At 39.0% G+C, this 60,948-nt stretch overlaps 1 long non-coding RNA gene across 2 annotated transcripts; it reads right to left on the bottom strand.

Annotated features, from left to right (window-relative positions):
* Nucleotides 1-21,706: 21,706 nt before the first annotated feature.
* LOC120224126 lies at nucleotides 21,707-38,591 on the bottom strand. 2 transcript variants are annotated; one of them, XR_005526468.1, is made up of 6 exons: nucleotides 34,157-38,591; nucleotides 32,418-32,510; nucleotides 26,208-26,346; nucleotides 24,618-24,826; nucleotides 23,542-23,671; nucleotides 21,707-22,218 (listed from the first exon to the last, which is right to left on the bottom strand). It is a non-coding gene; the product is annotated as an uncharacterized LOC120224126 (long non-coding RNA). The 2 variants fall into 2 exon arrangements; XR_005526469.1 differs by lacking the exon at nucleotides 26,208-26,346.
* Nucleotides 38,592-60,948: the final 22,357 nt, after the last annotated feature.

The raw sequence follows: 60,948 nt of genomic DNA, 5'->3' as shown, positions 1-60,948 counted from the left end.
AAGCATGAATATTACAGAGAACACAATGACTCTAAACTCATATTCTTCAATAATAATACTGAATGTAAATGGATTAAATGCTCCAATCAAAAGACATAGGGTATCAGAATGTATAAAAACACAAAATCTATCTATTTGCTGTATACAAGAGACTCATTTTAGACCTGAGGACACCTACAGATTGAAATAAGGGGATGGAGAAATATCTATCATGCTACTGGAGGTCAAAAGAAAGCCAGATTAACCATACTTATATCAGACAAACTGGACTTTAAAGTAAAGGCAGAAACAAGAAGTGAAGAAGGGCATATATGATAATTACAGGGTCTATCCATCAGGAAGAGCTAACAATTATACATGTCTCTGCACCAAATTCAGAGCACCCAAATACATAAAACAATTAATCACAAACAGAAACAATCCTATGGATAAGAATGTGCTAATTACACTAGACTTTAATACTCCACTTACAGCAATGGATAGATCAACTAAACAGAAAATCAATAAAGAAACAATGGACCTGAACGACACACTGGTCCAGATGGATTTGACAGATATATTTGGAACCCTAATCCTGAGGCTATGGAATTCCCTTTCTTCTCCAGTGTGTATGGCACATTCTACGAGACAAAACACATACGGGGTCATAAAGCAGCCCTCAATAAATATAAAAGAATTGAGATCATACCATGCACACTTTCAGATCACAACGCTATGAAACTTGAAATCAATCACAGGAAGAAGTCTGGAAAACCTCCAAAAACATGGAGGTTAAAGAACACCCTACTAGCCTGAAGGGGCAGGTTGGCGGAGAAGTAGGGAACTCAGCACATTGCACTCACCCCCATATCTCACACGGAGAAGTCCTGAGGCCATAGGAACCCTTACAGAATCCAGGAGCTTCGGAGGACAAGGAGACAGAGTCCGTTGAGAAAACCTTATAGCGTGAGTGCAAACTGGGGAAGATAAAATCAGGCCGGGACCAGAGACACAGAGGGATGGGAGCGATCCCCCTCTGCGGGGAGTTTAGAGGGGAAACAGAATGGCCGAAACTGCTCAAGACACGGTCCCTGTCGCTGGGGAACAGAAAAACTTCTGCTCGGGACACAGAGGGACCCGGTTTCCTGCTCTCCAGCTGACCCTACGCAGGACGCACTCATCCCAGGCTATCCCTGGGAAAACTGGTCCCCGCAAGCCAGCTTGACCTGGAGGGGCCGGGCGGCGGCAGAGCCTTTGTGCTTCTGGCTCCGCTGGATCCCAAGAGGGGAGGCTAAGGGCTTAAAACTAGGAGATTTGCCTGCGAGTTCGTGTTTCAGGCAATGAGACACAGAGGGACCCAGTTTCCTGCTCTCCAGCTGACCCTGGGCAGGACGCACTCGTCCCAGGCGACCGCCGGATGAAACTGCTCCTTGCTCGCCAACCCAACTTGGAGGAGACGGGAGCAGCGACTCTGGCTCAATCCCCAGGGGGAAGGCGAGAGGCTTGGGACTGCCCTGAGGGGATCGCCTTCGAGTTTGTGTCTCCGGCAATTTCAGTGGGGTGCGTGGAAGGGGAACTGGAAACGAGGCCTGGCCTGGGATATAGAGCACTGCCCACCTTGGTTGCGCCCCCAGCACAGGGAGTTTACACACCCAAAAAAGTGAGTTGCAGAGCTTGGGTAAACAAGGGACTGGAGCGCAGCCACTCTTCTCCCCACAACCTCCAAGGTAGAACTCCTGCGGGACGCATTGGATCAAACCATGCCCATAACTGCTTCTTCTTCTCTCTCTTCTCTATTTTTTTTTTTTAAACTGGAGCACTGCCCTGATTAATTCTGGTCACTGGCTTCCTAAAACAGCCACATTTAATCCGTTCTCTAGATGTAAATTCTATACCTACCTATCTTTTCATCTCTTTCTCTCTTGAGTAATCAGACTATATAGTTTCTCTGGATAACAACAGCATCATTTCTTTCACCTCTTCAGCCATACTCCACTCTTTCACTCTTTGAAAAAAGCTTGTTATTCCTACTGCCTGCTCATTTCATTTCCAATTTTGCCTCATCGCCGCCCTGTCATTTCTCACATTCTCTATACTCTTCAACCAACAGTGTATACACCCGGCTATTTAATTGTAGCTAGGAAATCTGGTTATATCCTTTGAACTGTTCTTTGTCTATTAGGTTTCTTCTTTTTTCCTTTTCTTTTCTTCTTTCTTACGTAGTTTTATTTTTTATTATTCGTCTTCCCTCCTCCCTCTCTTCTCTTTACTTTTTCGTTTTCCCTTTCCGTTTGCGTGTTTCTTGGATTTCTCTCTGCGTTTGTGTGCCTTTTTTCCTTGTGTGTTTGTCTGTTTTCTTCTCTAGGGCTACCTCAAAAAACAAGCAAAAGTACACATGGGGGAGAGTCCCAAATACTACTACGAGTAGGAAAATAAAATAACCACGGTCTCAACAAGACAGACCAAGAGATACCAAACAAAGAACGCTTTCTAAAGGATAGGCCCTGGACGATCAAACAGCCTTCTTGGGTACAGCAACGCTCACAGGTGCAGAGAGCATAACAAGCTTTTAAAACTAACAAGAGATAGAGGGCACCTGGGTGGCTTAGTCCGTTAAGCGTCCGACTTTCGCTTAGGTCATGATCTCGCAGTTCGTGGGTTCGAGCCCCGCGTCGTGCTCTGTGCTGACTGCCAGCTCAGAGCCTGGAGCCTGTTTCGGAGTCTGTGTCTCCCTCTTTCTCTGACCCTCCCTTGCTCACGCTGACTCTCTCTCTCCTAGAAATAAAAAAAAAAAAAAACTAACAAGAGATAGAAAGCTAACCAAAATGATGAAACAGAAGAACTCTCCTCCAAAGAAATTCTAGGAAGAATTGACAGCTAAAGAACTGCTCAAAACATATATAAGCTACATAACTGAACAAGATTTTAGAACAATAATCATAAAATTAATCGCTGAGATTGAAAAAATCATGGAGGACATAAAGTAACTATGGCTACAAACAACATGGAGCTTAAACATAGGTATGATGAATTTAAAAAATGAGATAAATGAGATGTATAACACACTGGAGGCGTCCAATCCATGGACTAAAGAGGCAGAAAGGAGAATAAGTGATTTAGAAGAACAATTATAGAAAAAGAAGAAACTGAGAAAAAAAGAGACAAACTGATGCAGGAACATGAAAGAAGAGTTTGAGAGCTCATTGATAGAATCAATCGGAACAACATCCGCATCATAGGAATCCCAGAGGAGGAAGAGAGAGGAAAAGGGGCTGAAGGAGTCTTGGAACAAATTATAGCAGAGAACTTCCCCAACCTGGGTAGGGAAGTAAACGTTGAAATTCAAGAGGCACAGAAAACTCCCCTCAGACATAACTTGAATCGATCTTCTGCACGACATATCATAGTGAAACTGGCAAAATATAAGGACAAAGAGAGAATTTTGAAAGCAGCTAGGGAGAAAGGGCCCTAACATACAAAGGGAAACCTATCAGAGTGGTGACAGACCTATCTACTGAAATTAGGCAGGCCAGAAAGGAATGGCAGGAGATCTTCAATTTGATGAACAGAAAAAATATGCAGCCAAGAATCCTCTATCCAGCAAGCCTGTCATTCAGAATAGAAGGAGAGATAAAAGTCTTTCCAATAAACAAAATTTGAAAGCATTTGTCACCACTAAACCAGCCCTACAAGAAATCCTGAGGGGGACTCTCTGAAGGAAATGTTGCAAGGAATGCAAGATGCTAGAGACACACCACAAGCATGAATCCCACAAACGACACAGTGACTCTAAACCCATATATTTCAATAAGAACACTAAATGTAAATGGACTAAATGTCCCAATCAAAAGACATAGGGTAGCAGAATGGATAAAAAAACAAAATCCATCTATTTGCTTTCTATAAGAAACTCATTTTAGACCTGAAGACACCTTCAGATTGAAAGTAAGGAGATGGAGAAATATACATCATGCTACAGGAAGTAAAAAAAAAAAAAAATGCTGGAGTAGCTATCCTTTTATCAGACAAACTAGACGTTAAAATAAAGACAGGAACAAGGGATGAAGAAGGGCATTATGTAACAATTAAAGGGTCTATCCATCAGGTAGAGCTAACAATTATAAATGTCTATGCACCAAATATGGGAGCACCTAAATACATAAAACAATTAATCAAAAACAGAAACAATCTTATCAATAAGAACGTGCTAATAGCAGGGAACTTTAGTACTCCACTAATAGCAATGGATAGATCACCCAGACAGAAATCGCTAAAGAAACAATAGACTTGAAAGACACATTGGACCAGATGGATCTGACACATATATTCAGAACTCTACATCCTGAGGTTATGGAATTCACATTCTTTTAAAGTGCACATGGCACATTCTCAAAGATAGATCACATACTGGGACATAAAGCAGCCCTCAAGAAATATAAAAGAATTGAGAACATACCATGCACACTTTCAAATCACAATGCTATGAAACTCGAAATCAATGACAGGAAGAAATCTGGAAAACCCCCCAAAACATGGAGGCTAAAGAACACCCTACTAAAGAATGAATGGGACAATCAGGCAATTAGAGAAGAACTTAAAACATATATGGAAACAAATGAAAATGAGAATACAACAATCCAAACTCTATGGGATGCGGTGAAAGCAGTCCTAAGAGGCAAGTACATTTCACTCTAGGCGTATTTCAAGAAATTAGAAAAAGCTGAAGTACAAAATCCAACAGCACACCTAAAGCAACAAGAGGGAGAGCAACAAGAGCGCCCCAAACCCAGTAGAAGAAGAGAAATAATAAAAATCACGGCAGAAATAAACAATATAGAAACCAAAGAAACAGTTGAACAGATCACTGAAACCAAGAGTTGGTTTTTTTGAAAAATAAAATTGACAAACTTCTAGCCAGGCTTCTCAAAAAAAAAGAGAGAGAGCACCCAAATAGACAAAATCATGAAAGAAAATAGATTTATTACAACAAAGCCCTCAGAAATACAAGCAATTATCAGAGAACACTATGAAAAACTATATGCCAACAAACTGGATAACTTAGAAGAAATGGACAAATTCCTAAACACGCACTCACTACCAAAATTCACACCGGAAGAGATAGACAACCTGAACAGACCCATAACAAGTGAGAAAATCGAATCAGTTATCAAAAATCTCCCAACAAATAAGAGCCCTCGGCCAGATGGCTTCCCTAGGGAATTCTATCAGACATTTGAAACAGAATTAATACCCATTCTTCTCAAGCTATTCCAAAAATTAGAAATGGTAGGAAAACTTCTGGGCTCATTCTATGAAGCCAGCATCACTTTGATTCCCAAACCAGACAGAGACCCAACAACAACAAAAAAAGAACTACAGGCCAATATCCTTGATGAATACAAATGCAAAAATCCTCAACAATGTACTTGCAAATCGAATTCAACAGCATATAAAAAGAATTATCCACCATGATCAAGTGGGATTCATTCCTGGGTTACAGCGTTAGTTCAATATTTGCAAATCAATCAATGTGATACATCACATTAATAAAAGAAAAGATAAAAACCATATGACCCTGTTGATGCAGAAAAAGCATTTGACAAAATACAGCATCCTTTCTTAATAAATATCCTTGAGAAAGTCGGGATAGAAGGAACCTACTTAAACATTATAAAAGCCGTTTATAAAATGCCCACAGCTAATATCATTCTCAATGGGGAAAAGAGCAGAGCTTTCCTGAGATCAGGAACACGACATGGATGTCCACTCTCATTACTATTGTTTAACAGTGCTGGAAGTCCTAGCATCAGCCATCAGACAACAGAAGGAAAGAAAAGGCATCAGAATTGGCAAAGAAGAAGTCAAACTTTCACTTTTCACCGCCGACATAATACTCTACATAGAAAACCCGACAGACTCCACCAGCAGCCTACTAAAACAGACCCAACAATTCAGCAAAGTTGCAGGGTACAAAATCAACGTACAGAAATCGGTTGCATTTTTATACACCAACAATGAAGCAACAGAAAAAGAAATCAAGAAACTGATCCCATTCACAATTGCACACACACACAAAAAACTATAAAATATCTAGGAATAAACCTAATCAAGGATATAAGAGATCCGTATGTTGAAAAGTATAGAAAAATTTTGAAGGAAATTGAAGAAGTCACAAAGAAATGGAAAAACATTCCATGCTCATGGATTGGAAGAATAAATATTTTAAAAATACCATTACTGCCCAAAGCAATCTACACGTTCAATACAATCCAAATCAAAATTACACCGTCATTCTTCTAAAAGCTGGAACAAACCATCCAAAAATTTGTATGGAGCCATAAAAGACCCCGAATAGCCAACTTAATATTGAAGAAGAAAACCAAAACTGGAGGCATCACCAACCCAGACTTTAGCCTCTACTACAAAGCTATAATCATGAAGTCAGTACAGTATTGTCACAAAAATAGACACATAGACTAATGGAATTGAATAGATAAATCAGAATTGGACCCTCAAACGAATGGCCAATTAATCTTTCTTAAAGCAGGAAAGAGTATGCAATGGAAATAAGACAGCCTCTTTAACAGATGGTGCTGGGAGAACTGGACAGCAACATGAAGAAAAATGAAACTAGATCACTTTCTTACACCATACACCGAAATAAACTCAAAATGGATAAAGGACCTGAATGTGAGACAGGAAACTATCAAACCCTTAGAGGAGAAAGCAGGAAACAAACTCCTTGACCTCCACTGCAGCAATTTCTTACTTGACACATCCCCAAAGGCAAGGGAATCAAGAGCAAAAATGAACTATTGGGATCTTATCAAGATAAAAAGCTTCTGCACTGCAAAGGAAAGAATAAAACTAAAAGGCAACCAACAGAATGGGAAAAGATAGTTGCAAATGACATATCAGATAAAGGGCTAGTATCCAGAATCTATAAGGAACTCACCAAACTCCAAACCCAAAAAACAAATAATCCAGTGAAGAAATTGGCAGAAGACATGAACAGACACTTCTCCAAAAGGACATCCAGATGGCCAACAGACATATTAAACGATGCTCAGCGTCCATCCTCATCAGAGAAATACAAATCAAAACCAAACTGAGATACCACCTCACGTCAGTCAGAGTGGCGAAAATGAGCAAATCAGAGAACTCTAGATGCCAGCGAGGATGTGGAGAAACGGGCACCCTCCTACCCTGTTAGTGGGAATGTAAACTGGTGTAGCCCTTATGGAATACAGTGTGGAGGTTCCTCAAAAAATTAACACTAGAACTCCCCTATGACCCAGCAATAGCACTGCTAGGAATTTACCCCAGGGATATAGGAGTGCTGATGCATAGGGGCACATGTACCCCAATGTTCATACATTTCAACAATAGCCAAAACATGGAAAGAGCCTAAGTGTCCATCAACTGATGAATGGATCAAGAAGATATGTTTTATCTATACAATGGAATACATGGCAATGAGAAAGAAGGAACATCTGGCCATTTGTAGAAATGTGGATGGAAGTTGAGGGTGTTATGCTGAGCGAAATAAATCAGGCAGAGAAAGACAGATACCATATGTTTTCACTTATAAGTGGAACAGGAGAAACTTAACAGAGGACCCTGGGGAAGAAGGGGAAAAAATAGTTGCGGAGACGGAGGGAGGCAAACCATGAGAGACTCTTGAATGCGAAGAACAAACTGAGGGCTGATGGGAGTTGGAGAGAGGGGAGGGGGAGTGATGGGCATGGAGGAGGCGCTTGTTGGGTTGAGCACTGGGTGTCCAACTTGACAATAAAATATAAAAGGAAAAAAAAAGAATGTTTCCCTTCTTATAAGAGGGTATAGGGAATATATAGTGAGAAATGCACTGATTTCGACGTCAAGTGATCTTAGATCTGGATTCACCTCAGCCTGATTTGTATTATAACACTGAATAAGTCAAGATCCCTTGACTTCTCTTTTTTTCCTATTTAGTTATTTTAATTTTTATTTATTTTTTTTATAAATAGTTTATTGTCAAGTTGGTTTCCAACAACACCCAGTACTCATCCCCACAAGTTCCCTCCTCCATGTCCATTTCCCCCCACACAAACACCCATCAGTCCTCAGTTTGTTCTCAGCATTCAAGAGTCTCTCATGGTTTGCCTCCATCCCTCTCCCCTAGTATTTCCCCCCTTTTTCTCCCCCACGGTCCTCCCTTAAGTTCCTCCTAATCCTCCTATACATGCATACATATGGTAGCTGTCCTTTTCTGCCTGACTTATTCCGCTCAGCATAACACCCTCAAGTTCCATCCATGTTGTTACACATGGCCAGATTTCATTCTTTCTCATTGCCATGTAGTATTCCATAATATAGATAAACCACATCTTCTTGATCCATTCGTCCGCTGATGGACACTTAGCTCTTTCCATGTTTTGGCTATTGTTGAGAGTGCTGCTATGTGCCCCTATGCATCGGCACTCCTGTATCCCTTGGGTAAATTGCTAGCAGTGCTATTGTTGGATCATAGGGGAGTTCTAGTGTTAATTTTTTGAGGAACCTCCACACTGTTTTCCAGAGGGGCTGCACCAGTTTACATTCCCACCAACAGGGTAGGAGGGTGCCCGTTTCTCCACAACCTCGCCGGTATCTAGAGTCCTCTGATTTGCTCATTTTCGCCACTCTGACTGACGTGAGGTGGTTTCTCAGTTTGGTTTTGATTTGTATTTCCCTGATGAGGAGGGATGCTGAGGATCGTTTCATGTGTCTGTTGGCCATCTGGATGTCCTCTTTGGAGAAGTGTCTGTTCATATCTTCAGCCCATTTCTTCACTGGGTTGTTTGTTTTTCGGGTGTGGAGTTTGGTGAGTTCCTTACAGATTTTGGATATTAACCCTTTATCTGATGTCATTTGCAACGATATTTTCCCATTCCGTCGGTTGCCTATTAGTTTTATGGATCGTTTCCTTTGCCGTGCAGAAGCTTTTTATCTTGATGAGGTCCCAATAGTTTATTTTTGCTCTTGATTCCCTTGCCTTTGGGGATGTGTCAAGTTAGAAGTTGCTGCGGTGGAGGTCAAGGAGGTGGTTTCCTGCTTTCTCCTCTAGGGTTTTGATGGTTTCCTGTCTCACGTTCAGGTCCTTTATCCATTTTGAGTTTATTTTTGGGTATGGTGTGAGAAAATGGTCTAGTTTCATTCTTCTGCATGTTGCTGTCCAGTTCTCCCAGCCCCATCTCTTAAAGAGGCTGTCTTTTTTCCATTGGATACTCTTTCCTGCTTTGTCAAAGATTAGTTGGCTGTGTACTTTTGGGTCCATTTCTGAATTCTCAGTTCTATTCCATTGGTCTATGTGTCTGTTTTTGTGCCAATACCATACTGTCTTGATGATGACAGCTTTGTAGTAGAGGCTAAAGACTGGGATGGTGATGCCTCCCGTTTTGGTTTTCTTCTTCAATATGACTGTGGCTATTCGGGGTCTTTTGTGGTTCCATACAAATTTTAGTATAGTTTGTTCTAGTTTTGAAAAGTATGCTGGTGCAATTTTGATTGAGATTGCATTGAATGTGTAGATTGCTTTGGGTAGTAATGACATTTTAACTATATTCATTCTTCTGATCCATGAACGTGGAATGCTTTTCCATTTCTTTGTGTGTTCTTCAATTTCCTTCATAAGTTTTCTATTGTTTTCATCATACAGATCTCTTAAATCTTTGGTTAGGTTTATTCCCAGATATTTCATGGTCTTTTGTGCAATTGTGAATGGGATCAGTTTCTTGATCTCTTTTTCTGTTGCTTCATTGTTGTGTATAAAAATGCAACTGATTTCTTTACGTTGATTTTGTACCCTGCAACTTTGCTGAATTCTTGGGTCTGTTTTAGTAGGCTGCTGGTGGAGTCTGCCGGATTTCCTATGTAGAGTTTCACGTCGTCTGCAAAAAGTGAAAGTTTGACTTCTTTTCCAATTCTGATGCCTTTTATTTCTCCCTTGACTTCTGATGCCTCATCTTTATTATGTGCGTTTATGTACACAGTTCTTTTTTTTATTTTTTTTTTTAGAGAGACAGACAGAGACAGATTAAAAATGGCAGAGGGACATGGAGAGAGGGAGACACAGAGTCTGAAGCAGGCTCCAGGCTCTGAGCTGTCAGCATGGAGCCGAGTGCAGGGCTCAAACTCATGAACCATGAGATCATGACTTGAGCTGAAGTGGGACACTCAACTGACTAAGTCACCCAGGCTCTCATATATACAATTCTAAATACTCTGAGAATTAAATGGCTAACACCCTTCTGCACAGAACCCAATGGAATTTAATTGAAGTGAGGAATAAAACTGCCACACTCTGCAGATGAGACTATCTGCAGTCATAAAAAACTCGTTTCTTAACCCCCAGCATTATTGCCAAATGTCCCTAGAATGGGAGGAGCGCAGCATCATAGATGTATTCTACATCTCTTCCTCTATTCTCAAAATTTAGATGTCATTCCAGGGATATTTTCAGAATAGTTGACTTAAAATTTTGGGAGAAAGGAAAATATGTGGGGATTTATTCTAAGTCTGGGAGGATATATCTAATCATTTCTTGTAGATTATAAAAGTGAGGCCCTCAAAAGTGATCCTACCTTTATTTTTTTGTTAATATTTTTATTTATTTCCAGGAGAGAGAGAGAGACAGTGTGAGCAGGGGAGGGTCAGAGAGAGAGGGAGTCACAGACTCTGAAACAGGCTCCAGGCTCTGAGCTGGCTGTCAGCACAGAGCCCGACGCAGGGCTCGAACCCACGAACCGCGAGATCATGACCTAAGCGAAAGTCGGACGCTTAACCGACTAAGCCACCCAGACGCCCCAAAAGTGATCCTACCTTTAACATTCCTCTTCCATGTATTTTTCTTCCAGAGAAAGAAAGCTTTTTTCATTATATCTGTAAATTCTGCTTCCTCACCCCTGAGTTCTCCACAGAAATGACAGGTTCTACATTAAGTAGTTATCTATCTACAAGTCTGCTCAAATCCAACTTATTCCCTACCCTACTCTACATTCCCTTATTCCTTTGATCTTCCCTTATGCATTCAAATGGTGAGAACTTTCATTACTTTAGTACTTTAGAGAAGTTATGATTTTGATCCAGAGAACACATGGAAAATATATCAGAGCGGGAAATGGAATATCACTACAAAGAATGCTGGTTAGGTACTGGAAGGAAGACTGTGGTAAAACCCACGAACTGAAGGCAATAAAAACCTCTCAAGAATTACCTTTATACAAGATATGGAAGCAACCTAAGCATCTACCATTGATAAATGGATAAGGAAGATGTGGTATACGTATATAATGGAATATTATACTGCAATAAAAAATGATGAAATCTTGCCCCTTATGACAACATGGATGGGCCTAGAGGTTATTGTGTAAGTGAAATAAGTAAAACTAAGAAACATACGCTATGAGTTCACTTATGTGGAATATAAAACAAAAAACAAATGAATAAACAAAAAGCAGATTCAGACCTATAGAGAACAAACTGATGGTGGCCATAGGGATGGAGTGGGGTGGGGAGATGGGCAAAATGGTTGAAAAGAAGTGGGAGATACAGGCTTCATTATAGGATGAGTAAATCATAGGAATAGGGAGCACAGTCAATAATATTGTTATAGCATTATATGATGATATATGGTAGCTACACTTGTGGTGAGCATAACATAACATATAGAGAAGTTGAATTACTATGTTATACAGCTGAAACCAATATAACACTGTGGGTGAACTACACTCAAATATTTTTTTGTTTTTTTAATCTCCTTTATCAAGCCAAGGAAAACAATATAGTTAAGAGGTTAAAGGTATGGAAACTGTTCATAGGTTTTCCTATTTACCATGTAACTGTCTTAATGCTCCATCATTTGGGATAATTCCTAAGAACTATATCAAGGTCCTTCAATTGATTTTCCTGGCCTCCTTCATCTTTTTAAAAATTCAGTGTCTTCAGCCAAGGAAACAACCCAGAAAATTAATAGGCAACCAACGGAATGGGAAAAGATAGTTGCAAATGACATATCAGATAAAGGGTTAATATCCAGAATCTATAAGGAACTCACCAAACTACACGCCCGAAAAACAAACAATCCAGTGAAGAAATGGGCAGAAGACATGAACAGACACTTCTCCAAAGAGGACATCCAGATGGCCAACAGACACATGAAACGATGTTCAGCATCCCTCCTCATCAGGGAAATACAAATCAAAACCACACTGAGATACCACCTCACGCCAGTCAGAGTGGCTAAAATGAGCAAATCAGAGAACTCTAGATGCTGGCGAAGATGTGGAGAAAGGGGCACCCTCCTACACTGTTGGTGGGAATGTAAACTGGTACAGCCCCTCTGGAAAACAGTGTGGAGGTTCCTCAGGAAACTAACAATAGAACTCCCCTATGACCCAGCAATAGCACTGCTAGGAATTGACCCAAGGGATACAGAAATGCTGAGGCATAGGAGCACATGGACCCCAATGTTCATAGCAGCACTCTCCACAATAGCTAAAACATGGAAAGAGCCTAAGTGTCCATCAACAGATGAATGGATCAAGAAGATGTGGTTTATCTATACGAGGGAATACTACATGGCAATGAGAAACAATGAAATCTGGCCATGTGTAGCAACATGGATGGACCTTGAGGGTGTTATGCTGAGCGAAATAAGTCAGGCAGAGAAGGACAAATATCATATGTTTGCACGTATAGGAGGATTAGGAGGAACTTGACGGAGGAACAAGGGGGAGAAGAAGGGCGGAAATGGTGGGGGAAAGGGAGAGAGGCAAACCATGAGAGACTCTTGAATGCTGACAAAAACTGAGGACTGATGGATGTGGGAGGGAGGGGGGATGGGCATGGAGGAGGGCACTTTGGGGATGAGCACTGAGTGTTATGTGGAAAATAATTTGACAATAAACTATTTGTAAAAATAAATAAATAAATAAATAAATAAATAAAAATAAAAATTCAGTGTCTTAAAGGACCCAGCACGACGTGGACTGTGTTCTGATGTAGACTCACTCCACCCTGCTGATAAAAAAAAAAAAGCCTTTGGCTGGCACCTGAAGGATCTTTTATCCTTGGGAAGGCAATAAACCCTCTTCCCACAGTACTCGAGGAAGGGGATTGTTCTTTCCCGGTGCACCCCTGAGAAACGCCACACCTCGTCTGGCGTTCTGGGGAAGTCTCCCTCCTGCCCAGTAGCATGGTTGCTCAAGGACTGACTCCCTAAGATTGTTTGCAAATTAAATGTATTCTCTAGAACAGTAGCTACATACTAAAGTGTTTTTAACTCGCCCTCATTGATGAAGATTAAAGGTTGTTTGCAAAATAGAAACTGGCACTCTCCGTATTTCTCATTCCCCAGGTGTGGTCCAGAGAGGTTTCCCTCTTGTGCTAACTAGACGCCAACTTTTACAAGGCATCCCTTTTGAATGTACAGAAAGGGTTCCCTCCCCTCCGTGTTTATGCCGTTTTATCTGCAATTCACATACACTCACCTCGATCCTTCCAAGCTGTCTCCCTCCAACTGTGGGGATCCTTCTGCCTCCGCAGATGGATTTCCTGGGTGTTCCAAGTGATCTGACCCCATTGTAGCTTTGTTTGAGGGACAAGGAAAACCCTAGTCCCCCTACTTTTCCACCATCTTAACTCCCCTCCCTCTTCATCTTTTTTTAAAAGTTCCGCCTATAACTAACAGTTTTACTGCCCACTCATTGTGAACAGAATGGCTGGCTGTATTAGACCCAACTTAAATTACACATGTTCAAATTGAAATGATAGGTTTCCTAAGTCTACTTAGTCCCAGTAACACTACTTTTTCCAACGAAATAACTGAGGAAATCTTCTCATAACCGAGGGCAGGCATAACCTGATAGGAGGCACAAATTAATCTGTGGGTGTGGCTTTGGTCTGGAACAAAACAGTAGAGGAGCACACACAGATCGCCTCATCCTTACCCCACAGAAAATACAAAAGGTGGAAATAACTACCAAATGCTTTGTCCTTTTCTAAATATTGCTGCTGCCTCTTTAAACCTGACATACCTGACCTTTTTTCATTAAGCAAGGCATGATGCTTTTCATTCCCTCTCCATCGGAGGATTGTAACTGAGAGCCATTGGTACCACAAACCCAGGAGTAAGCACAGCAAAATGACAAGACTGGTAAGTCAGCCCCTGAGGGGATCAGAGCTACCAAAGGAAACAGAGCCTTGGAGGACACCCAAGAATAACCACAGGGACCTCTTTCCTAACCTCTCAACTTTACCCCCACCAGTTTTCTCCCTGTCCCCCACACCTAGTCTTGCAGGGAAATGAAAATAAGCAGAAAGGGGTACCTAGGTACATTCCTTTCCCATTTTATGACCTGACACTATACTCATTTATAAGGTTAAGTGAATTTTCCAGGCATCAGTATTAAAAGCACATGTACTGAAGTCACTTGGCCTTTAAGGACTTAAGACTTTCTTCAAAGGCAATATGTATTGCCTGTAAGCACTGTAGGGAGTCATATGCTTATGAAGTCACCAATCTAACATTTAAGTATTTAATCAATCAAAATTCTACTCAGGGATTGGGACTGTAACTTCTATAATTCTAGTGATTTCCCTCATGAATACATCCTACTTCCCATATCCTTACAAAAAGTTTTGTTATGCCTTATTCCTATACCACCCTGTACCACAATATTTTTTTTGCTTTTCACATTTTTATTATTGGGTTTCTACTTCTCAGTGTCACTGAACAAAGCAACTGAAGGAATAAAGAAATAAGACCTCAAACCATTTATCCATACTGGGTAATTAAGGTAATAAAAAAATGAGTGTACCTAGGAACAGTGAGGTAATTTGTCACACCAAAATACAAAATTTTCAAAACATAACATTTTATTTGACATTAGACAACACATTCCCAAATTTGTCTCAGTTGTGATATGTAGATGGCTTTGGATTGCTTTTGGTGCTCACCCATGCTGAGCAAGATTTTTCAATCTTCAAAACACTCAAAGATTAAAAGGTTCTGCATTTTCACATCAGTTCAAAAGTGTATCTTTCCACTTATTGGAGCATTTGGCATCAATTCTCTTTTAGGTAGAAGTGTAGAGATGAAGCCATTTACTTTAAAAATATATTTGTTCATCATTTCATTTATGCCATAAAAATTCAGATGACAGCACGTTCTTATTCTTATCAGTAGCAGTAGTCTTAGGATGCCAGGAACTGAAAGGAAGGCTTTTAGTTACTTTCTCCTGTCCAATTTCCAATAATGTACTCCCCAACCCCAACCTGAAAATAGGGGTGTTACAGAATCCATGTGATAAATACATTATTACAGGCCAAACAATATTTCAGATATATCAGATGCCTACATAAAAATGTACAAAGTGAAAACTAGAAACATCACACCCAATTTGTCTTCAACTTTATTCCCTCCACCAATTATCTTTGCCATTCGCCTATTTCCTTTTTCATTTACGGATGTAAACTAAAAGTTATATAAATTACAGAGAACAATAAAGTCCTCTTTTGCAGTGAATGTTGACTTTAAGACTACCTTCTGATGGAGGTCACATTGATTTGATTAACAAATCCCATAATTATCCAACCCAAGGTTTAGTTGATAACTATTTAGCTCAAAATTGTTTCTCAAAAACTTAAAGAAATTAGTGGGGACAAAGAACTGTGTCTTCATCTCAACAAAGACTACTTATCAGAATTGCATTAAACTAAAAAAAGCAATCCCCTAGTTAGACTTGGAGGTCTTTAATGCTCTTAAAACCAATCCAAAACACAGGCAAGCTGCCCTTAGAAACTGGTTTGACCTTTTCTTTCACTCTTCCTCCTATCCCACCCTCTGTGAGTGATTTAAAAATAGAAAAGGTCAAAATCCAGTTGGGCCTAGGTTGAGGATTGTTGTTGTTTCCCTCCCATTTTTGCCAATCGCTTCCAATTTCTATTATTCTGAAATTTTAAACATGGTAAAATTGTTAAGCTATTTTAATTCACGGACATTATTCCACTACTAAGAAGTCCTTTCTTGAACATGTTTCGATGGTGAGATTTCTAAAGGTTAAGTTGAGATAATATTGCAAAAGAGAAATCATGTCTCCATCTCCAATTATGTTATAGATTTCAAAGAGATCTATTTAGGCAGCACATATTTGTCAGAATGTAAAAATGTAAAGAATTAAAAACAGACAAAACTGGTAAATGCATTTTAAAACCAATTGTGGCTAGAGTATGAGTGTTTCCCCAAGGCTGGCACCAATGAGACTGGAGTTTGGGAATTAGTTGTTTGTCATCCTTCCTTTTGCCCAGCAGTGGTCACAGCCATTTTTCATTAGGGATGGGCCAGGAAAAATAAATTGTCTATTATAAGGCAAGTTTCTGCAACTTAAAGAACAAGCTCAATAGAAAAACCCTGCTTATTGTAGTGGCCAGAGTGGTAGAAGAAACATGGAACAGGAATTAAAACCCACAACGTTATGACTAAGCCATGCCCCTAACCAGAAAACAGGCTAAGAGGAAAGCTTTAAAATTTCTCTAGCAAAGCATTCATTTTTCAGGTCTCTGGGGCTAACTAGGAACATAGCAAAGAGCTTTATACATTATATGCATTCAAATGTACTTGTAGAATGAATAAATGAAGAAATGAACAGTAACCTCTTAAATTCTAGTCTCCAAGCTAATTAAAAAGCAAGTGTCTTTCGGTCAAGATGTTTTTTGTTTTCTGTCTAGGAATTCACACAATGCTTTGAAATAGACACTTCCATTTAAGGAAGAATTTCATTCCGTTTTTTTGGTTTTGTTTTGTTCTATTGCCATCTCCAAGACAAAATAAGTGCCTTTCTTACCAGATCTGTTCCAATTTAACATCACCTTCTTCAAAGCTCTCTCTTACTCCCACTCCACAAAACATGCCAAACAGAAGGTGATCATTTGTTCTCAATGTCTTACTATCGCAGCTGCTCAATAAACTTTTTTCAACTGCAGTCTCTTATTAAATTAGTTCTTGTGTTTCTACCACAAACTAGTGACATTAAAGCACATTTTTGTCTAGGTCTTTTAAATCTCTTCATTCTCAGCATTTGAGAATAGTACTTTATACGGGGTAAATATATTTTTACAAAATATGGAAAATCTAGAAAAAAATCTTTATTGCTAAGTAGCTTCCTGACTCTATGTCAGGCCAATAAGAAAATATTTTTAAAACCATTTGTTTTATCTTAATTCTCATCTTAAACCATTCATCTATGATCAAAACAAAATGTTAAAGTAATGAATTAAACAACAAACCCTGTGCTCCCTTATATCAGGCTTTTGGCTTCAAACTAGGTCAGTGAGCAAGCGACATTGGGACTTTCTAGAATTAGCAAAAATGCCTTCATTTAACATTAAAAGAATTATGCCTTATTTTTAAGTATGTGTGCTGCCAAAGCGAGCATACATGCCTTATTTTTCTATTTTTTTAATCTCTAAGGCATGTCAATAGGTTTTCTGGACCAGGACCAGGTCAACTCAACTAATTTATCTAGCAATACTGTCCATAAAACAGTCACTCAAATATCTACTTAAAAATCATGGATATTTTATCTTTACCTATAATCTGTATTCTGATGCCCTTTTGACTTAGCCATTTCACTTCTCTTAGGGGTTAGAATGATGTATTCCACATAAAAGATGCTCTAGGTTTATCATATGAATCTAAAATAAACCCTGAGCCATTTAGTTTTACTCTTTTAATATCTTTAAGCCAGGTCAGGATGATCTAATTCACCTTCACCTTTAGCATTCAACATTTTAAAGACTGATAGAGAACTGTAACATCTTACTTTTTAAAAATATTTCCCATTTCTTCAGTCTGGCCAGAGAGCAAGTATACCCTCTAATTCAGATATTATCTTTCCACGGAGCTCAACATTTAGCAAACTGCTTGGCACAATTCCATTTTTCCCATGTTTTCATTAAATAAGCTCAGTAGTGCTTAAGTAACTTTTAGTCTGGATCTCACACCTATATCCTTATTTCTTCCTATGAACACCTCATAAGGATAAAATCATTTTTATATTCTAGAGCATGCACAGTCTGAGCCTCATAGAAAGTAATCATTCATTAAGCCAAGTTATTTCCTTCTATCTGTATAAAACTGCAGGCTTTGTAAGTTTACACAGATCTCTGTTGTAAGTTCGGTAATAATGATAATGAATTTCTGCATCCCCATTTGTTATCTCCACAGATAAGAGAGAGTAAATAATCAATGTTCATTCAGCAGATATTGCTTATATATGTATGGCATTTTAAGACTTATAAATTGATTTTATACATTATCTGCTGTTACCTAGGACACAATAAAGATGGTTTATCTTCACATCCCTAATGCCTAGCAAAGAGATTGGCACATAATAGATAATTATTATCCAGTTTTGCATTTATCAGATATTAATTCTTCATATTCAGAGTGTTCAATAGTTAAGAACTCTTCCTCATATTTTTACAACTTTTTTTGTAGTATAATGATAACTGTGATACAATTTTATAAGCCCAGGACTCAGCACCAAATCAGAAAATCAATAGTTACACTTATATGATGCTTTAGAGTTCCCAAAATGCTGACACATGAATTGGTTTATTCTTAGTTGTAGGCACCATGAAATGATAAATCTGTGTTATATCTTTAGTGCCTATAATAGTGAGTCCACATACTAAGCAACTGATATTCATTCATTCATTCATTCAACAAGTATTTAAACCCTCAGTTTTTATAACTATTTATACTACCTTTGTCATAGTGGATGTGAGGCATACAATGAGACTTTTGTAGAGACAATGCCAATCTCACATAAAGTTTTATTCACACAGAAAACAGCTAATGTCTTATATTTATATAGCACTTTAGAAAGCGCAAGCACAATCTCAATCATTATATTTTCCTGTTAATCTGGGAAAATATACTAGTGATAATTTAATTTGACATGACCATTAAAGTCTTGATTGATTAAAACAAGCAATATCTAATTTCTTACATCTAAATAGTCTAGGACATAAGCCCACCTTCTTATTGCTTGGGAGCATTATTTTAAATTTCAGAGTACCCAAACAATACCTGGCCCATAAAAGGCAAAGACTATAAACATGTAACATACTGGTATCTATACAATGCTTTAGTTTACAAAGCACTTTAATATGCACCTCATAACCTGAAATTTTTAATTCCATATTGAGAACACTTTTTTCCCTTTGACATCTGTAGCACTTAATATGGTATGTGACATATTATAGGTTATCACAATACCTTAATCCCTTATGTTTACAGTATATTTTATGCTTTAAAAGCAATTTCCATGTGTTTTCTGCTACCTGGAATACTGTATTTTTCCTTAAAATTACCAGAGCAGCAGAAGCACGATGGCCACAAATACATGAGTTATTCATTGATCAAACAATTCCTAATATCTGCATATTATTACATACTTCTGACAAAGTACTTTATTCAGGTTTCTTTTTAACCTTTGTATTAACAGTGCCTGGTAGAATGTACAGTAGAATGTACATACTGTGTAGTCAATATTGATTCATCAACTCTGAAATTCATAAATCTTTAAGTGCTTTACAGTTTATGAAGCACATTCACATATTTTTCTTCAGGTCACCTGGATGTAATCATAAGTAATTATTGCATCCTTAGAGCCTAGCACAGGAAAAGGCTCACACAAATAATATTATTCAGCACATAGTCCCTGCTATGTACATCAGGGATGATAGTATGGTCTACAGACCGAATCTACTTGGTTCACATGCTAAGAATAGTTTTTCCTTTGTAAAGGGTTTTTGTTTTTTTTTTTTAAATGTGTCAGAGACCATGTGACTCACAAAACCTAAAATATTTAGCATCTGACCCTTTACAGAAAGAGTGTGATGATCCCTGATTTACATAATGTTTCACAACTGACAGTGCACTTTAAATGTTAGCTGTGCATGGCTGTTGATATATTATTGATGAGAATGCCTTGCACATTTTTCTGTGCTTTACAGTGCTTTCACCTATATTCTCAATTGTTCAAATTATCTTCTCTTATCATAAGGGGGAGAGAAATCAAGGAAAGGATTAAACCTGCAAAATATTCCCAAGTTCTCTCACCTTTAAGCCTAAAGGTGGGTATTAAACCCAGGGGCAGTACTGGCACAGTCTACCAAATTATTAGGCCACTACTATGAGCAGGGAGTACAAACTGCCTCTTTGGAGCCTCACTCTGTCCCAGGCCAAATCATCTGTTTTATAACCATCACTAGGAATCCCAAACCCCAGGAATCCTGCTCACCCAAGCTCAAAGTAAGGTGTTGCTGGCTGGTGTTTCAACAGGGTGGCACATCTGGGTATTTCTTGTCTAATTCTCATTGGCCTGGAACATCTCTTCACATTTTCTCTGGATAGCCTGGCACCTTTTTTTCCCATAACAGACTGCTTCTTGCCTTTGCTCATCAGCCTATAGCTTCTAAAGAAAAAGGAGGACTGAAATACAATGTTACCTATATGTCTCTCTCAAGTGGATTAGAGGCAAAAACAAATGGAAATTAACAAAGCAAACAATAAATGGCCCAAAACTGTGATAAAAATTGGCTTAAGACTGGACCAAGCATAATATTGCCAATCTAAAAATATGTTTCCTTAAGATAATGGCAACATCAAAAAGAGCATCTCAAAAAAATGGATTTAAATGGAAACATAAGAACTGGCAAGGGAGAAATGAAAATGTCCAAGAGCAGAAAAGATAGCAACAGAAAAAAGCTGGAGTTTAGCGTTCTTATCTTGGAATTTCCTTTGGTCTTGGGGCTTGTATCCTTCTCAGATTCTGTGTCATGGCCTTCTAGCTCCCCACCTAATTTAGCCTTGAGATAGATTTCTCTCTTCGGCCTTCTGTCCATCTAGAGAGGCTGGAATCCTGGGTCTTTATGTGTGTCTGGGACCTTCCATCCTTGGATCTTAGATCTTCAAGCTAAAGTTTTTATTTCAGGTCTTAGACATTGTGTCTTACATCTTGGGCTTTCAATGGGTCCCTGTTTTTAGGCCTTCAGTCTCCTACTCTGGGTCTTTGGACTTCTATCTAACTCAAGTCTTAAACTTTCCATCCAACTCAGTCAGGTCTTCTACCCAACAAGGGCCACCTTTTTACATCATGGCTGTCAGGGCTTTGGATGGTCTCAAGACTGAAGTTTCCATCTATCTTGAGACACGTTTTCCATTTTTTGTCTTCAGGTCTCAAGTCTCAAAACATCTGTCTTTTACTTTGGGCCTTCTGTCCATTATAGGCTTTCCACTTTCTGTCCATCATAGGTCTTGGATCATCTCACAGGGTGTCCTGGCATAATGAACAGCTTTGCAATGTGTATCTTGATAACGGACACACTGTACCTATGAGAAGGGGTTAGGAAGCCCCTTTGTCACAAACACACACACATGACCATATAAATGCACAAAAATATGCAAGGAGAGAAGACTGCATAAAGTCAAAGAGGAGGAAACACAGGCTCACAAAGAAGCTAAAATACTGAAAAGTGAGTAGAAGGAGGAAAGCAGAGAAGAAATAAGAGGACAGAGATGAATGCTGAAGTGGAAAATCACAAAAAACAAAGAGACACTGAGACAGAGCAGGAAAAAAAAAAGAGAAAAAGAGACACTGAGACAGAAAGAAAAATAGACACTGAGACAGAGCAGAAAAAACAGAGAGAAAAAAGAGACACTGAGACAAAGCAGGACAAAATAGAGAGAAAATGGTCTTGCAAAAGAGGCAGAAAAAATATATAGAAAAGAAATGTTAGATAATGAGTAGAAAAAGCAGAAGGGAAGGCAGAATGAAAAAAGGTGAAATGTCAAACCAACAAGAAGGGGAAGGGAAGACAAAAAATCAGGGTTCACAACAGAACAAGAAGAGAAGTATAGGCAGAACAAAAAATGGACAAAAAGCATACATCATGTGACACAGAGACACAAAAGGAAGAACAGTGAAAGAAGAACCAGATCTAGGAAAGCAAAGAGAATCAGTAACAAAATGAAAAAACTAGAGGGAGACATCCAAGATAAGACACAGACAACTCTTAGGAACAAACAAGAAAACAAGACAAAGATACATAGAAGAAACTGCAAGAGAATCGTGGAATGGCTGAGACACACTTCAGATAGAGAAGGAAGACCAAGGAGATTTGAGAAAAAAATAGACAAAGAAATACACACTTATGAGTAAAAGAGATAAGCAAAGGCAGACATTCAGAGAAAAAAGGTAAGAAGTAAAGAGAAGATAAATTAAGGGGCACAACAGGCATATGAGAAGCATCACAAAAAGAAGACAACAAAAGAAAGCAAAAAAAATGCATTAATAACCACAATAAAGTATCATCAGTACCAATACTACTTATATTATTAACAATAATAATTATTATGACAATCACCACCAATATAGATGGTCTTCTATTTATAAACTATTACCTTACAAATTTCTTACATAGAATCAAAACATGCCAACTCTGCCTGCCACTAGATGGTATTATTGGGCATCTGTGTTGTGTCAAATGAACTTACAAAACTTCTGGGGTTACCTTTTACTTACCATGTGTCAGACACTGTACTAAACAATTTACATACATGATTTCACTTAAGTTTCACATACAAGTCTAACCAGAAACTCTAAACTGACAAAGGCCATACACCTATTGAGTAGCAGATTTAAACACAGAATGTGTATCTTTTAATATTCAACTATTTGTAAGGATTTCCAAAAGAGCCAAATAAGATGCCACAAATGAGTGAATATTATAATAAAGGGCCCTTAGAGAGCATCTAGTCAATCCCTTCACTTTATTTCTTCACTTTTCCCCATCCCTTTAAAAAACTGACTTCATAGGGGTCCCTGGGTGGCTCAGTCGGTTAAGGGACTGACTTTGGCTCAGGTCATGATCTCACGGTTCATGGGTTTAGGCCCCGCGTCGGGCTCTGTGCTGACAGCTAGTTCGGAGCCTGGAGCCTGCTTTGGATTCTGTGTCTCCCTCTCTTTCTGACCCTCCCCTGCTCATGCTGTCTCTCTGTCTATCAGAAATAAATAAAGCATTTAAAAAAACTGACTTCATATTCATATCCTTCACAATTATAATGGCAGCTTCAGAGACTGGGCTTCTTTTAACACTGAATTTTAACTTCAGTAGATGCTTTCACAAAAGAATGTGAGAAAGGACCATGTTTTCAGGGAAAAAAAAAAAACATTCTTTTCGTTTTAGGCTTCTACAGTTTACGTCTCTAAGAGTGGCAAAGCATTTATACAGTGAAGACCAAGAAGAGACAAGGTGAGATTCAATTACTCTGACAAAACTGGTATGCAGATTGTAATATCTTTGAACTGCTTCAGTGAACCTAGTTGGTAATACAGGTTACTGGTTATCCTTGGATCTCATATTTGGCACTCCCTGCATGTTAGACCATCATACTTCATCCTATACAAACATAGGACAAACAACTATTAGCTCTAAAGTGATCCTCACAGGATTACAACACTAACAACTTACTTCATTCTGCTGTTCTAAAATGTTAGCATGCCAGGCATGTTGATCTTCCTTTGATGTGTTCAAATTTCTTGCTCTCTGCATTGCTTTAGGGAGACAATGATTTGGTAGATAAGAAGGGAACAATCAGGAGCTATAAAAAAATGAGAGGTAAACAATGTAAATGCCATAAAGAAGTATTAACTGCGTACTATGCAAAAGTTATGGGAAAATTCTAATTAATGAGCTATAAAAACAGTCTCCAGAAAGTTTAGAAACCTATACAGTTGAGGCTTTTATATCTTTAGAGATAAAACTAACACACATTCTTCATTCAACAGGATAGGAAACTATGGCAAAAATAAGAAAATATCTTGCCTAATAACACTCTTTGAACCACTGCAAACACCATCAATCCTAGTATTCTTTTGGTTGAATAATCTGTACAAAACCTATATACTCAGGGCTTACTGCTTACTGAATGCTTACCTCAATCTTCCAAACTACATCCCCCTAATCAGCCTCTCTTATCACCAACCTAGAATATACAGGGTCCTGGTTCTTTAGATCCTACTTGATGACAGATAACTTTGTGCCATTTCTGTCAGGTTCCATCAACCAGTAAGTACAGCATAAAAAGATACAGACGATATTTATCTTCGCAAACAGTTTGCTTTGCATTTTATCTAAAAGACATCCCAAAGCATCTTGAAGTATGTAAATGACTGGCAAAATTCCCCAACAGGGCCTCAAGAAAGACTCTAGGGACCAGAGGGTCCAAAATGATGATATGCCCATGATCAATGGTGCAGATGCAGCAGTTGTTGCCCTTGTTCTCCTTAAAGAATAATTCAGCTGTAAGCCTCTACCATAAACTAGTCCTACCCTAAACATCCTATTTCATGTAGCCTACTACTGTCTTCACATTATTTTCACCCACTTCATGCTCAGTTGCTTCCCAGGTTAGTTAGGAAGCTGTTTTTACCAAAATGTACACAGTTGATAATGATGGAAGCAATCTCAATGGAAAACTAAGTGCAATGTAAAACAAGATAAAAATTAAAAGCAACTTTTTATGCTTTTAGGGACAGCTTACTCACCTCTGATGTGTGGCAGTTGTTTTGAGACTTCATCTTCCTACCTAGGCCCAAGAAAGAATCTTGGTACAACCTCTTAGCCTAGGGTTGTTGCCCAGTGATAGTGAGCTTTTCCCCTGGAGGATCCTCATGCCCCATCTCCACCTAGGGATCGTCAAAGGGAATGGGTCACTAACACTGTAGAGCAACAAACCTATTCTTCAGAGGAAGATCTGGAGAAGAGATCAAAGAAAAATAAGTTACTGAAATGCAGAACATTGGGAAAGTCTGTCCCAATTAGCGATTAATCATTAAATTAAACCATGTCTGCCCTTTCCTTCAGATGGATTGAGCGGTGAAAAATTAGAACTGTGTAGTGCTCTATATCTTAGCAGACTAACAACATGCAAATTCTTCTATTCATTCCAGCTCCATTCTTTACATTTCCCTTCATCTCCAAGAGCAATTTAGAACTGAATAGTTAACCCAAATTCCCATACCATGCTTTATTCTACAGTATCCATTTATGAGCATTTCTCTAGGGTATATTATTAATATCCTGTTATTCTCATCATAAATTATGATGGGGTTCAAGAAATCAAGGGGTTGAAAATAATAGAAGTAATATTTTCTCAACCAAGTGAGCCATCAAGTCACTTAGAAAAGCTCCCATGTGATTTGACTCTGAGTTCTTTAAGAATTTTCACATTGCCTCAGGCTTCTTTTATAAAGCACTATTTTAAGAACTGAGCAATCTACCTCAATAAAAGTTCCTTCTCCATCTAGTCTTATATAGTATTGCCCTTTTTAAATTTTTATATATCAAGTATTAAGATGCTGTAACACTGCCAAGGTAAACAAAACTGTTTTCTACTCAACCCACATGATACATTTTCCTGAACAGCTAATGTAAATGGGGCACCACCGGAGTCCCAGGATATTCAGAGAAATCAAGAATGGTTACAGGCATATAAAACACCACCTATTACAACAGCTAACCAAATCTATGCAAAAGGAAAAACAACATACAGAAAGCTAGGAATCCAGTAAATAGTTTACACCTTGGGTCTCTGTTATTCTACCTCTAAGCAATTTTATGGTTCTTCAAGTTAACAAATTCTCAACTTTTTAAAACAAGGGAATGGCAGTGACAATGGAATTGGGACTGCCAAAACAGGGCTATGACACATATCAAGTTAGTACTATGCATCAACAAATTCTCAACACTTAACTACTAGTCTGCCAAAGGAAGGTGGAAATAATTTAAATTTCAAGGCCTGATAATCAGAATGCTTAGGTTTGTTTTATCTTTCCTACTAAGTAGCTATGAGATGTGAAAGGAAGCAATTTATTGTTTTGCATCTCTCATTCTTTGTTTTTGAAATGAGGATCAAGTATGCTTGCCCTTATAGACCTCACTGGAGATTAGCTGAGGGATAAATGAAATAATAGGCCAAACTCATCTGTAAAGTCAAAATATATGTGTATATGACCAAAAAAAGTAGGAATTGATAACAACTAGCTCATGTTCTCTTTTAAAAAGTAGAGCTGCAAGAAGTTCAAGTCCATAAAGCCAAAGACAAAATTTCCACAACAATGAGCTCCACAAACTACCTTTTATCTTCCAGGTAGCCTGCAAGTCATCATCTTAGATTACTTGGAGTTTATTCAGATTCTCAAAAGGAAAGATCTGCTGAATGTGAAGCTGATGAGAGCTACTTGCAGTCCTCAGGTTTCACATACTCGGAATGTCCTTGAGAAAAAAGACAGGGCTTAGGAAGATACCAAAATTGTTGAGAAATCCTCAACAATAAAAACAAAGCACTTTGTAAGGGATGGTGTGGAAAGTACCAGGTATGGCATCCAGATTCCTGATCAGGAATTACTTACTATACAATAAGTACCTTTATACTAATATCAAACAAGTTCTAACAGTAGTATGTGAAAGATTATTCAACTCTACACTCTAGATAAGATATCCAATGAAACCAAACTGATGTTCTATGATGTTCTCAATATGAGCAGAATAGGCTTCAAAATCTCTTGGCAACATCCTTTCCCATCGTTATTTAAGATTAAATACTTTATCGCCAAATACAGTCTTCCAGTTAAACATGGCAATTCATGCATATTTATACATATTTATTCTGCTCCTTCTTGAAACCCCATTAATGATGGTAAATGGGCATTCCATGTACAAGCAAATTTACTCCAAGAATTTCTAAATTAATGGATCAAGGTACAAATCCATTTATACACACTTCAGTTAAGATAACTAAAGGAAATCACTAATCCAGTCTCTCCAGATCTTCTGAGCCTCTCTGAACCATATTTACTGAGTATGGCTGCATTAGATCAAAGCCTTCCAGTTTTGTTATACTGAGGACATATTCAAGATGCATTCCATTTCCCTTAAAGGGAAGCTAAAGCCAGAGAAAGTGGTTACATTTTGGAACTGGCTAAAAAAAAACCATATTTTAGGGTTCAATACTCATTGACAAGAAGTTTGAGACTCTCCATCTGTCATCTCATAGCTCAACAAAACGTCAATGTACTTTAGACCTAAAACCCTAGTGGCATAGCTAGCAAGCTGGTTCAAGTATTCCAATGCTAGCCAAGTCACAGAATCATCACAGTTAGAAGGGGTATTACTGATCACGTAATTGGAAATTTTCATTCCCTAGATAAAGACACTGGGAGCCCTGAAGATGAGATTCCATCAATGTTATACAACTAGTAAGTAGGTGGCCAAGTGGTACTTAAACCCAGGTTATCTCTCAATTCAGAGGTCTTTTGACTGTGGGGTATGGGCAAGCATACTCAGGTGTATAGGAGGTTTCTATAAAAATTTTTACCACGTTTATATTTCACCATAAAAATAATTTTTTATTTAAAAAATTTTTATTTAAAAATTTTTACCACGTTTATATTTCACCAAAAAATTTAGATGACTACTTTTAAATGGAGAATTTCAGTGCCAAATTAGTGGCAAGTGGTACTACTTTGTTGCCTGATTAAAGAAAGAACGGAGGAGAACAATATATAAATGAGTATTGTGCCAAATGGAAGAAATAGCACTGCTATGTGCTATAACAAGATCTTGCAGCAGCTTAAAAAGGGTAATAATTTGGTTAAGGGTATTAACACAGCACATGAGAGAAAAGGCATGCCATGCTGCAAAGAAGTAATGCGACAATAGTATCATTTTCATATTTTAGTAGCCATTTATTTACTATTATTTTGCATACTTACTGTGTTTTACAGTTGTATTATAGATCTAAGCACAAAGACTTTATTCTTAGTTTTTTTCATGCTCTTTAAGTTAAAAGTTATTTCCATGAATTCAGAAGGGACATAAGGATTATTTTAAGGAAAAGTTTAATCAACTACAGCAAAATGGTAATTGTAGAATCTAAGTGGTGAGTATATTGGGTTCACTAAAAAAATTTTTTAACTTTTCTGAAAATGTTCATAATAAATGTTGGAGGGAAAAAAGGGCAAATTTGAGACAAGAGCTCCCTACTGTCAAACCTATTATACAGATTTCAGAAATAGTGTCTCAAATATCTAACATAAAATATTAAAATTATGCCCAATCCAAATTAACATGTACTACTCCATATGCAATGCATGTGACATATTAATCAGAACATTTAAAAATTAGCACACCAATTAGCTTGAATAAAATCCAATAAAACTAAAATGTTGAAAATTGCATTTGGATTACATATTGCCAAAAAATAAATCTACTCCTTGGGTCTTATGTAGGTACTCTGGACAATTAGCTGGAGGTTACTAAATGGATTTTCCTTACCTCACATAGGAATATGCCCTTCTCTTCCCTCCTTACCTCCAATGTTCTCAAGGTACTATAGCTATCAGAAAAAGTACTGAGAAAATAAATGCATACCCAAGGAACGGATTACCTACCTTTATTAGAGTAATTTAATCTGAAAATGAGATGCAAAATGTGGAAATTGGGATAGATCCTAGTTTGTAATAAAGGTTTGTTTCTGCAACCTATTATAAGTTTCAAAACTTAGAGAAACATTTAGGGTAGAACAGTCATATTTAGTTTCAGAAACTTTTAATCAGCCTATAGCTAAACTGTTCCTAAACTCAACCATAGAGGAAACTATCAATATACTTATCTACCCTAACATGAACATAAAAAAAAATCTCCCAACCAAGCTGAGCTCTCAGGGTAGAAAATAACAAATAAGCAACAAGAGACTATAATGATTAATGGGATAATAGGTTAGAGTTGGAAATCTCTGTATAAACCCATGTTTAGCTAAAAGTAGAGAGATTATTACATATATAAGTACTAATAGATATGTGCATATACATGAGATAATATGCATACATATATCTTTTCTCTCTTATCAATTCAGAAGGTATTGAAGCATAACACCACAGTAGCAATGAGCACATATAACACCCACATCTCAATTTCTAATACTGTTCTCCAATAAAAAGAATAAAACTTGTTGGAGAAATGGTAGATTCTGGGATAAGAGACATACACATAAGCCTGGAGCATCTTGTAGTGCCAGAAAGAAAAGAGCTCAAACAAAAACAAAAACCCACAAGGATGGGGTTAAGTTCAAGGAGCCAACTGAAAGAACTCCCACTGGCCAAAGCTGGAACAATATGAACAAAAAAATAAGTACTGAATCATTATCCAGCATATAAAATAAATATTCATTAGTCCATATTTATATAAGTGAATTATTAAATAAATACATAAATTGGGGAAGAAAAGATCAATTTCCTATGCAGAAGAATTCCAAACAATTTATGTAGATACTCAACCTTCAAAGAGGTGGAGCAAAACTCCCCATTTTTAAAAGAATATAGTGGCTTCCTTTCAAATACACTATGGTAAGGGAAAAAGTAATTTTTTAAAATGTTTATTTACTTTGTGAGAGAGCATGTGTGAATGAGAGCATGTGCATGAGTAGGGGAGAGGCAGAGAGAGAGGGAGAGAATCCCAAACAGGTTCCACACTCAGCACCGAGCCCAATGTGGGGCTCAATCCCACGACCTTGAAATCAAGACCAGAGCTAATACCAAGAGTCAGATGTTAAAACAAATGAACCACCCAGGAGCCCCAGGGCAAAAATAATTTTATATGGTTAAGTGGAGAAATTTGGCAAACAGTACCTTAGCCAAGTGATAAGAGTCAATGTCAATAATGATATGTCATATTGATAGTATATACTTGAGAAGTAAAAATGGCAGTCTATTTCTGTGGTCTTCCTCCCAAAAACTCATGCTGAGTCTTGTCATGAGATGAACATCAGACAAATCCCAATAAAGGGACATTCTACGGAATACGTGACCGTTAGTCCTCAAAATTGTCAGGGCCATCAAAAAATAAAGTCTGAGAAACTATCATAACTAAGAAGAGCCTAAGGAAGACATGATACTAGATACAATGTGGCATCTTGGATGGGATCCTGGAATATTAAAAGAGTACTAAGGGAAAACTGAGTAAATATAAGTAAAGTATTGACTTTAGTTAATAATAATTTATCAGTATTGGTTCACTAATTGTTACAAATGTATCATAGCACTATAACATGTTAATAATAAGGAAAAATGAGTGTGGAGTATACAGAAACTCCCTCTGTACTATCTTCAGAACTATTCTGTAAACCTCTAAAATAAGACAGTTTTTTTTTCCTTTTAAATCTGCCAACTGGAAGCTGAAGGCTTAAAAAATGCAGGTTTTTTTTTTTTTAAGCAAGTACAAAATAGAACCTGAGAACTGGTAATTCTGTGTTCCAGATTTTGCTGCAAGTAGGTACCATCATTGTTGACAAATCTGGCCTAAAGACTTGTTTTTTCTTTTCTTTTTATAGGGATTTAATTGTAGTTAATTTTAAACTTGAAACAATATGAGGTCCAAATATCAAGAATCCATAATATCAAAGTTACTAAAATTAGCAATTAAACTCTTGTTCTTGTTCATCAGACTTTATGGATGGACCCAGTCAATCCATTATAAAACAAAGGCGGTGAGTTATAGACAATTTTCAGTTGGGGAAACATGTAAGGCTAGAAAATTCTAATGTATATATAGATCATAGAATAATTACATACCAACACTACACAATGGCGAGCATACTAACAAAAAATATAGTATGCCATAAGTTTTCAAAGCTATGAATTAAAACAACCTAGGTATTTGATAATGAGTCCAGTAATGTAAAAATAGAGTATACCAAAAGTTTTCACAGCTATGGATAAAGTAACCTAGATATTTTATGAGAAGTGGTAAAATACACTGATCTCCCAGTCATATCCTTATTTTCAAACTATTACAAGCATTCAGTTACATATTTTAGGCAATAAGAAGGTATTACTTGAGTCTGCTGCATAGCCTGTAATATTTCTAAAGAAACTAGAATAGCACTCTAGTTGGTCAAACAAAATAATACTTTAAGTCTACCCAACATCTAAGAAATCTAGCACTGGCCAAAATTTGCTTCACTCTCATCCTATCATGAAGAAATCAAAAGCTCATTTCCAAAGTAGGCTAAGTCTCAAACAAATACTTAAGACCCAACATGAGTTGGATTTTGAGGGACACCAGTGTTAAGTGCTATTTGTCTATAGCCAAAACTATGGCAGTGAGAAAATCAAGTCGTCCTCTAATCCCATCTGGAAGACTTGAGGCAGAGGAAGGCATTAGCTCTGTTTAACCATACAAAGCTTATAAGGTTTGGGGGAACAGTTATCTCAGTTCAGGTATCAGTTTTCTTCTCTTTAATCTGGTAAATTCCCAGGACACTCATAAATAAGAATATTTTAGAAGACACCACAGATCAACTTTTAAAATTATTTACTTCAAAGTCAAATTCCCATGCAGGTATACATTTGCTAACCAAGGCCCAGATACCCTGAAAAAAAATTATGAATGCTTAATCATAGCAGCCCTAGGTCTTATGGTTTTCTACAATTTAGGGAGGTGATTAGAGAAATGAATAGATGTTACAGAAAGATAGAAAAACTAAAGGGGCATTTGGGAAAAGATGCATAAAACCAGGGTCAGCAAACTTCCTCCAATCCTATATATTAAGGTTCTATAAGAAAGTCAGAAATAAAATCACAATAACCACTTAGAGAAATGCCCAAAAAATCCTTAAGTGCCTTCAATTTTCCAAATGACAAAATGTCATTTTCAGGGATTGAGATATTCAATTCAAGTCTGTCTTAATTCATCAGCCATCCCTAGATACTGAAGTTGAGACAGATGGTGATTTGGTCCAAGGACCAGAACCAAAGGCTAGATGTTCTTATTCACTTTTGCAACATCTCATTCCTTCTGCCCCCAAACCCATGGTAAAAAAAAAAAAAAGTGATTCTATCTAAGAAAACATGTGCTTCATCAAAATGTACTTGCAAAAAGCCAAAAAATACTGCAGTAGTGTCTATAAGCCTTTAGCTTACGTATTATTAGTAAACTGACCAAAGTGCTCCCTAGTCACACTTTCATTTTCCCCTTGCCATCACTTTGCTCAGTAAGAGTGTTTCTTCCACTCTTCTTCCTCTGTGCCCCACAGAATTTCCCAACATGTTTATGGTACACATCAAATTGCCCAACACCATAATGATTTACTCGTTTTAGCATCCTCTTTGACAGGAATCATGTCTTTGGTTTTGTTATTTATTCCAGTGTATGACCCAATAAGTATTTGTTGAGTTAACACAGATTATATCAATTTTGAAGATGCCAACATTTCCAGAGCATCCCATTTTATAAATGCTAGAGACTTTATTTCAAGCAATGAATTAAAATATAACTCCAAGATTCACCTTTAGATGCTATCTAATGCAGGCTTCAATCCACTTAAAATTGATTCATCCTTCCTCTTCAGTGGGAGTACAGACCCAGCTTAGAATTCATCCCTTTAAAACAAATTCCAATAAATAGTTATAGTTGCATATCAATGTTGAATAATTTGATTAGCAACAATAAAAGACCTCATAAACATAGACCAGTGTTTCTCAAATTGGGGTGATAAGAATCCTGGGGGTTTGTGGATATATTCTCATGGATCCCTAAATCCTACATAAATTATATAAAATATCATATATCTTTAATAAAGATATCCTAAAATTGGAAAACATGTTTACATTTCAAATAACTTTAAGTCACTCTTCCTCAAAACATATATTCTTTAGGATCTCAAGAAATTTTATTCCTTTAAAAGGCATTTTATCCTGACAAAGTACTTCAGTTTGAGAAACATGGCATAGACCACATTTCCAAGGTGGCTCAGAACCATTTGTATACTGCTCCCAATCAGTAGTCCTGTGGGATGTCTTTAGGCATTGGTAGAAAACAAGCCATGAGGAAATATGGATATGAATTAAAATAAGCAGTAAGAGAAGCTCCACTCATTAATATGGCTCTTCTTGCTCCTGCCAGGATGCATGAGTATGCACAAAAGTTTCAAGTTTGATGTTATTTTTTTTAGCTGGACTTTTTTTAGTTTGTTTTATATCAGGGGGGCTAAGCTTTTTAGCTTATCAAGTCATCTGCTGAAGGGGAACGGGGAAAGGCGAAATTTAACTTCATAAAGAGGGCAGTGTCATGATTTTCTTATAAAACTTACATTTCTCTATTGCCTTCTTGACAAATAGGTTCTACAAATATCTCAAACTAAAAAGGCATCACTACACTCATGTTTCGGGGCAGAGATAGAATAAAAAAGTATAAAATGCCAACGTATCAGATTTATACCCCCAATCCCTGAACCTTGAAAAGCTCAAGCTTATAATGAGATTTGACAATCAACAATTGCCCATCCTTGGGGCACCTGGGTGGTTCAGTTGGTTAAGCGTCCGACTTCGGCTCAGGTCATGATCTCACGGTTCATGGGTTCGAGCCCCGCGTCAGGCTCTGCGCTGATGGCTAGCTTAGAACCTGGAGCCTGTTTTGGATTCTGTGTCTCCCCGTCTCTCTGACCCTCCCCTGCTCACGCTGTCTCTCTCTCTCTCTCTCTCTCAGAAATAAATAAAAAACATTAAAAATAAAAAACAATTCCCCAGCCTTGGCATATAGCCAAACACAACAAGCTAGGCCTTGTCTCTTTTTAATCACTTCTCATACCTCCAAAAGAGGTAAAAACTAAATGACACTAAAATAAACCAACTGGACTACCCATATGGCTGCAGTATTAATCATATCATGGACCCAAAAGAAAAGGTAAACCCACTTCCCTCTTTAAGTTTATCCAACTAACTGCAAAGCCTAGTGGGCTCCCTTTTTAAAACTCTATAACTTATAATTCACATAACACAGCAAGCACTTTATTATTCCCTAAAGGTATTTCAAGTGTGCTTATATTAGCTCCTCGGCAATACAACCATCACAGGAATGAGATTATATATAAATATATAATAAGTTATATAAAATATATAATATATATATTTGCAGATGAGATAGGAACAAGGATGGAGACCCTCTGACTTTTGCATGAGTAGCATTTAAGAGAAAGAAAATAGAACAGGGAAAAGATTATTTAATAGCTACAAGCAGTAGTACTTACAGTATTCTAAAGAGCCAGAGACTCTTCTTACAGCTGTCCAAGGAGCTAGTAGTGCATACTGCACCCTGAGCTGGGCCGATCTTTTGACATCCTTGTCAGAGGAATAGTATCCTTTTTCAGTGATTACAAAGAACTGCTGTTGTGACGACTAGTTATTTGTTTCAGCAGTTCCATATTAAATACTTCTCTGCCACACCCTGCACACTAGAGACTAGGATATTATTCATTTTACCAAGCAGCTATCCCACTGTTGAAATTCACGTCCAGAAGAATGATTAGATCTTGGCTCATTTTTCAATATAAAACAGGGAAATTGATCCCATCATTTCTAAGCCCTCACTTCAATGTAGTGCTTCAGGCTACTTTAAGTTAGCAGAATTAAACTGCACATTTTATTTATGTAATAGATTTATCAACCATAATTCTATGGTTTTCAAAAGTGCCTCAGCATATGTTCTCTCATTTCATTCTTTTACAGCAATCTTCTTGAAATAAGTAAGGGGTGGTGGATGCTTCAGATGAAGAAATTTAAGGATTAGAAAGTTTAGGTAGTTTTTCGAAAAGTGAACAGTGGTAAAGCCCAAATAAGGAATGGGTGTTAAAATGGTGGTAGAGCCCAAAGATATTGGTCTTAAGAGTTCCACTCTTAAAACTCTTTTGAGAATACTAGAATAGCAAAGAGTCACAGTGGTCTATCCACAGACCCAACACCCTTAATAAAATGAGAGACACTGGTCATCAGGTACATGGTATAAATAGGTTTTTGGACCTCAAAAATTCAATGACCAGGTTTACAATTTCACTTTGCAAACAGCATTTTTTTAATTGTACCCTGGCAACTGGCACAGTACAATAGCAATATACAAGAGGAGAAGCAAGATTCTTGGCCAGGCAATCTGCTCTGGAAGGAAGAATACAGGCAATGCTAACCTTTCTTCCTGGGGAGACAATTTTCAACTGATACTTATATTGAAAATCCAAAATAAAGGGTGGCAATCCAGCTTTCTAGGCCTGGCTTGCCTTGAGTATTTTGCCCAATAAAGCAGTAACAGAAATGGGCAGGGATGGTTCCTGTCCCAGAATGTGACAACTGGAATTGGGATCATTAACAAATGCAAAAAAAGGAATGAAGGTCCATCCACCTGATTCAGGCCTGCTTTGGATAGTCATCACTGCACAAACACATCAAAATGGTAGGAAAATCTTGGGCTGAAAAATGGGACAATCAGTACTGTGTTAATAACACAGAAAGGAGTTTGGGTACTCAGCACTACTCAGAAGCAATGCAAAGTGGAGGGGTCCATGTCTGATGGGTGGGACCAAGGAAAGTGCAACTGAGGCATTACAACAATACAAAGTGGGTAATGCAATGACATCTGGGATTATTAATGTTTTAAGCCCAAGAGAAAGGGCCTTGCCCAGTCAACATGCACCAGCAATGATGCAAAAGGGGCAAGGTAGGGATGGGAGGGAAGAACACAATCTTATTTAGTGGCCCAATACATGAATAACTGAAATTGTGAGAATGGTGCATAGGAAGGGTCCAAGGGTGAGCAAGGGGTGGGAAGAGGGAAGGTAACAGGAAGATCATGACTACTTGGAATTTTATACTTAGAGGCAATGCAAAAGGAGAGGGAGTATGGGGTGCTATTTGATGGACAAGTTCACAGCATACTGCAATGTTTATACTTTATTATGGTATGGGAAATTGGGGCTAGGAGTGTTTGCCTAACAAGGCCAAGGAGGAAAAACCCATTGCTAATTGCCATTGTGCCCAGTAATAGTTCTAGGAGTTTTGTGTGGTCAGCAACCCCTGCATTAATGCAAAGGAGTTTTAAGGGAAAGTTATCCTAAATCTAACAGAAGGGGACATAGATAATTGCACATTGACAGTCCAAGAAGGGGGCCTTAGTACCCCTGATATATACAAAGCAGGTACAGAGGTCCCATCATTGCTAGTGGTGCATATTAATTGTCCAAGAGCGAAGGTCATGATAGCGCTCCTCAGCAGCAATCCAAAGGCAGTGGTAGGTGCATAGGGCATCCTTTCACACTGCACAAATCCACAGACAAATACAAGTCTGTATAATAATAATCTCAAGAGAAGAGCTCATTTATGGTTAACACCCCCCCATACAAAGGGGATTTGAGGGAATGCAATCCTAGTCAAACAAAAAAGATGGACAATTGTAATTATACACATTAGAGTCTAAAAGAAATGGCATTAGGTAAATAACATCTCCTTACTCCAAAGCAAAACGGGGCTCTAGTATAACACATACTTAGCAAACTGCATTTGTACACATGAACTTTCCAAGTGAAAGAGTCTTAAGTAGTGGACTCTACCTGCTGAACCTGGTAAGGAAGTAGGCAGGGTCCTTACTGAGTGCACAAAACAGGAAAAAAATGCAATTGCACATATTACCAGTCCAACAGAGGGCCTTAATTGATCAGTACACACTGCTGTACTGCAAAGGGAAGCTGAGGGTGTATGACTATTTCAATTATGAATATTAACGGTTTACTAGAAGGAACTTTGGGAGAAAACAGTATCCCCTGCAGCAGTATGAAGCAGGTATGATAGTTTTGGAAGTGATAGAGTTGTGGAAACAATTCTGCACATTAACCATCCAAATGTAAATGTCTTAGCAGTGGGGACCACCTACTAGAAGGCAGAGAAGTAGGGGTAGAGGATGTCCTCGTCTAGTGCACAAGAACCCAGACTAATGCAATTATGCACATTAACAGCACAAGCTAGGGATCAGCAACCCTGGCATACTGCAAATGACATACAACAGGGTAGGATGAACTAAGTTGCAATTATGTATATTAATGTCCAAAGGATACAGTATGGTCAATTAAAACCACGTATCTTATACAGATACAAGATCTTAGTAATGGGCACTCCTTGCTAAAAGATAAAGGGAGTGGGGAGAAGGGTGTCCTTATTTGGTGTATAGGAAAAATGTGCAAATGCAATTATGCATAATCACAAGGCATGAAAAAAGGCCTTAGTGATCGGTACCCCTGCTGTACTACAAAAGGGGTCTGAGAAGGTAGTATCTTATTCAAATAGGATGAGCCATGTGCAATTATACACATTAATGTCCATGGTGCATGGCTTTGGTCAGTTAAAATTGTGTTCCTTGACTGCTCAAGTGTTAACAGTCCAAGTTAGAGGGGGCACTCCCTGCTCGAAGATACAGGGAGTGGGGAGAGGTTTTCTTCTCTAGTACACAGGAACCCAGATAAATTTAATCATGCATCGTAACAGGCCATGGATTGGGACCTTATGGGTCAGAATAAGTACTTCTTATTCTGCAGTACTTCAGAGGGAGTGTAAAGGGGGAAGAACCCTAACGTAATTGTCATTATGCACATTAACAGTCCATGCGGTAAAAGCTTAGAGATTGTGAAAAGACTCAGGGACCCAAGTTAACTCAAAGGACAGTGGACAACTGAAGCTACACACATCCACAGTCCCAAAAGAAAGGCTTTAGTAATTGCAGGAGTCCTGAGCTAAAAGGTACAATTGTGGACAACTGAGTATGCACAAGACAACGAAGGCAGTGCACATTAGCTGCATTAGTGTGCAAAATCTTGAGTAGTAGGCACCTCCTGCTGGAATATAAATATTATGGGGAGAATCCTTATCTACTGTGCAGGTATAAGAGTGAATTTAAGTATGCACGTTAACGGTCTAAGAGAGTTACTCTTGGCTAGTAAGAAGCCCCTGAAGTAATGTAAATGGGGCAAAGAAATGAGATCCCAATCTAACATAAGTGACCATTGGTTACTGTAATTATGCATATTTAAACTATATAGGAGAAGCACTTATAGTTGGTCAGCACCCCTGACTCAGAGAAGGTGGATGGGGATGGATAATTTGGCACATTAACTGTCCAAAAGAAAGACCTTAGATGGTCAGTACCCCCTGCCATAATACTAAGAAATAAAGATATTAGCTTATCAAGAGGCTGTATGCACATTTAGAGTCCCAAGAGAAGTACTTTGAGATACTAACACCCCCGATGTAATAAAAAAAAAAGGGTGGGAAATTAATTTAAAGAGAAGGACCATAAATATTGGAATTTTGCATACAAATCCCCAAAAAAGTAACTAAGTAATTAATACAGAGAGCACAGAGGACTAAAACTAATGACAATGTGGTCAATTACCATGGTTCACTTTATCCTAGTACAAAGGTCTTGAATAAAGGGCATCCACTGCTGAATACAAGGGAAGTTAGTGAAATCTTATCTACTGCAGAGAAAGATGAACAAATGCAATTATGCATATTAACAATGCAAAAAAGGAAGGCCTTGGTATTAAGCACCCCCTACTATAATGCTAACAGAGTGTGAGAGAATGGGATACACCTGAACAGTCTCAAGTACCTTCCATGGTAATGCAAAGGGAGTTGCTGGGAGCGGGGGGGGGGGGGGGGGGGGGGGGGGGCAAGGGATGAGATCATAGACTAAAAAAGGGACCACTGTTGTAACTGAGCACAAAAACTGTCCCAAGTACCCTCTTGGATAATGTAAAGGGAGTTGGAGGGCATGAGATCTGAGACCAAGAAAAGGGACCAAACCTGCATTTGACCACATCCACAGTCCCAAGTACCCTCAGTGGTAACCCAAGCAAAGTTGAAGAGCATGGATCCCAGTCTAGCAGAAAGGACCACACCTGCAGCAAGCCCTTTAAGGGTCCAAAAAAACCTTCCCAAGTAATGAAAAGGGTGTAGAAGAGAATGGGATCCTAGACTAAAACAGAAGGGACCACAGCTGCAATTAGCACCTTAACAGTCCCAAATGCCTTTCCAGGTAATGTGAAGGGCGTGGGAAGTCATAGGATCCTAAACTAAAAAAGGGACACAGCTGCAATGAAGCATATTAATAGTCCCAAATCTGCTCTAGGTGATGCGAAGGGAGTTGGAAGGGACTGGAAACTAGATTAACAGAAGGGACGACAACTGTAATTAATAAGCACGTTAACATTCCCAAATCTGCTTCTGATAATGTAAAGGGAGAAGGGCAGGAGATCCTAGACTAAGAGAGGGGACTGCACCTGAAGTTTAGCACTTAAACAGTCCCAAGTACCATCTGTTGTAATTTAAAGAGAACAGGAGGGCATGGGAAACTATACTAATTTAGTTATGTGGTCTCTTTTAACAGTCCCCAAAATCCTCTCAGGTAATGTAAACAGAGTAGGAGGGGATGGGATCCTGGAATTACAGAAGGGACCACAGCAGCAATTAAGCACTTAAGAGTCCCAAATACACTCCCAGGTAACACAAAGGCAGTTGGAGCTCTTGGGATACTAGACTAACAGAAGGGACTACAGCTACAGTTAAACCCCCTAACAGTCCCACATGCCCTATGCTATAATGCATAGGGAGTTGGAGAACACTGAGATCCTATAACAGAAGGGAGCAGAGATGCAATTAAGCACTTTTAGTCCCAAATATCACCTGATAATACAAAGGATCCTAAACTATTGGCAGGGACCACAGCTAAAATTAAACATATTAAGAGTCCCAAATAGCCTCTGCTGTATGCAGGAGTTAGAGGACATGGGACCCCAGACTAACAAAATGGACACACTTGCAAATGGGAACATTACTAGTCCCAAATCCACTCCCAGGAAATGCAGTGAGTAGGAAGGGATGAGACCATACACTAAGAAAAGGGACCACAGCTGCAACTAAGCACTTTAACAGTCCCAAAGATAATACCAGGTAATACATGTTTAAGCACCTTAAAGGTGCCAAGTACCCCCTGTTCTAATGTATAGGGAGTTGGATGGAATGCTACATTTAACATAGGGGACAGAGCTGCAGTTAAGCACATCAACAGTCTCATGTACATTGTGTGGTAATGTAAAGCAAATAGAAGGTGATGGGATGCTAGACAAATTAAAGGGACTTTGGTGGCAATTAAACACATTAAGAGTTCCAAGTATCCTCTGCAGTAATGCAAAGTCAGTAGGAGGGGATGGGATCCTAGACTAACAGAAGGCACAATAGCTGCCTTTAAGGACCTTAAAGATCCCAACTACCCTCTACTGTAATGCATAGGGAATTGGTGAGGATGGAATCCGACACTAACGTAAGGGACAGGAGCTGCACGGAAGCATATTTACAGTCCCTTGTACCCTCTGTGGTAGTGCAAAGCAAGTAGGAGGGAATGAGATCTTAGATTAACAGAAGCGATTGTAGTACCAATTACCTACATTAAAAGTCCTAAGTATCCTCTGCAGTAATGCAAAGGAAGTAGGAGAGAATGGGAACATAAACTAATAGAGGGGCCATAGCTGCATTTTCTCACCTTTAATGTCCCAAATGCCCTATGCTATAATACATAGGAAGTTGGAGAGGATGAAATCCCTATGCTAACATATGGGCTGTAGCTGCACTTAAACATGCAATGGAGTAGGTGGAGATGGAATCCTAGTCTAACAGAAAGGACTAACTACAATTAAGCATATTAACAGTCCCTTCTACCCTCTGTGGTAATGCAAACTCTGTAGGAGGGGATGGAATCCTAGACAAACAGAAGGGACTATAGCAGTAATTAGGCACATTTACAGTCCCAAGTATACTCTGCAATAATACAAAGAAAGAGAGGATGGGAACATAAACAGAAGGGGGCATAGCTGCATTTAAGCATCTTAAAGATCTCAAGTATTCTCTGCTGTAATGCAAAGGGAGTTAGGTGGGGATGGGATCCCAGACTAACAGAAGGCACTATAGCTCTATTTAAACACCTTGAAGGTCTCATCTGCTATGAAGCATAGGAAGTTGGAGAGACTAGAATCCTATATTAACAAAAGGGATCACAGCTGCATTTAAGCACATTAACAGTCCCAAGTACCCTCTGCAATTATGCAAATACATTAGGTGGGCATGGAATCCTAGGTTAAAGAAGAGACCTTAGCTGCCTTTAAGCATATTAACAGTCCCCTTGTACTTTTTGTGGTATTGCAAACCCTGTAGGAGATGACAGGATCATAACAAACAGAAGGGACTATAGCAGCACTTATGTACATTAACAGTACCTTGTACCTTCCATGGCAATGGAAACCAAGTAAGAGGATAGGATCCTAGATTAACAGAAGACATTGTAGCTGCATTTAAGCACTTAATTGTCCCTTGTGCCTTCTGTAGAAATGCAAACATTTAGGGGGGGATATGATTATAGACAAATAGGTGGGAGTGAGTGGCAATTAGGCACATTAACAGTCCCAAGTATCCTCTGCAATAATGGAAAGTGTAAGTAGGAGTGTTTGGGAATGCAAACTAACAGAGGGGTTGTAGCTGCATTTAAGCATCTTAAAGGTTTTGAGTACCTTCTGCTGTAATTGAAAGGCAATTAGGTGGCGATGGGATCCTAGACTAATAGAAAGCACCATAGCTACATTTAAGCACCTTAAAGGTATCAACCACCTTCTGCTGTAATGCACAGGGAGTTGGAGAGGATGAAATCCTACACTAACTTAAGGGACCATGGCTTCATTTAAGCACATTAACAGTCCCATGTACCCTCCATGATAATGCAAAGAGAGCAGTTAGGGATGGGATCCTTGTCTAACAGTGGGACCACAGCTGCATTAGAACACATGAACAGTCCCAAGTAGCCTCTGCAATAATGCCAACAGAGTTAGGTGGGGACGGGGTCCTAGATTAAGAGAAGAGATCTTAGCTGCATTTGAGCACATTAACAATCTCTTGTACACTTTGTGGTAATGCAAACAGTGTGGAATGAGATGGAATCCTAGAATAATAGAAGGAATTGTAGCAGCAATTAGGCACACTAACATCCCAAGTATCCTCGGCAGTAATGCAAAGTAGGAGAGGACAGGAACATAAAATAACAGAAGGGGCCATAGCTGCATTTAAGCACCTTGAAGGTTGAAACTACCCTCTGCTGTAGTGCATTAGAGGGTTTGGCAAGGATGGAATCCTACATTAACATAAAGGTTTGTGGATGCATTTATGTACATTAACAGTCCCAGGTGTACTCTCCTAATAATGTTAAGGGAGTTTGTGAGGGTGGGTTCCCAGTCTAACAGAAGGGACCATTGCTACAATAAGTTCATTAACATCTCAAGTACCCTCTGCAATAATGCAAAGGGAATTACGTGGGGATGAGAACCTGAGTTAACAGAAAAGATGGTAGCTGCATTTAAGCACCGTAACAGTCCCTTGTATCCTCTGTGCTAATGCAATCCTTGCAGGAGAGGGTGAGAATCTAGACAAACAGAAGGGACAATAGTGACAATTAGGCACATTAACAGTCCCAGGCAGCCTCTGCAGTAATGCAAAGGAAGTAGGAGGAGATGGAAACATAAACTAACTGAAGGAGCCATACCTGCTCCTAAGCACCTTAAAGGTCTCAAGTACTCTCTGCTATAACACAAAAGAAGTAGGAATGCATGGGAAACTAGATTAACAGAAGGGACTATAGCTGCAAGTAAGCTCACTAACAGTCCCAATACCATCTGGTCTAATGCAAAGGAAATGAGAAGGCATAGGATCTTAGACTAAGAGAAGGAACTGTAAGTGCAATTATGCACAATAACAGTCCCAAATGCCGTGCCATGTAATGTAAGGGGAGTAGAAGGGGGATGGGATCCTAGACTAACAGAGGGCACCACGGCTATGTTTAAGCACCTTAAAGGTGCCAAATACCCTCTGTTCTAATGCACAGGGTGTTAGATGGAATGCTACATTAACATAGGGGACCGAGCTGCAGTTAAGCACATTAACAGTCCCATGTACATTGTGTGCTAATGTAAAGCAACTAGTAGGGGATGGGATCCTAGACTAACAGAAGGGATTGTAGCTGCAATAAAGCACATTAACAGTCCCAAGTAGCCGCTGCAGCAATGCAAAGGAAATAGGAGGGGATGGGAACATAAACTAACAGAAAAAGCTATAGCTGCACTTTAGCACCTTAAAGGGTCCAAGTGCCCTCTGCTGTAATGCATAGGGAGTTGGAGAGAATGGAATCCTACAGTAACATAGGGAACCACACAGCTGCCTTTAGAGCACATCAACAGTCCCAAGTACCCTTTGCAATAATACAAAAGGGGCGCCTGGGTGGCTCAGTCAGTTGAGCATCGCCTTTGGCTCAGGTCATGATCTCATGGTTCGTGGGTTTGAGCCCTGCATCAGGCTCTGTGCTGACAGCTCAGAGCCTGAAGCCTGTCTTAGGATTCTGTGTCTCCCTCTCTCTATGACCCTCCCCTGCTGATGCTGTCTCTCTCTCTCTCTCTCTCTTTCTCTCTCAAAAATAAAACATCAAAATTTTTTAAATCAAAAGGAAGTTAAGTGGGGACAGGATCCCATGTTAACAGAAGAAACCATAGCTGACTCTAAGCACATTAATGGTCCCTTGTACCTTCTGTAATAATACAAACTCTGTGGGAGGGGGTGGGACCCCAAACAAAGAAAAGGCACTATAGTGGTAATTAGGCACATTAAAAGTCCCAAGTATCTTCTGCAGTAATGCAAAGTAGGAGGGGATGGGAACTTAAACAGAAGGGGTCATAGCTACATTTAAGCACCTTAAAGGTCTCAAGTACCCTTTGCTATAATGTAAAGTAGAAGAAGTATGTGGGAAACTAGATTAACAGAAGGATCTATAGCTGCAATTAAGCTTATTAATAGTCCCATTGTACCCTTCATGAGAATACAAAGAGAGTAGGTGAGGATAGGATCTAACAGAAGGGACTGTAACTACAATTACACACATTAACAGTCCCAAGTACCCTCTGTAATAATGCAAAGGAATTTAGATGGGGATGGGATTCTAGATTAATAGAGACCATAGCTGCCATTTAAGCACATTAACAGTCCCTTGTATTCTTTGTAATGCAAACTCAGTAAGAGGGAGGGGATTGGGATCCTAGAAAAACTGCCTGGACTCTGGCAGCAATTAAGTACATTGCAGTCCCAAGTATCCTCTGCAGAAATGCAAAGGAAGTAGGAGGGGATGGGATCCTAGACTAACTGAAGACACCTTAGCTGCCTTTGAGGACCTTAAAGATCCGAACTACCCTCTCCTCTAATGCGTAGGGAGTTAAAGAGGATGGAATCCTACACTAACAGAAAGGACAAAGCTGCATGTAAACACATTAACAGTTTATGTACACTCTGTACTAATGCAAAATAAGTAGAAGGATATAGGATCCTAGACTAACAGAAGGGATTATAGCTGCAGTTAAGGACCTTAACAGTTCCAAATATTCTCTGCAGTAATGCAGAGGAAGTAGGAGGGGATGGAATCTCAGACTAACAGGAGGGACCATAACTGCTTTAAGCACCTTAAAGGGCCCAAAATACCCTCTGCAATAATGGAAAGGGAGTTAGGTGGGAATGCGATTTTAGGTTAACAATAGGAGACATTGGGGATTGCAGTTTTGCACACAAACAATTTTAGAAGAGCCTTGGGTAATTAGCACTCTTTAGATATAAGGGTGGTGCAGGGTTCCTGATACAAAAGGCTCAGTCTAGTCAATTAATGTTGTGCACATAAAATTTCCTAGTATAAAGCTCTTGAGTAGTAAGGGTCTCCTGCTAGAATACAAAGGGAATGGCGTGGCTAGTTCACAGAACATGTGCCAATGCAGTCATGAAAATTATCAATTCAAGAGAAGTGTCCTTGAGTGATCAGCCCACATTACAGTACGCAAGTGGGATATAGAGGCCCTTTCAAATGGACAGGACTCTGCACAATTGCAACTGTGCAAATTAACTATTCCAGAACTGAGTTATTGATTAATCTGCTCTCCCTAGCAATATCCCAAAGAGGTTAGGATGGGGTAGGATTCCATTTTTTATTGCACAGCACCATGGACATATGCAATTATGCACATCAACTGTTTAAGTGACCTTGGGTAATCAGAACTCCTCATAAGCAGTTTATTGCTTATATCCTAGACTGTTGGGACAGTGGACAATGAGGATTTTACATATTAATGCAAGGTAGTAAGTAGTCTGCACTACTTAGGAGTAAAGAGAAGAGCATGGGTGGGTCTTACCTTTTAGGCAAGACCTTGAACATTAATATCCCAAAGAAAAGGACTTTGAAGATGTGCCCCTCTGCTGTAGTGCAAAGGAGTTGCAAAGGACTTGTGTAATGAACAGGAGGTGGACAATTGGGATTATACTCACTAATCATTCAAGGAACATGGTCCCAGATAGTCAGCACTGCCTAGTGGCAAAGGGGATGAAGGGTCATTGATTACTGGGCAAGACAATGTATAATTACAATTTGGTAACTTAATTGTCAAAGAACATCAGGCCATCCCAGAAGTAAGGCAAAATGGTAGGGTGCCTTTGTTTAATGGACAAGGCTAATACAATTGGGACTGAACATGTTAACTATTGAACAAAAGACTTGTGTTTTCTGCACCCAGTCATGAATTCAGCGGAAGGGTTTTGGACTGGGATCTAATCTCAATGTTCAGGATAATGCACAATTAAAATTTCACTCAGGGTAGAGTTCAGGTGACCAGCACAATATATGAACACTGCCCAGAAAACTGGGACTGTGACTACTGCAGCAATGACAGAAGAATGGTTTCTCCTTCCTTAAGGGCAGGGGATACAGAAGATGAGTAGCTAAAATTATGAATAATAGTTATCTGATATTTAACTCAATTAACTAACATTTCCTAACATTGACACAAAGGTGCATGATCGTTCTAACATGGGACATTGGACAAATGGGATTGTGTACATTAATTGAAAATGATGACTCGGGTAGTCAACTCGGAAAGTCAGCAATGCTAGAGGGAGACAGGGTGGGTATTCCAGTCTTATAGATGAACAACGGATAACTTTTAGCACCAAATCGATGCAGACTGGAGTGACTTTAGGGAAAAGCAGGGGCTAGGGGTAATGGCTGGGGCTGGGGCTGGGGCTGAGGCTGGGGCTGGGGCTGGGGCTGGGGCTGGGGCCAGGCCTGGGCCTGGGGCTGGGAGCTGGGGCTGGGGCTGGGACTGGGGCTGGAAGTGGGGCCGGGGTTGGGGCTGGGGCTTGGGCTGGGGCTGGGGAGCTGGAGCTAGGGCTGGGGCAGGGCTGGACACAGGGCAGGGCCAGGGCTGGACACAGCGCAGGGAAGGGCTGGTGCTAGATGGGGTGGGAGAGGGCGGTTGCTGGGAGCAGGGCTGGGGAGGATCTGGGAGCTATGGAGGTAAGGCACCACAGGAAGTTGAAATTGTGGGCATTGACACTCAAATATAACATTTCACTAGAGGAAACAAGTCCACAGTAAGTCAAGTTTCCTGCACGATAGGTTTTTACTCAGTTAGTGCAGCATTTAGGATGGGAACAAAGCAAGGCTTGGACTGGAGTGGACCTTCAAATATTCCTTATTTTATTTGGTCATAAAGTTAAAATTTTAATTACTTCCGTGCCATAAGACTCTTCCAAAATCCAAAAGGATATAGTTTATTAAGTCAATTTCAAAGTAAAAAAGTAGTAAAAAAAATTTTTGATGCCAATTTGACTTTGAATATCTAAAGCCCAAAAATAAATCTAAGCAGTTTGTAAGACAAATTGAAAACTCCAAGGAATTTTAAGGAACCCAAAAATAAAATCTCATTAAATGTAATTGAATTCTACAAATAAGTAAAGCCAAAGAAATGTCTAAATACATTTCCAGAATAGTCACTTAAAGCTTTAAACTAATGGTAGCAGACCACATAATCAAACTACGTAAGACTGACATCCAAAAAATAAATATAACTCAAAATCCGACCCCAGCATTAGCCATGGGGTAGGTGTTCCTCTTGAGTAACGCAGGGATTCCTCTTCTGCCATCTGTTGGCCAACGATCATCTGTGATCCATTCTGGTTCTTGCCAGGACTCACCACCATGTTCACACCCGGCAGGCAAGGAGCACTGCCCCTGGCCCAATTGCAAAAGAGCGGGGGGGGGGGGGGNAGGGGGGGGGGGGGGGGGGTAGTGGACTAGCCTTTGGCCATGGCACCATGCAGAGAAATGGAGGTAAGGTTGAGCCAACAGAGCCAAATATCCAACACTACAAGAGGCAATGCTGTAGGGGAGGGAGCAAATTAGGGGGGAGGGAGCAAGTGAGAGGGGAGGGAAGTGTTAAAGAGAAGTGTCCTTGGAAAGACCTTGGGTACCACCCACTGGGAGAAGACGTACAAACATGGCTCCTCAGCTTCCTCCTGACTGGCTGAATAAAGACCGCGATGAAGTGCTATGCTAACTCACAGAGTCTAATTCCATCCTCCAGTAATTGGCTGTGCCCAATCCTTCCACCCTTTCTGATTGGGTGGGTCATGCGGCAATCCAACATTGTCCATCCCACCTTTCTCTCACTTTTCGCGGCAAACAGGACAAAGCCCGCCATCTTTAACAATGCGGCAGGTCCACCTGGTGCAAAGCCCGCCAAGAATGTGCCGAACAAAAATCCCCGCCAAGATGTCCACGTGACAAACTGCCATGGTATCCAAATGACAAGGTCTGCCATATTGTCCCTGCGGTAAAACCTGTCAGGAAATGCACACGGCAAAGACAAAAGCCCGCCATGTTTTACACTGCGGCAAGTACTCCAGCCGCCATCTTTTACTATGTAACAGAATATTTGCGCCGCCATGCTGTGCACTAGAACAAAGACACCACCATGATGTGGCCTTCCCGCCACATGAACACTGCGGCAAAATTGGGTCCGCCATTTTGGACACTGTAACAAAGCAGAGAGCCATGCTGAGCAATACCACAAACCCAAAATCGCCATTTTGAACCCTGTGCCTAAACCTTCTCCCTCTCATTTTCGACCATCCTCTTGTAACATGACAGAAGACCATCCTGTTTTTCTACCTCATGATACTTTTCCATGTAAAGCTCCTAAAAAGCCCCAAATCAGCTCATTCAAAACATGTAGCTAATGCAACGCATGTGACTTCCTGTGCCTGTCCCGCTATCCATCTTAGCTCCCTAATTTATACTTGGCACAACTAACCCTCAGCCAAGGAGCTGAAGTGGCCGCCATCTTTCCTCCCCAGCCTAACCCCTTAGCCTAACTGCTAAGTCATCTCCCAGCCAAAGCCGTAGGTCCACTCACACAACACCAAACGATTGATTAGCAGCATAAATTTGTAGATATTCCAGATAGTACAACGGACCACAAAAGCCAACATTTCCATCCATAAAAGGCCCCGATGGGCCATGAGAAAAAAAAAATCTAAGCAGGTATCCACAGCCCCGATGGGCAAGGAAAACAAAAATTAAAGCAGGTATCCGAGGCCCCGATGGGCAAGGGAAAAAAAAAAAAATAAAAGCAGGTATCCGAGGCCCCGATGAGCCATAAAGTAACTTTTTTTTTTTTTAAAGCAGGTATCCATAGCCCCGATGGGCCAGAGGGTTAGGGGGAGGGAGAGGGACACAGCAGGTATCCGAGGCCCCGATGGGCTAAGGTGAAAAAAAAAAATTAAAAGCAGGTATCCACAGCCCCGATGGGCAAATTTTAAAAAGTAAAGAAAATTGTTAAAACGCAGGTATCCACAGCCCCGTTGGGCGAAAATAATGATAATAATAAAACCTGGTATCCGCAGCCCCGATGGGCAAAATATAGAAAAGAGAAAAGGGAAAAAAATTAAACCACGAAAAAGCAGAGACATCAACCAAAAACCATTCCAGTGAAAAATTCCTTTAAAATGGAAAATTACCTAAAAAGTTTCCAAATACCTGAAAAATAGGGAGGAGGTGTCAAGAGAACACTCGGGGAAAGTTTGGAATTGTTAAAATATTTTATGGAATTTTCGTGAATTTTTTAAAAGAAATACGCCATAAGGGTGGTTGGGACTGGAAAATATTCCAGAAAGAACCACACGGGCAAAGATATCCACCGTTAGCAAGCTTCCACCCCGGGAAAGGAAGAAATATGGCGGCAGCAGCAAATTGCAGTGCTTTAAGAAGTGAGGGGGAGGGGACCTGGGGGCGGAGGAAGTAGAAGAGGAGTGGCCTAGAAGATTGAAAGACAGACATCTTTGTGGTTTAACTGGTTCAAAATTTAACCAGTAACAAGAAAAAAAAGGGGGAGATTTAGAGAAAACAACAACCTATTAGAAAGAACACTAGGCTGGAAGTAGGCTTCATTTCTTGACCACAACTTCAATGGGTTTTCAATGGGTTCTTATCTATAATTAGGGACGTTAAGTAAATCAAATTAGATAACGGATGCTAAAATTCTCCACAAACAGCATAGCAAATGAAAGGATTTTAGTTCAGCTTGTTTTTGAAATGGGAAGAAGGGGGAAGTAAAGCTTTGATATGTTGATAAAGAATCCCAATACCTCTTTCAGCCAGAATGTATAACTACTCCACCAAACTCTTGAACCAAGGAAGCTAGGAAGAGTACTACATTAAGGTTAGAACCCTCTCCAAGGGACTTTCCCTTCCATTATCTAGTGAGATTATACCGGTTTTTTCCTGTTTTATAGATAATGAAGCTGTTACATAATGCATGAGCTCACAGCACGTTTTTGAGCTAGTGTATTTTCTACTCCAGCACTCAGCCTTTGTATGGCCCCTGATCATAGAGATTAGAAGTAGTTTTAAGTCAACTGGTGAGCAAAAGAAAGGAAAGAACAGAAGGTAATTAACAGAAAGTCATTTTGGCCCCTAATCAATCAAGACGCTATACTATTTGTGACCTGTTTGTAATTATTTTTAAATGTGAGTAATCTTTAGTATTTTCCTACTTCCTCCATAAATCCTATGACCCCCAACATTGAACCAATTATGAGGACACAGAAGTAAAGTTCACCTATTAGCAGTATCCTTTAGGCAAAAGCTGGTATAAAAGCCAAAGCTGCCCCCACAAACCTGGCTATTGCAGTAAGAAGCATTTAATGCCGTAAAATCTCCTATATTATTTATCAAAGAAACAATGGAGAACCAGAGGGAGACAATGAAAACTAAGTATCACATAACAACTCCTAGAAAGTCAAAGGATACATTGTCCTCCTCCTGGCTGAACTGGAAAGTGTAACTGTTAACGCAAAGTCTGTCAGGTAAGCATGTCCTCCAGTCTCCAGATAAATGATAAAGTATGTAAAATTTTCTTCCTTAAAGGATACACTCCATCCTCTAAGTGCTCTTGGTTCACACACAAAAAATTATCTGACTTGTCACTCAAAATGAGGGAAATTGCGTCGTATGTGTGGTACCCTTGAGAAGACAATGCTTAACACAAAGAGAATCTAGTAACAGAATTTCAGCCTGGAAGATAATCTTCCACAGGAGCCTTCCTGAACACCAAAAAATTAACTATGGAGCAAACGCCTACAAACAAGATCGGCTGTGCTTTCCATATTTCAGGCAGGAAGTGGGATTATAATTCGGAATGTCTTTAAGATTTCATTCTAATTTAAGTTTTCACAAATTTCTAGTGAAAGGAACAGGGGGAAAGGAGTCTTGTTTTATAGGTTAGTATATTGATGTTGAGGGATTTTGATTTCTTTGCATTTGGTTTAAAAGCTAGTGATAGCATGCAGATCCCAGAGTAAAGGTCCTTGGACTCATTTCTTTGGTGGCGCGTTAGTAAAACAATTCTGTTGACAAGACTGCCTTGTGTATTAGATCTCTCTAGTGAGAATTGTGGAATTTCTGTGGAGTTCTAAATCATTTTAATGATCATGGTATATTTGAAAAATAAGAACTATACCTATAAAAGTCAGTAGCTACAACCACTTTGGCATCACTCAGTCATCAAAGAAAAAAGGTGATTATAGGAGTAGTATTCCCTTAACACCTGGGCTCTCAGCCTAGATTAATGAGTAGGACATAAAAAGCAAGCCAACTACCATCAGCAGCAATGTTATCAGGTCACTTGAACAAATTTTAAACTCCTTCTCTATCGGCCATGAATTAATAGTATCACCAGGAATCTGACTCCACTCTAGAACTTACCTGTTTCAGCTTACTGTGTCTTTAGCATAGGCTACCAATCATTAGGGTAACTAGGTCTGCCTAATACAGCTCTGTCCGATGAATTTTCTACAATTGTGGTGATAGTCTATACTTTTTAGGCCTTGGAATAAAGAAATTTTTGTTAAACAAGACTCAGATCATCAACTACAAAAGACTGATAAATTTGACTTTCTGAAATTAAAATGTTTTATTTCACACAAACACCTTAAAATGTAAAAAGACAAGCTATAAACTGATTATCCTGGAGTTCTGCAGACAGGCCCTGGTTCCTGGAGAGCAGCCAGGCTAGCAGATGCTGCCATTGGCTCTCATAGTAATTTCTTTCATGGGATTTGGTGAAATTAGGCTGCCAAAATGGTGAAAACACGATGATTCTGGAAGACTCTCACTCATATCAGACACAGGACATTTTTAGGCTCTAGACTACTGAAAACAGTTGACACAGGTAAAAGAACTGCAGAGGAAAGAAACTATATTATTTTGATACAAACAGGTCATTGCATTGCACAGTGTTGCTACTTTTCTTTAAAAATTATTTTATAATTTATTTATTTTTGAGACACAGAGCATGAGCGGGGGAGGGGCAGAGAGAGAGAGGGAAACACGGAATCCGAAACAGGCTCCAGGCTCTGAGCTGCCAGCACAGAACCCAACATGGGGCTCGAACCCACAAACCATGAGATCATGACCTGAGCCGAAGTCGGACGCTTAATCAACTGAGCCACCCAGGTGCCCCTGCTACCTTTTCTTTTAATAAGAGGTATAAAATTAGCCAGGTATAGTGCATTTGACAATAAAGAACTTGAACAAGTGGTTTCTGGACCTGGAAAGGAAGAGATGGTACATGGACATTATGAAGAATTTTCACATGAACTGTTGAATAAACAAATCTGTAACTACCTCTTTCTACCCATTATTCTATTTATTTTTTATTTTTTGACAGGGAGAGGGACAGAGGGGGATGACAGAGAGACAGAGAGAGAGAGAGAGAGAGAGAGAGAATCTTAAGCAGGCTTCATGCTCAGCACAGCAGAGCCCAATGCTGGGCTCAATCTCATGATCTGTAAGATCATGACCTGAGCTGAAATCAAGAGACAGACACTTAACCAACTGAGCCTCTGAGGCACCCCACTACTCATTATTCTAAATCTTCATTGCTAAATTACTACACCTCATATGGGCTCATGAATATTATAATTGATATTATTTTTTAAAGGTTTATTTATTTATTTTGATGGGAGAGGGGCTGAGAGAAAGAGAGAGAATACCAGGCAGGCTCCATGCTGTCAGTGCAGAGCCCAACGTGGGGCTCAATCTCATGAACCATGAGATCATGACCTAAGCCAAAATCAAGAGCTGATGCTTAACTGACTGATCCACCCAGGCGGCCCTTTTATAATATATTTTAACCAAATTACTTAAATAGAAAGAGACTCTTTGGATTTTTTGCGTGCTTTGGAGAAGCCCTGCCCTGTCCTGTCGTTTATCACCTTTGGGCTTTACTTATTCCTCCCCCACCCCCAACCCCCGCCCTGAGAGTTCAGTCCTTCACTTCACGTTCTTCCTTTGCCTTTACTACTACTTGGCTTTATCATATAAACTTGTTGGGATAACAGGTGTGGAAAATGACACACTAAAAAAGGTCACTTGCTCAAATTCAATTAGCTTGTTTAGAGTTAGACCGAAATGGGAATGTTCCAGTCGCATTTTCTGTGGCTATACCCACCCCCATTGTGTCCACATTACTTTTACTTTGGGCTTCCAAATGCATGGCATACAATAGTAACTATATGTAGGGAATAAATGAAGACCTTTTCTAATAATTCAACTATGCTACTTCTAGTCTTGTCATTTTGTTAACCTATACTTCCTCTCTGCTCAGTTAGTTGAAAAAAAAAAAAAGAGGCAGGAAATACCTAATTTAGCCAGCAGATGGCAGTATGAAATTATCAAAGAAATACTGAGCCAAACTGCAGGAAAGGAGCCAAGTTCTTATATACCAACCCCAATTCAGACTAAGGTCTGAATTGAAAGGGGAAATATCTTATTCAAACAAGTTCAGTAACAGAAGAAAGAGCAAAAGAAAAATAGTTAAATCCCTCTAACTTTAACAGTCCCCTGAGCAGGAGTTTCTCTTTGGCTTCAATGCCGTAGCATTTAAAGAGGACTTTCATAAAGCATTCAGAGTCAAATTAGCAGACTGGTGAGGACCCTGAAAGCTATCATTAGTGAAAAGCAATTAAAGTAACTAGGGGATATTATGAACATGAAAATATTTGGGGAAGGCCTCTTTACAATTCATAAGGACTGTCTACAAGTGGGAGAAAATTAATAGATTTGTTGTGTGTAGCTTTATATAAAAAGGATGTCCGAATACTCTGAACTATCCAAAGGTGGAACAAACTACACCCAGAACTGGTGATATGCCAGTCATCTGAAGGGAGGAAAGCCAATGATGGATTTCATGTATGCTATGAGGAGAATCATTAGACAGAAAAGTTGGGCCCCATGGCCTGTAAGGATCTTCTAACTAGCTCAAGATCCTGTGTATGAGATCTTACCTTTTTAATTTTAGTAAAGTTGTAATACATGATTACTATTATCACAGAATAATAAGTGACCACTATGATAACATAGTAATAAGTGATTCTTATGATCAATTGAAGACCAAAAATTTATTTATTTTTTAAGTTTATTTATTTATCTATTTATTTGGAGACAGAGACAGCATGAGCGAGGAAGGGTCAGAGAGAGAGAGAAGGAGAAGGGAGAGGATCCCAAGCAGGCTCCGCACCACCAGCACAGAGCCCAACGTGGGGCTTGGACTCATGAAACCACAAGATCATGACCTGGGCTGAAACTGAGAGTCTGATGTTTAATCGAATGAGCCACCCAGGTGCCTCTGAAGGCCAAGAATTTAGATAACCGAGATGAAAGGGACAAATTCCAAGAAATACACAAACTACCAAATTTGTCTCAAGAAGAAATAGTAAATCTAAACAAAACCTATACCAAGTAAGGAAATTGAATCAGTGACAAAAAAGCTCCCAGCAAAGAAAAATTGAGGACCAGAGGGCTTTACTGGGAAATCTACTGAAAGTTTGAGGAAGAATTAACATCAGTCATTCTCAAACTTTTCCAAAAAAAAGAAAAAGGAGTAGGAAACACCTCCTAACTCATTCTATGACATCAAAATTAGACAAAAACATCACAAAAAAAGGAAAGCTACTGACCCATATTCTTTATGTACAGAGATGCAGAAATTCTCAGCAAAACAGTAACAACTCAAACCTAGCACCATATAAAACATTTATACACCATGACCAATCAGAATTTATTTTGGTAATGCAAGAGTATTCCAACATATGAATATCAAACAATGTAATATATCATATTGATGGAATGAAGGAAACATGATCATCTTAATTGATATAGAAAAAACATTCAGTAAAATCCAACATTTTATCATCATACATTAGTTAAAACACACACACACACACACACACACAAACACACACACACACACACACACAGAGCTAATATTACACTTGATGGTGGAATTCTTGAAAGCTTTCCCCCTTAGACCAAGAGCAAGACCAGAATGTCCACTTTTACCATTACTCTCAACATTGTCCTGGAAGATCTCACCCAAGTAATTAGGCAAGAAAAGGACATAAAAGGCATCTAAATTGGAAAAGTAGAAGTAAAACTCTATTTATAGATGACATGATGCAATGTATATATATATATATATATATGTATCTTAAAACAATAAAAAATACTATCAGTGGTAATACGTGAATTCAACAAATGGTACAGGATACCGAATCAGTTGTATTTCTATACATTAGCAATGAACAATTTGAAAAGGAAATTAAGAATATTATGTGCAATAACCAAAAGACAGAAACAACTCAAATGTCCATCACCTATTGAATGGATAAACAAAGTGTGGTATGGCCATACAATGGAATATTATTGAACAATAAAAAGAATAAAGTACTGAGATATGCCACAAGGTAGATGAACCTCAAAAACATTATGCTAGGAGTACCAGAGGGATTCAGTCGGTTAAGCACCCAACTTAAGCTCAGTTCATGATCTCATGGTTCATGAGTTCAAGCCTCACATTGTGCTCTCCACTATCATTGCAGACCCTGCTTCAGATCCTCTGGTCACCCTCTTTCTCTCTGCCCCTCCACCCCCTCAAAAATAAATAAATATTTAAAAAAAATTTTAAACACTATGCTAACTCAAAGAAGCACACACAAAAAGGCCATGTATTGCATGATTCTATTTATATGAAATATCCAGACAATGCAAATCCATAAAGTCAGAAAGGAGGTTTGTGGTTGCCATGGGCTGGAGGGAGTGGGAGGGATGGAAAGCTACCTAATGGAAGAGGCTTCCTTTTAAGATCATGAAAATGTTCTGGAACTAGATAGTGGACATGGTTGCACACATTCAAATGTACTGTCACTGACGTATACATTTTAAAATGCCTTAAATGGTAAATTTTACATTATGTGCTTTATAACAAAAAAAAGAAAATGTTGGCAAAAAATGGGAGAGGTCATGGAGATATTGGGGCCCTGACCCACCATTTAAATAGTTTGATTACTGTAGAGAGAAGTCCAGCATCTTCCAGTCATTCCAACTACCCTAGCTAAGGTACCAAACCAGTGACTAAAGCTATCTTGAGTTTTCCAGCCATAGTCAAGCTCCCAGCTGAAGGAAACTGCATGAGTGACTCCAGACAATGGCACATAAATCAGAACTGCCCAGTTGAGTCCAACCAACCCACAGAATGAGAATTGATAAATTGTTGATGTTTAAGCCAAAAAAGTAGAAATATAGTGTAGCCCTACGTGATTCAACGGCACATCAAAGTTTACTCCTCCAGAAAGAATGAGATAAGAAGAGATTGTAGCTCACCTCATAGAGAGGAATTCAACAATTAAGTATAACCTTAAATAAAATAATCCACCAGAAACTGACCTGGTCCCAATTCTGAGTAGCATAGGCAATTAGTAGTTAAAAAAAAAAAAAAGAATGGCTATACATACCACTCAGAGCCACATATAGTTTCTTTCTCATCACCTCTCAAATTAATTCTATTCAAATTGGAATATTCGGCCGTTTCACATAGTCGTCGTTTTTTTTTTGGGGAGGGGGGGTTGATATCTACAAGTCTAATACGGTAATAGGCAAGGTCAGTGGTTCTCAAAGAGTGGTAGGTCCAGCAAACCAGCAGCATCAGATTTACTCCAAGTTGCTTGATTGTGTTATATTCCTTTCTCTGCAATGATAATAATTACCACCATATATTGAACACATATTCCATGCAAAAGCGTTAAATATATTATCCTACTAGATGCTTACAAAAGGCATTATAAGTAGTCTTCATCATACCGATGTAGAAATCAATCTCAGAGATGTGAGGTGATCTGCCTAGGATCACACAAACTAGAAATGGAAAGGACTGACATTTGAACCTGATTTGTCTTAATTTCAGAGTCCATGATATAAGCACAACTTTACATTGTCTCTAAAAACCTATCCTATCTGATGCATGCCAACCACACCAAACTGCCACATGAGGCCTTACTGTGGGTTCTTAAAGTCAGGAAGGAAAAAAAAAACCTCAAAGTAAGAGCTTAAATTCAGAGGTGCCAACTCCATCTTTTTAAAACCTAATTCTGTCTTACCTTGTCTAAGAATGCTTCCTTGGATGCATAAACCAGAATTAACTTCTGATTTTCCCATACTTCTACAAAATTTGTAACATGTGACACAATCATCCTAGCTTAACCCCTTGACCTTTTGAGATTAAAAGTGCTGTGTGCTCTGGGGGCACCTGGGTGGCTCAGTCGGTCATTATCTCCTGGTCTGTGGGATGGAGCCCAGTGTTGGACTCTGTGCTGTTAGCACAGAGCCTGCTTAGGTTCTCTCTCTCTCTCTCTGAACTTCCACCCCTCCTCAAAAAAAAAATAAAAAATAAAACTAAAATAAAGTGTTGTATGCTCTGTACACCAATTTCGTGTAATAGAAAACAAGTGTTACATACAGTAGCTTCAAAAATAGCTCTCATTTTCAACAAATGGTGTTGGGAAAACTGGACAGCTACATGCAAAAGAATGAAACTGGACCACTTTCTTACGCTATACACAAAAATAAACTAGAAGTGGATTAAGACCCAAATGTGAGACCTGAAACCATAAAAATCCTAGATGACAGCACAGGCAGTAACCTCTTTTACATTGGCCATAGCAACATTTTTCTAGATATGTCTCCTGAGGTAAGGGAAATAAAAGCAAAAATAAACTATTGGGACTACATCAAAACAAAAAGCTTCTGCATAGTAAAGGAATCAATCAACAAAACTAAAGTGCAACCTACTGAATGGGAGATGTTTGCAAATAACATATCTGATAAAGGGTAATATCCAACATATATTTAAAAAAACTGATACGACTCAACACCCAGAAAAAAAGGGAACTCTTGTACACTGTTGGTGGGAATATAAATTGGTACAGCCATATGGAAAGCAGTATGGAGGGTCCTTTAAAAATTAAAAATAGAATTGGGGCGCCTGGGTGGCTTAGTCGGTTAAGCGTCCAACTTTCACTTAGGTCATGATCTCGCGGTTCGTGGGTTTGAGCCCTGCGTCAGGCTCTGTGCTGACTGCCAGATCGGAGCCTGGAGCCTATTTCAGAGTCTGTATCTCTCTCTCTCTCTGACCCTCCCCTGCTCATGCTGTCTCTCTCTCTCTCTCTCTCTCTCTCTCCTAGAAATAAATAAAAATATAAAAAAATTAAAAATAGAATTTCCATACAATCCTGCAATCACACTTCTGGGTATATATATAAAGGAAATCAAATCTGTTTCTCAAAGAGCTATCTGCACTCCCATGTTCACTGCAGCATTATTACACAATAGCCAAGCTATAGAAACAACTTAAGAGTCCATCAATAGATGAATGGATGGAGAAAATGTCACTGTACATATCTGTGAACATGCACACGCGCGCGCGCACACACACACACACACATTATTCAGCCATAAAAAAGAAGGAAATCCTAACATTTGCAACAGCATGGATGAACATGTAGAGCATTATGCTGTGTACAATAAGTTACCCAGAGAATATTGTTATGATATCACTTGTATGTAGAATCAAAAAAAGGTCAAACTTTGAAACAGAGAGTAGAATGGCAGTTGCCAGGGGCTGGAGTGGGGGAAATGGGGAGATGCTGGTCATAGGGTACAAACTGCCAGTTATTAGATGAATATGTTCTGAGGGTCTAATGTACAGCATGGTGACTATGTCATTATACTGGCCCGGGGCTCCTCTCTCCTACCTCCTAGGAATCCAGATTTCAGAGTTTCCCATCCATTTCAAATACTGTCTTTAGATAACCATATTTCTAGCATTGACCTCCTAATCACAGGATACTCCTACTCCCTGAATACTAGCTCAGGTCTAAACCTAGGAGGCAAAACCAAAGAACACTTCCAATGCAGTTCTACTTAAACTTTGTTGTTCTCCAAAAGGGTATTTTCTAATTAATCCAGTGGCTTTAAGCATAAATTCCCTGGAAACATGACAAATTTATACTCTCTCACACAGAATCTTTTTCAATTTTCAAAGTAAGCAAAACCAAAACCATCTGCAAGCATTAAAAACAGGTACACATTGTTCAAGCCTTGTGCACCTTTCCTTGGCAACTTACTTCCTGCTCCACCTTTTCACTGATCTTTAGTATCATTCATTAAACATATCCTTACTTGCAAGAGTAGCTGTTCTGCTCAGAATTCAGTGGAAATAAGAGCTAAATGAGTTTTTGGTCAATTTTTTATTTTGGGATTATGATAGATTGATTGACATGCAATTGTGAGATATAATACTGAGAGACCATGTGCCATTTATCCCGTTTCACCCAATGGTAATATCTTACAAGACTTGGTAAAATATTACAACCAGAAAATGATGCTGACATACTCAAAATACAAAACCTTTCCATCCTCTGAAGAATGGCTCCTATTGTCCTTTTCTATTCATAGCCACCTCCCTGTCTCACCCCCTCCACACACATCCTGAACCCTAACAACCACATATCTACAATTTTGCAATTTCAAGAATGTTATATAAATGGAATCATACAGTATGTAACTTTTGGGGATTGGGCTTTCCACTCAGCATAATTCAGTGGAAACTCATCCAAGTTGTCTTATGTATCAATAGTTCATTCTTTTTTACTGCATAATAGCATTCTATGTTATGGGTGTACCACAATTTGTCTAGCCATTCACTACTGATATACATCTGAATTGTTTACAGTTTGGGACTATTATGAATAAAGATGTTATGAATATTCATTTACAGGATTTTATGTAACCATGAATTTTCATTTCTCTGGAATAAATGTCCAAGAATGGATTTGCTAGGTCATATTTGCATGTTTAGTCTATAAGTTGCCAAAGGGTTTTCCAGGGTGGATTACTATTTTACATTCCAATTGCAATATATAAGTGATCCAATTTCCAATTTTCCTGGTCCCTCATAAGTAACTGCTGTTGTTACTATTTTTCATTTTAAGCAAGCTGGAAAGTGTGTAGTGATATTTCATTGTAGTTTAATTTGTATTTCACAATTAGCTAATTATGTTGAGCGTCTTTACATGGACTTATTTGCCATCTGTATCCCACCATAGTGAAATGTCTTTTCACATTTTTCCTATTATCTAATTAAATGTTTGGGATATTTATGTATTTTTACCATTGAGTTGTGAGAGTTCTTTATGTATTCTAGATACTAGTTCTTTGTGAGATATGTGGTTTGCAAACATTTTCTCCTGATCTCTATAGGGTCTTTTGCTGAGCAAAATTTTAAATTTTGCTGCGACATCAGTATTTCCTTTTATGGATAATACTTTTGGTTTCAAATATATGAACTCTTTGCCTCACCCTAAAACCCAAAGATTTTCCCCTATGTTTTTCTAAAGGTCATATAGTTTTGAATTTTACAATTAATTCTGTGATCCATTTGAATTAATTTTTATAAAAGCATGAGACTCAGGCAAAGGTTTATTTTGCCTATTTATGTCCAATTGTTCCACCCTCATCTGTGTAAAAGGTTATCCTCACTCCAGTCAATTGCCTTTACAACTTCAACAAAAACCGGTTGGACATATTTGCATATGTCTATTTCTGGGTTCTCTATTTTCTTCCACTGATCTATGTGGCTCTCCCTCTGCCAATACTGTGTTGTTCTGATTACTCTAAATAGATAGTAGCCCTGTATCAGGTAGAATTAACTTGTAATCAATTCTTTCTCAAGATTATTTTAGCTACTCTAGCCCCCTGTGAGACACATATAAATTTTAGAATAATCTTGTCTATGTCTCCAAAATGTGCTGTGATGTTGATAGGAATGTTATTAAACCCATAGATCAGTTGGAGAAACTTGACATACTTGCCGTGTTTGATTTTCCAATTCAAAGACATAAATGTGAGACAAGAAACCATCAAAATTCTAAAGGAGAACACAAGCAACAACCTCTTTGATCTTGGCTGGAGCAGCTTCTTACTAGACACATCACAGAAGGCAAGGGAAATGAAAGCAAACATGAACTATTGGGACTTCATCAAGATAAAAAGTTTCTGCACAGCAAAGGAAGCAATCAACAAAACTAGAAGGCAGCTTAGAGTATAGAAGATATTTGCAAATGATATATCTTACAGAAGGTTAGTATCCAAAAATCTAAAAAAAAACTTACCAAACTCAACACCCAAACACAAACAACCCAGTTAAGAAATGGG

The sequence above is a fragment of the Hyaena hyaena genome, unplaced genomic scaffold (assembly GCF_003009895.1).
Source record: "Hyaena hyaena isolate Hyena2069 unplaced genomic scaffold, ASM300989v1 scaffold_1115, whole genome shotgun sequence".
Taxonomy (NCBI): Eukaryota; Metazoa; Chordata; class Mammalia; order Carnivora; family Hyaenidae; genus Hyaena; species Hyaena hyaena.
The sequence above is the reverse complement of the archived record's forward strand: the minus strand, read 5'-3'. Positions and strand labels throughout refer to the sequence as shown.